The sequence below is a fragment of the Loxodonta africana genome, chromosome 11, assembly GCF_030014295.1.
Source record: "Loxodonta africana isolate mLoxAfr1 chromosome 11, mLoxAfr1.hap2, whole genome shotgun sequence".
Lineage (NCBI taxonomy): Eukaryota > Metazoa > Chordata > Mammalia > Proboscidea > Elephantidae > Loxodonta > Loxodonta africana.
In genome coordinates this window covers 61,722-122,669 of record NC_087352.1, presented here as the reverse complement: position 1 = coordinate 122,669, position 60,948 = coordinate 61,722, and the positions used below count along the sequence as shown (strand labels likewise).

At 43.0% G+C, this 60,948-nt stretch overlaps 1 protein-coding gene and 1 long non-coding RNA gene across 9 annotated transcripts in view; both read left to right on the top strand.

The window, feature by feature from the left end:
- The first annotated feature begins 13,743 nt into the window (after positions 1 to 13,743).
- On the top strand, positions 13,744 to 36,670 carry LOC100659490 (uncharacterized). Its single transcript, XR_010323266.1, has 3 exons — positions 13,744 to 13,857; positions 27,449 to 35,586; positions 36,229 to 36,670. It is a non-coding gene; the product is annotated as an uncharacterized LOC100659490 (long non-coding RNA).
- Positions 36,671 to 53,241: 16,571 nt separating this feature from the next.
- The window catches only part of LOC135232704 (zinc finger protein 571-like), a 19,585-nt gene continuing 11,878 nt past the window's right edge, over positions 53,242 to 60,948 (top strand). For 2 of the 8 annotated variants that reach the window (XM_064293246.1, XM_064293243.1), the window contains exons 1-2: positions 53,523 to 53,958; positions 60,780 to 60,865. Coding sequence is in view for 3 of the 8 variants with exons in the window: in XM_064293243.1 (XP_064149313.1) it covers positions 60,857 to 60,865 (9 nt within the window). In the remaining 5 variants the exon portion in view is untranslated. The other 6 variants (XM_064293242.1, XM_064293244.1, XM_064293247.1 and 3 more) reach the window with 6 other exon arrangements.

Here is a 60,948-nt window from a genome sequence, read left to right as displayed (position 1 = left end):
AACGGCATTTATACAAAGCCAACAGCCAACATCATTCTAAATGAAGAGAGTCTGAAAACATTCCCCTTGAGAACAGGAGCTAGACAAGGATGCCGTTTAATCACCGCTTATTCAAAATTGTGCTGGAGGGCCTAGCCAGAGCACTTAGGCTAGACGAAGAAATAAAGGGCATCCAGATTGGTGAGGAAAAAGTAAAAGTATCTCTATTTGCAGACGACATGATCTTATACACAGAAAACGCTAAAGAATCCACAAGAAAACTACTGAAACTAATAGAAGAGTTCAGCAGAGTATCAGGATACAAGATAAACATGCAAAAATCAGTTGGATTCCTCTACACTGACAAAAAGAACATGGAGAAGGAAATTACCAAGTCAATACCATTTACAGTAGCGCCCAAGAAGATAAAATACTTAGGAATAAATCTTACCAGAGATGTAAAAGACCTTTACAAAGAAAACTACAAGATACTACCGCAAGAAACCAAAAGAGACCTACATAAGTGGAAAAACATACCTTGCTCATGGATACGAAGACTTAACATTCTAAAAATGCCTATTCTACCAAAAACGATCTATAGACACATTGCAACTCCAGTCCAAATTCCAAAGACATTTTTTAATGAGATGGAGAAACAAATCACCAACTTCATATGGAAGGGAAAGAGGCCCCTGGATAAGTGAAACATTACTAAAAAAGAAGAACAAAGTGGGAGGCCTCACTCCACCTGATTTTAGAACCTATTATACCACCACAGTAGTCAAAACAGCCTGGTACTGGTACAACAACAGATACATAGACCAATGGAACAGAATTAAGAATCCAGACATAACTCCATCCACATACGAGCATCTGATACTTGACGAAGGCCCAAAGTGAGTTAATGGGGAAAAGACAGTCTTTTTAACAAATGGTGCTGGCATAACTGGATATCCATCTGCAAAAAAATGAAACGACTCATACCTCACAGCACACACAAAAACTAACTCAAAATGGATCAAAGACCTACACATAAAATCTGAAACAATAAAGATCATGGAAGAAAAAATAGGGACAACGCTAGGAGCCCTAATGCATGGCATAAACAGTATGCAAAACATTACTAACAATGCAGAAGAGAAACCAGATAACTGGGAGCTCCTAAAACTTAAACACCTATGCTCATCCAAAGACTTCAGCAAAAGAGTAAAAGGTTACCTACAGACTGGGAAAAAATTCTTAGCTATGACATATCCGATTGGCGCCTGATCTCTAAAATCTACATGATACTGCAAAAACTCAACTACAAAAAGACAAATAACCCAATTAAAAAATGGGCAAAGGATATGAACAGACACTTCACTGAAGAAGACATTCAGGCAGCTAATAGATAGGTGAGGAAATGCTCACTATCATTAGTCATTAGAGAAATGCAAATCAAAACTACAGTGAGATTCCATTTCACTCCGACAAAAACCCAGAGGGAAAAAAAAAAACCTCCAACAAGGCTTGCATTAATCCAAAAAACATAAACGAATAAATGCTGGAGAGGTTGTGGAGAGACTGGAACACTTCTACACTGCTGGTGGGAATGTCAAATGGTACAACCACTTTGGAAAACGATTTGTTGCTTTCTTAAAAAGGTAGAAATAGAACTACCATACGATCCAGCAATCTCACTCCTTGGAATATATCCTAGAGAAATAAGAGCCTTTACACAAACAGATATATGCACACCCATGTTTAGTGCAGCACTGTTTACAATAGCAAAAAGATGGAAGCAACCTAGATGCCTATCAACGGATGAACGGATAAATATGTTCTGGTATATTCCCACGGTGGAATACTATGCATCGATAAAGAACAGTGAGGAATCTGTGAAACATTTCATAATATGGAGGAATCTAGAAGGCATTATGCTGAGTGAAATTTGTCAGTTGCAGAAGGACAAATATTGTATAAGACCACTATTATAAGAACTGTTTTAACTATTATAGTTTAAACAGAGATGAACATAGTCTTTGATGGTTATAAGAGAGGGGAGGGAGGGAGGGAGGGATGGAGGAAAGGGGTTTTTCACTAAATTAATAAAAAAAAAATTAATAGTGGTTAAGAATTATTTTAGGTGAAGGATAAGACAACACACAATACAGGAGAAGTCAGCACAACTGGACTAAACCAAAAAACGAAGAAGTTTCCTGAATAAACTGAATGCCTCGAAGGCCTGGGTAGCAGGGGCTGGGGTTTGGGAACCATGGTTTCAGGGGACATCTAAGTCAATCGGCATAATATAATCTATTAAGAAAACCTTCTGCATCCCACTTTGGAGAGTGGTTTCTGGGGTCTTAAGCGCTTGGAAACAGCCATCTAAGAAGCATCAATGGGTCTCAAACCACCTGGAGCAAAGAAGAATGAAGAACACCAAAGACACAAGGTAATTATGAGCCCAAGAGACAGAAAGAGCCACATAAATCAGAGACTACATCAGCCTAAGACCAGAAGAACTAGACGCTGCCTGGCTACAACTGATGACTGCCTGACAGGGAACACAACAGAAAACTCCTGAGGGAGCAGCACAGCAGTGGGATGCAGACCCCAAATTCCCATAAAAAGACCAGACTTAATGGCCTGACTGAGACTAGAAGGACCCTGGGGGCCATGGTCCCCAGATCTTCTGTTAGCCCAAGACTGGGACCATTCCCAAAGCCAACTCTTCAGACAGGGATTGGACTGGGCTGTGGGATAGAAAATGATACTGGTGAGGAGTGAGCTTCTAGGATCAAGTAGACACATGAGACTATGTTGGCATCTCCTGTCTGGAAGGGAGATGAGAGAATGGAGGGGGTCAGAAGCTAGCCGAATGGACATGAAAATAGAGAGTGGAGAGAAGGAGTGTGCTGTGTCATTAGGGGGAGAGCAATTAGGAGTATATAGCAAGGTGTATATAAATTTTTGTATGAGAGACTGACTTGATTTGTAAACTTTCACTTAAAGCACAATTAAATAAATAAATGAATGAATAAACTGTGGGAAAAAAGATTCATTCGTGTTGTATCATGTATTGGAAATTCATTTCTCCTTGTAGTTGTTGTTAGGTGCCATCCAGTCGGTTCCGACTCATAGCGACCCTATGCACAACAGAACAAAACGCTGCCCTGTTCTGAGCCATCCTTACGATCGTTGTTATGCTTGAGCTCATTGTTGCAGCCACGGTGTCAATCCACCTCGTTGAGGGTCTTCCTCTTTTCCACTGACCCTGTACTCTGCCAAGCTTGATGTCCTTCTCCAGGGACTGATCGTTCGTGACAACATGTCCAAAGTATATAAGATGCAGTCTCGCCATCCTTGCTTCTAAGGAGCATTCTGGCCGCACTTCTTCCAAGACAGATTTGTTCATTCTTTTGGCAGTCCATGGTATTTTCAATATTCTTTGCCAACACCACAATTCAAAGGCGTCAATTTTTCTTCGGTCTTCCTTATTCATTGTCCAGCTTTCACATGCATACGGTGCGATTGAAAATACCTTGGCTTGGGTCAGGCGCACCTTAGTCTTCAAGGTGACATCTTTGCTCTTCACCACTTTGAAGACGTCTTTTGCACCAGATTTGCCCGATGCAATGCGTCTTTTGATTTCTTGACTGCTGCTTCCATGGCTGTTGATTGTGGAAGCAAGTCAAATGAAATCCTTGACAACTTCAATCTTTTCTCCATTTACCATGATGTTGCTCATTGGTCCAGTTGTGAGGATTTTTGTTTTCTTTATGTCGAGGTGTAATCCATACTGAAGGCTGTGGTCTTTGATCTTCATTAGTAAGTGCTTCAAGTCCTCTTCACTTTCAGCAAGCAAGGTTCTGTCATCTGCATAATGCAGGTTGTGAATGAGTCTTTCTCCAATCCTGATGCCCCGCTCTTCTTCATATAGTCCAGCTTCTCGGATTATTTATTCAGCATCCAGATTATTAGGTATGGTGAAAGAATACAACCCTGATGCACACCTTTCCTGACTTTAAAACAATCAGTATCCCCTTGTTCTGCCCGAACAACTGCCTCTTGATCTATGTAAAGGTTCCTCATGAGCACAATTAAGTGCTCTGGAATTCCCATTCTTTGCAATGTTATCCATAGTTTGTTATGATCCACACAGTCGAATGCCTTCGCATAGTCAATAAAACACAGGTAAACATCCTTCTGGTAGTCTCTGCTTTCAGCCAGGATGCATCTGACATCAGCAATTACATCCCTGGTTCCAAGTCCTCTTCTGAAACCGGCCTGAATTTCTGGCAGTTCCCTGTTGATATACTGCTGCAGCTGTTTTTGAATGATCTTCAGGAAAATTTTCTATTTCTTCATCTTTGGCCTTAGTGGTTGGTGCATAAATTTGGTCTTCCTTGTAGGCGTATGAATATTATCCTATCACTGACAGCGTTGTACTTCAGAATAGATTTTGAAATGTTCTTTTTGACGATGAATGCAACACCTTTCCTCTTCAAGTTGTCATTCCCAGCATAGTAGACTATATGATTGTCCAATTCAAAATGGCCAATGCCAGTCCATTTCAGCTCAGTAATGCCTAGGATATCAATGTTTATGAGTTCCATTTCATTTTTGACGATTTCCAATTTTCCTAGATTCATACTTCGTACACTGCATGTTCCAATTATTAATGGATGTTTGCAGCTGTTTCTTCTCATTTTGAGTCGTGCCACATCAGCAAATGAAGGTCCTGAAAGCTTGACTCCATCCACGTCATTAAGGTCGACTCTACTTTGAGGAGGCAGCTCTTCCCCAGTCATCTTTTGAGTGCCTTCCAACCTGAGGGGCTCATCTTCCAGCACTATGTTGGACAATATTCCGCTGCTATTCATAAGGTTTTCACTGGCTAATGCTTTTCAGAAGTAGACTGCCGGGTCCTTCCTCCTAGTCTGTCTTAGCCTGGAAGCTCAGCTGAAACCTGTCCTCCATGGGTGACCCTGCAGGTATCTGAATACCGGTGGCATAGCTTCCAGCATCACAGCAACACGTAAGCCCCCACAGTAAGACAAACTGACAGGCATGTCCTCAAAGTGGTGCTGCATTCACTGTCAAAAAGAACATTTTAAGATCCATCCTGAGGTACAACGCTGTCAATAATATGATAATATTCACTTGCCTACAAGGAAGATCAGTTAATACGACTATTACTCAAATTTAGGCACCAACCATTAAGGCCGAAGATGAACAATTGAAGTTTTTTCCAGCCTCTGCAGTCTGGGAAACCCTGGTGGTGCAGTGGTTAAGTGTTATGGCTGCTAACCAAAAGGCCGGCAGTTCAGATCAACCAGGTGCTCCTTGGAACCCCTATGGGGCAGTTCTCCTACATCTTTAGGGTCACCATGAGTCGGAATTGACTCAATGGCAGTGGCAGTGGGTTCTGCAGTCTTAAATTGATCGAACATTCAACCAGGATGTATTGATAACTGCTGGTGATTGGAATGCGAATGTTAGAAACAAAGAAGAAGGTTCAGTAGTTGGAAAATATGGCCTTGGTGACAGAAACAATGAGGAAGATCTCACGATAGAATTTTGAAAGGCCAATGACTTCTTCATTGCAAATACATTTTTTCAACAACATAAATGACGACTATACACGTGGACCTCACCAGATATAATATGCAGGAATCAAATTGACGACACCTGTGGAAAGAGACAATGGAAAAGCTCAATATCATCAGTTAGAGTAAGGCTAGTGGCCGACGGTTCAAGCCGAAGTTGAAGAAAAATAGAACAAGTCCACGAGAGCGAAAGTACGACCTTGACTATACCCCACCTGAATGTAGAGACCATCTCAAGAATAGATTTGACACATGGAACACTAATGACCAAAGGCTAGAAGTGTTGTGGAATGACAACAAGGGCATCATACATGAAGAAAGCAAGACGTCATTAAAAAGACAGGAAAGAGGAAAAACCAAAATGGATGTCAGAAGACACTCTGAAACTTGCTCTTGAACATTGAGCAGTAAAAGCAAAAGGAAGAAATGATGAAGTAAAAGAGGTGAAGAGATTTCAAAGGACAGCTCAAGAAGACAAAGTGTTATAAAGACATGTGCAAAGACCTGGAGATAGAAAACCAAAGGGCAAGAACATACTTGGCATTTCTCCAGCTGAAATAACAAGAAAAAATTCAAGACTTGAGTTGCAATATTGAAAGATTCTATTGGGAAAGTATTAAAGGACACAGGAAGAATCCAAAGAAGATGGAAGGAATAGATAGAGTCACTACACCAAAAAGAATTGGTCAGGGGACCTCATAACACCAAGAGCAGGGCATGTCCTGTGTATCTGGGGTTCCTGTGCGGAGAAGCTCCTAATCCAGGGGAAGATTAACAAGGAGATTCCTTCAGATCCGAGAGAGAAAGAGAGAAAACCTTCCCCTGGAGCTGATGTCCTGAATTTGGCCCTTTAGCCTACTAAACTGTGAGAAAATAAATTTCTCTTTGTTAAAGCCATCCATTTGAGGTATTTCTCTTATAGCAGCACTAGATGACCATGACAGAATTTGGTAACAGGAGTGGGGTGCCTCCAGGCACTTATCAGTGTAGCTGCTGAACTTTAGAATACTTGCCCCAGCAAGGCAGATGCTGGCATGAGGCTGGAGGAGTTGAGAGGCCAAGAAACCAGGAAGCAGGAGCTGAAGAGACAAGGAACACAAGAAGCTGAGCTGCTTCAGTCTCAAAAGGTATGGCCTCGACCTCTGGGGGTTTCAGTGGGTGAAGAGATGGCCTCTGGTGTTTCTAAGTGTGGAGTCGCCACTCAGATGGACTAGGAGAATGGTGCTCCTAAAGCAGAGGGAGCAGAGTTGCCGACCCCGGGGGGAGGGGGTCTGGAAGGTGGTGCCGAAGCCCAGGGCTGAGAGGCCTCCACTCAGAATCCAGAGAGCATGGCCAATACCTAGAGTCTAGAGTGCAGGGCCATTGTGTGAATGGTCTCAGAGAACAGAGGATTATTTTCAAGCCTTAAGCACTAACGTAATGTGTTCTGCTGACTTCCTTGATGCCTGTTGTTATCACTACTTTCCATGCAATTTCTCCCATTTGTAATGGAAATATATATCTTGTGCCTGTTTTGCCATTGTACTTTGGAAGCAGATAACTTGTATTCTAGATTTCACAGATGAAGAGGAATTTTTGGATTTTGGACTTGGAGTTGATTTAAGACTTTTGCTATGATATGATGGGGTGAATGCGTCTTACATATAGCAAGGACATGAATTTTGGGGGGCCAAAGGTGGAATGCCATGGATTGAAATGTGTCCCCCCAAAATATGTGTCAAGTTGGTTAGGTCCTGATTCCCAGTATTGTGTGGTTGTCCTCCATTTTGTGATTGTAATTTTATATTAAGGAGGATTAGGGCGGGATTGTAACACCCTTACTAAGGTCACATCCCTGATCCTGTATAAAGGGAGTTTCCCTGAAGTGTGGCCTGAATTACCTTTTATCTCTTGAAAGATAAAAAGAAAGGGAAGCCAGCAGAGAGTGGGGACCTCATACCACAAAGAAAGAAGCACCGGGAGCAGAGCATGTCCTTCGGATCCCAGGTTCCTGTGCTAAGAAGCTCCTAGTCCAGGGGAAGATTGATCAGAAGGACCTTCCTCCAGGGCCGACAGAGACAGAAAGCCTTCCCCTAGAGGTGATGACCTACTAGACTGTTCTGCTGAGAAATCTTGCCCTTCCCTTTGTTGAAGTCTCCCAGAACATAGGGCTCCCTCCTATCCTAGTGCACTTGGACTTGGTGCTGACCAACTCGACTAAATGAAATCCAGCAGGTCCCCTGGAAATCTAGAACCTGGACACCATCGCTTCATTTCCTGGGGGAGAAAGCCACTGTTTTGGTGGAGAGAGCAGCAGTGCCTGGGATTAAGGCACTTGTTCAGGCAGTGAATGCTATCCTACGGCCCAGCCAGGACTCCCTGCTCCTAGCCTGCAGTGGCTGGGACTCTCCATTCAGGACATCACCAGAGTCTTGGGACAAATGCCCTGTACAATGAAATATCCCTGTGCTCGCTGAAGGCTCCCTAATGGCTGATGTCTCTGCTGGGGGGAAAAGGCCTGGAGGTTGGATACATCCTAACTGGGTGATGATGTTGAGTTTCTCCAACAGACAGGGATGATGCATTATCTTTGCTTTAAAATAAAACCATTTGCTATAAAAAAAAAAAAAAAGAATTGGTCAACTTTCAACTATTTCAAGAGGTGGCATAAGATCAGGAACCGATGGTACTAAATGAAGAAGTCCAAGCTGCACTGAAGGCATTGGCAAAAAACAAGGCTCCAGCAATTCATGGAATATCAATTGAGGTGTTTCAACAAATGGATGCAGTGCTGGAAGTGCTCACTCTTCTATGCCAAGAATCTTGGAAGACAGATATTTGGTCAACTGACTGGAAGAGTTCCAGATTTATGCCTATTCCCAAGGAAGGTGATCCAACAAAATGCAGAAATTATCAAACAATATCATGAATATCACACACAAGTAAAATTTTCCTGAAGATCATTCAAAAGCAGCTGAAGCAATATATGGAGAGAGAACTACCAGAAATTCAAGCTAGACTCAGAAGAGGACATGGAACCAGGGTTATCATTGCTGATGTCATATGGATACTGGCTGAAAACAGAGATGTTTACCTCTGTGTTATTGGCTATGCAAAGGCATTCGACTGTGTGGGCCATAACAAATTATGGATAACATTGAGAGGAGTGGAAATTCCAGAACACTTAATTGTTCCCATGAAGAACCTGTGCACAGATCAATAGGCAGTCATTCGAACAGAACAAGGGGATAATGTGTGGTTTTAAGTCAGGAAAGGTATGTATTACGGTTGTATCATTTCACCATACCTATTCAATCCGTATGCTGAGCAAATAATCCAAGAAGCTGGACTATATAAAGAGGAACGTGGCATCAGGATTAGAGGAAGACTCATTAACAACCTACTTTAGGCAGATGACACAACCTTGCTTGCTGAAAGCGAAGGGAACTTGAAGCACTTACTGATGAAGATCAAAGACCACAGCTTTCAGCATAGGCTACACCTCAACATAAATAAAACAAAAATTCTCACTACTGCGCCAATAACCAACATCATGATAAACGGAGAAAAGATTGAATTGTGAAGAATTTCATTTTACTTGGATCTACAACCAACACCCATGGAAGCAGCAGTCAAGAAATCAAAAAACACATTGCACTGGGCAAATCTGATGCAAGAGACGTCTTTAAAGTGTTGAAAAGCAAAGATGTCACCTTGAAGACTATGGTGTGCCTGACCCAAGCCATGGTGTTTTCAACCACGTCATATGCATGTGAAAGTTGGACGGACAATGAATAAGGACAACCATAGAAGAATTGATACTTTTTAATTATTATTTTAGCAAAGAATATTGATTATACCATGGACTGCCAAAAGAAAGAGCAAATCTGTCTTGGAAGAAGTACAACCAGAATATTCCTTGGAAGCTAAGATGGGGAGAAGACATCTCACTTACTTTGGACATGTTATCAGGAGCGATCAGTCCCTGGAAAAGGATATCATGCTTCATAAAGTAGAGGATTAGCAAAAAAAAAAAAAAAAAGAAGACCCTCAATGAAATGGATTGATACTGTGGCTGCAACAATGGGCTCAAGCATAACAATGATTGTGAGGATGGTGCAGGACAGGGCAGTGTGTCATTCTGTTGTACATAGGGTCACTACGAGTTGGAACTGACTCGAGTGCACCTAACAACAACAACAACGACTAACAACAACAACAACGACTAAGGATAGTGAGCATCTTTTCATGTGGTTATTGGACATTTGTGTATCTTTCTTGGGAGAAATGCCTATTCAAGTCCTTTACCCATGTTTTATTTGAGTCACGTCTTAGTTATCTAGTGTTGCTATAATGGGAATACCACACGTGGATGGGTTTTACCAAAAGTAATTTATTATCTTACAGTCTGGGAGGCTAGAAGTCTGAATTCAGGGCATCAGCTCCTAGGAAAGTCTTTCTCTCTCTGTTGGCTCTGGAAGAAGGTCCTTGTCATCAGTCTTCCCCAGATCTAGCAGCTTCTCAGTGCAGGGGCTCCAGGTTCAAAGCAAATGCTCCTGGCTCTTCTGCTTGGTGGTAATGAAGTCCTCCAGTCTCTCTGCTCACTTCTCCCTGTTATATATCAAAACAGATTCACTCAAAATACAATCTAATCTTGTAGGTTGAGTCCTACCTCATTAACATAACTGCCCCTAATCCTGCCACATTAACATCATTTAAAAAAAAAAAAAAAACATTGCCATTGAGTAGATTTCAACTCATACCAACCCTATAGGACAGAGTAGAACTGCCCCATATGGTTTCCAAGGAGCAACTAGGGCATTAGAACTGCTGACCTTTTGATTAGCAGCCGTAGCTCTTAAGCAATTATGCCACCAGGGTTTGCAATTAACATCGTAGAGGTCGGATTTACAACACATATGAAGATCACACAGATGACAAAATGGTGGACAATCACACAATACTGGGAACCACGGCCTAGCCAAGTTGACACACATTTTGGGGGGACACAATTGAATCCATAACAGGTTGCTCTTTTTTTTTTTTTTTTTTTTTTTGTGATAGGAGTTCTTTATATTTTGGATATGAAATCCATATCAGATATAAGGGTTCCCTTTTTTTCTTCCATTCTGTAGGTTTATTTTCACTTTCTTGAAAATCCTTTGATGTACAAAAAAACATAAAAAATTTCACTTGATGAAGTCCAGTCCATTTTTGGTTGTTATTGATGATTTTGGTTTCATATCTAAAAACTCATTGTCAAAAACAAAGTTTTGAAGTTTTAACCCTATTTTTTCTAATAGTTTTATTTCTTTTGGGAGAAATGTCTATTTAAATTCTTTATCCATTTTGAGTTAATTTTCATATATGGTGTGTGGTATGGGTCCAGCTTCATTCTTTGGCATATGGGATCCAGTTGTCCCAGCACCATTTATTGAAGAGGCTATTCATTCCCCTTTGGATGGACTTAGCACCCTTGTCAGAAATCAACTGGCTATAGATGTATGGGTTTACTTCTGAACTCCCAACTCTATTCCGCTGGTCTTTATATCTATCCTATACCAGCAGACTTACTTTTAAGACAGTTCGTATTAAAACGTCCAGGTTTCTTACAAAAATAGCAGACCCCAGGAACACCAGACCCAGGAACCCCGGACCTGTTCCTAAATTGAGGTTTAGATCTCTGATGGCATCCAGGAGATTGTAATTGAAAAGACATACATTTATTTTGTCGAGCCTTTGTTTTCAGCTCAGTTTCTGTTCTAAGGTTTGGATATAGGCTAAGGTGGTTAATTGGGAAGTTTTCGCATTCTCTCAGTTTAACTGATGTCATTTAACTAAGTCAGCTAACTAAACCCTTTTTTGTAAAGGACTACACCTTAAGTTAGCTGTAGTTCTCCTACAAAAATGGTGTTAAAAGCTACCCTGGTTTCCTCTTCTTCTAGGTTCAACCCTGATTTCTCCATAAAAAGTCTAGTCAAGCAATGCTGTGGTGATAAACATTCTCACCCTGTTCTTGCTTGCAAGCTTGAGCACTAGCTCAATCTTTTGGGAAAAATCTTTGTAAAACATTCAGTTAAATTTGTTAGAATAGATTTAGTCTGAGTTACCAAATCTGTACTTGAGACATTTGGTTGGATGGACAATGATTTCTCAGGTTCTTTCCAGTTAGCTTCTTCCTACCACCTTTGAGCACCCCCAGGTCCTAGCAACATGTGTAGCAAGTTATATGGATCACCTGGACCAGACTCATAAGTTTCTGCCAGAATTTAAAATTCTTCCTTAAATTTCTGAGGATCTTCACACAGGCTGGGGAACTCTACCAATTGTGTGAAGTTTGGCCTTAGATCAGGGGGCAACAGTAACCTCAGGCTGTCCACCTCCAGTTTTGGGGTATTTCACCTTAAAAGGCATCTCAGCTATGGGGCTAGTTTCACCTGGAGGTTTGGTCCTTTCCTCTTGAACCCCTTCCTCTTTTCCATGATAAGGAAGTTCTGCTGAGGCAGTATCAGAGGGGGGAGGCAGAGAAGGGTCTGTAGGAGTAGCTGCCAGAGGGTGGGATGCATAGGGCTAGTAGGAGGAGGAGTTTCAACTGACAAAGGAAGAGACACAACACTGTGATTTTGGGATTCCTTGATCAGTTCTGCTTGTTTGGATACAACATTTCATATTGAAGGAAATTTGCTGTCATTTTGCCATTTGGAAGCTTCCAAAAAAAAAAAAAAAATTAAAATAGGCCTCCCGTTAGATCTGATTAATCTGGGAGCCTTTATTCTTTAATTTGCTGCACAGAAAAGTTAACTTAGTGAGTTCAGAACTGCCATAACATAGACATTGATCAGTACTATTTTCCTTGATAAGTGCAGGCCGTCTTTGAGGGTACTGAACTGAATTGGCGCCATAATTACGGACCATATATCAAGCAGGAGTCCCAGAAGGGAATGCCTTAAGGTCCTTAGAAGCGCTGTTCCCTATTTTAGGAAGCACTACCAAGTACCAACCAGGTGACCTAAGACAAAATGGAGCCTTAGAAAAACAAAAGGAAAAAAGGTTCCTGCGAAAAATGATAATTTTCGTCCACTAGATGGCAGACTCGTCACGCTCCAAAATGTTCAAACTGTGACTGGAATCCGGAAACAAAAGACAGAAAGTTCAAAGGACACACTGAAAATGTAACCCTTTCAGGGTTTGGCGAAAACCTATCAGGGGCTTTGCCCTGCGCTCTTCCAGATCCAAGACCCCAAAACACCACAGCAAACCGCTGTTCAAAGTATAATTAAAAAAAAAAATTAGCCAAGAGAAAAGAAAGAAAGATGAGCGGGACCACCCTTCACAAGATGAAGCCACTAGATGGCACTCTGGGAACGCAATTGGAAACCCAACGTTCCAACAGGCTTCCGAGGACAGTAAAGGTGGAACGCGAAGTCCAACAAGCTTACAGGCTGATTCCACCGCGAAGGAGAAAGAGAAAAACCGGGAGCAGAGAAATGACTTCGGTTAATCTCCACAAAAGCTGCACCGAAATAGTTCGGGGCTAGATTCTCAACAGAGCCACGGGGAAATGCACAGTTTGCTTTTCGGGAGCACTTTTTTTTTTTTTACCCCCAGACAGCCAGAAGGGTCCGAAAAAGCTGCAGGGAGGGGCACACAAAGGGGCCCTTGGTGCCAGAGTCCCGTGTTTCAGGTCTTCGGGTCTCCGGGGGAAGGGTAACTCCAAAAACCCTGCCGATTAACTACGCCAAAATGTTGGAGAGAAAAGGCTTTCCAGCTCCCTTAAGATAAAATCGAAAGGGATTTATTGCAGCCAAGACGTGGCAGTGGGAGATCGCAAGGTCTCAGGCTGAGGTTCCGGAATCTCAGGGGAAGAATTAAGACACCTAAATAGTTTTACCTGAAATGGGGCTGATTGGACGCCTTGGTGTTAGGGGTCAAGTGGGTAACTGAATGGACAAAAACAAGGTAGGTGTGGTTAACATAATAGACAGTGGAGCCAAAGCAGTAATGAGAATGAATATTCTCACTGATACGGACTTATGGCACTGGCTAGTCATGGTGTCCTTAAGAGTGAAATGGAAGTCTACCAAGTGTTTACTTGATCTGTACAAGTGGAAGAATTATACGTCAAGTGAACAGCAGTCTAACTCGAAAAACCAGAAGAGTCATTCCCCTTCAATCAATTCCCAGACTTGAGCCAGTTTACAGACACACAACCCCCAGAATGAAGGAGAGCCCGGGACCCCTGGAGGAAGCGTTACCGGAAAAGGTGGATTCAGCTGCCTGCTGCAAGCCAGTAGTGAGGTAGGAGGAGGTAAGCAGCAAGAGGGCTTTATTGAACTCCGTGTTCAAGAGGCAGAGGAAGTAAAATTCTCCCAGATTCTGTCTGCCTCAAGAGGGTACAAGAGGGCTTTACAGGGAGAGGATCCAGGTTTAGAAATTTCCCGGAATGCTAATTCTTCTTTGAGGGGGACGTAATGACGAAGTGACTTATTGTTGACGAAGTGACTTATTGTTGACGTCTTGCAGGCCTCTTCACGCCATCCTGATTTCCTTCACAAGATGAGTCCGGGTTTTGCTCAATTATCTCGGGTCCTGATGGTATCGCTCATTGTTTTTGTCACCTCGGAGAGAAACATGGTTTAATCAACAACAACAAAATCTTGATTACCCTGTTTTTCTGCAATGGAATTTGTTTTTCTACAAAGGAACAATCATGAGACAGATTCCAGAGCAAATAATCAACGTTTTCAAAGACTAAAGATTTTAATCACAGCTTACACAGCTAACCTAGAAAATACATCCTCTCTTATTTTAATACGAAACACTATAGAAAATGTATTTTCTCTACTCCAATCCCCTCTTTTTCTGAAGGTTTCTCAATCTTGGGAAACAGGGCACCACTCAATCTGGCTGCTTCCTGCTGAAGAGGGGCATGAAGTCAGGGAATGTTTATTTAGGGTTGGTGTTGGAAGTAGAGTTAGTACGAAAGGCAATAGTGTTTAATTGAATCAGATGGTGAGCATCTCTTTGGTTGACGGGAGAATTCCCATGGCCAATTAGGGCAAATATATTTCCTGCCTTTAAGGTGGTCTGAGTTCCTTTGGCACAGATTTTTAGAAAACACGGAACAACAAATACATACTGTTAAAATATTCCAGATCTAATCCCACAGTCCACTGGGCCGTGCTATGGGATTTGTCCATTCAGCAACTTTATAGATTGCTTTTAATCTGATGTCCACTTCTTCCGAAGTGTTAATTCAGGTACAAGTCTTATTCATTATGGCACAAACACCGCCTGATTTTCCCAATAGGAAGTCCAATGCAATTCTGTTGTCTAAGACCACTTCTTCCAGGGAATTTAAGGAGGCTTGCTGGGCCTTCAGGGCTCTTTCTGTACCCATGGCTAACAAATGGATTGTATCTGAAAGGTTTTCAACAGCCATTTCCATATGGTACATCCCTAGTCTAGGGTTTATGGTCTTCAGAAACCACCAACCAAAACCAGTTTCTTTTAACACCGGGTTATAACTGTCATTCCGGGTTTCTAACGTAACGGGATCTACAGAGAAAACATCTCGCTTTTTTCTTGATGGATGTGGAATGCTGGTGACGGAATGAACTTGGGTGGGAAAGATTAGGAACCCTAAGGTGCGTTGACCCATGAAGTGGATCCCATTTAAGCATTGGATGGCCCAAGTCCAGGGCAAGTTAGATGAGTTGGGCGACTCGCTATTGGGGTATGGCTTACCTCCACATGGAAAAGTATAACCTGGCAGGGCAGATAAAGACAAATCTTCATTCAGGACATCTAGGCTTGAATTAAAACATAACAAATAAGGATAGACGAGAGAGTCGTTGCATGAAGAGAGGAGCTGAAAATTTGCTGATCTATTTGTATTTGGCGTGCTAGGGACTTAAATTCTCAATTTCTTTTTTCACTGTGGTTTTATAGATTATGGAGGAAAAAAACAAGGGCTGGAAAAAGGATATTGCACTAATCTTGGCCTTATAGGTGCTTGGGGAGCATGGTGTGTTAACACACCCTCAGACATAATTTTATTGTAGTCAAAAACCAGATCAGCCATAGGACCTGGGGGGGGTACCAGATCGTGGGAAATGGTGGGACACCCAGCAGTCACTGAGATTCCCTCCTTTAGCCACAGCTTGGGACATGGTAACTAGACCATTAGATGACCAGTCCCAGCCATCTGGAAGGTGAGATGATTCTTTTCTTCCAATAACCACACAAGTCCCCTGTCCCCGGCTGATTTCAACATCCATGGGGGATCCTTTCCTAAATTTCACACAGAAATATGTCCCTGTATTAGATAGAGTAACATTCTGGATAATAATAGAAAAATCACGATTTTTAGACTGAATAATGTCTGTCATGGGGGAAGCTTGAGGAAAATCCCCAGTCACATTTAAAATGATTACTTATCTACTTGAATTAATATCTACCATCCCACTCCCACTGCCGTCAAGCCGATTGCAACTCAAACCCTGGTGGCGTAGTGGTTAAGTGCTACAGCTGCTAACCAAGAGGTCAGCAGTTCAAATCCACCAGGCACTCCTTGGAAACTCTATGGGGCACTTCTACTCTGTCCTATAGGGTCACTATGAGTTGGATATCTACCATATTCATAACTATTTCTATTTGTTGCCTTTGTTCTTTGTTCCTTTTTAATTTCAATTTTTTTATCTCCTCTTTTTTTTTTTTTTTTTTTTTGCCTTCTTGGCCTTTAATTAGGCAATTTGTATGATTCCTTTTTTTTTTTTTTGTCCTCTCGGAATATAATATATACTTTAACAATATTTTTAGTGGTTGCCCTAGAATTTACAAATTACATTTGCAATTAATCTAAGTCCACATTCAAATAACAGAGCACCATTTCTTGATTGGTACATGAGCCTTTTGACAGACAGTTCCAATTTCTCCCTCTACCAAGTTTTTGAACTACCAGTTCAATCTCTTCACTTGTTATGGGTCTGTTGAGATTTTCTATTTCTTCTTGAGACAATTTACATAGTTTATGTATTTTTAGGAATATGTCCATTTCGTCCATTTCCTCTGAGTTATCTAATTTGTTGTTATACAATCGTTCATAGTATTCTCTTCTAATCCTTTTTATTTGCATAGGGCTGGGAGTAATGTTCTCATTTTCATTTCTGATTTTAACTATTTACATCTTCTCTCTTTTTTGCTTTTTCAATCTAGCTAAATATTTCTCAGTTTTATCAATATTACCAAAACACCAACTTGTGGTTCCATCGATTCTCTCTATTGTTTTCCTATTTATCTTAGCACCGGTGTTTGTTACTTCATTGCTTCTGGTAGCATTGAGCTTCGTTTACTCTTCTTTGTCTAATCCCTCCAGCTGCAAAGTTAGCTTATTGATTTGAGGGATTTCTTTTTTAACGTAGGCATTCATCGTTATAAATTTCCCTCTGACCACTGCCTTCACTGCATCCCATAAGTTTTCGTATATTGTGCTTTCATTTTCATTCATCTCTAAGTATTTTCTGATCTCCCTTTTGATTTGATTAATACGGTGTTATTCAATTTCCACATATTTTTGTAATTTCGAGCTTTCCTTCTGTTACTGATTTCTAGTTTCATTGCACTGTGGTTGGAGAAGATATTTTGTTATTTCGATCATTTTAAATGTATTGACACGTGTAGAGTGACCTAGCGTATGGTATCTCCTTGAGAATGATTCATGTGCACTGGAGAAGAACGTTTATTGTGCTGTTATTGGGTGGAGTAGTCTACAGACGTCTGGTAAGTATGTTTTATGTTGATTTATGTTGTACTTCAAACCCACTGTTTCCTTAATGATGTTCTGTGTAGGTGCTATAGCCATTATTGAAAGTGTTGTATTAAAGTCTCCTGCTACTATTGTAGAAGTATTTTTCCCTGTAATTCTGTCTCTGTTTGCTTCATGTATTTTAGGGCTATGATGTTAGATCCGTATGTATTTACACTTGTTACCTCTTCTTGATGATTTGGCCATTTTATTACTATATAATGCCCTGCTTTGACTCAACATCTGTTGTTGTTAGGTGGTGTCGAGTGTCTTCCAACCCACAGTGACCCTATGTACAACAGAACAAAATGCTTCCCAGTCCTGCACCGTCCTCATAATTCTTGCTATGCTTGAGCCCGTTGTTGCAGCCACTGTTAGTCCCTTTCATTCATGGTATCCTTCTTTTTCATTGGTCCTCTACACTTCCAAGCATGACGTCCTTCTCCATGGATTGGTCCCTCCTTATAACATGTCCAAAGTGTGTGAGACAAAGTCTTGCCATCCTCACTTCTAAAGAGAATTCTGGCTGTACTTCTTTCAAGATAGGTTTGTTCCTTCTTCTGGAAGTCCATGGTATATTGTACATTCTTGACCCAACGCATAATTCGAATGCTTCAAATCTTCTTTTATCTTCCTTATTCTTTGTCCAGCTTTCACATGCATATGAGAGAATTGAAAATACCATGGCTTCTCCAGGCACACCTCAGTCCTCAGACGGACATCTTTGCTTTTCAACACTTTAAGGAGGTCTTTTGCAGCAGATTTGCCTAATGCAATACTTCATTTGATTTGTTGATTGCTGCTTCCTTCTGAGGGCTTGATTGTGGATCCAAGTAAAATGAAATTCTTGACCAGTTCAATATTTTTACCATTCATCATGATGTTACTTATTGATGCAGTTGTGAGGATTTTTGTGTTCTTGATGGTGAGGTGCAATCCATACTGAGGGCTGTAGTCTTTCATTTTTATCAGCCAGTACTTCAAGTCCTTTTCACTTTCAGCAAGCAAGGTTGTGTCATCTGAACATCACAGGTTGTTAGGCTTCCCCTAATCCTGATGCCATATTTTTCTTCATATGGCCAAGATTCTCAGATTATCTTCTCAGCGTATAGAGTGAATAAGTATGAAGAAAGAATACAGTCCTGATGCACACCTTTTCCAATTTTAAACCATGCAGTATCCCCTTGTTCTGTTCAAATGACTGACTTTTGGTCTATGTATAGGTTCTGCATGAGCACAATTAAGTATTCTGGAATTTCCTTTCCTCACAATGTTATCCACAATTTGTTATCATCCACACAGTTGAATGCCTTTGTATGTCAATTAAACGCAGGTAAACATCTGTTATGGATTGAATTGTGGCCCCAAAATGTGTGTCAACTTCCATAGGCCATGATTCCCAGTATCTTATGTTTTGTAAATCCTAACCCCCATGATGTTAATGAGGAAACATTAGAGGCAGTTATGCTAATGAGGCAGGATGCAATTTGCAGGATTAGAGTGTATCCTGAGTCAATTTCTTTTGGGATATAAAAGAGAGAAATGAAGAGAGAGAAAGAGGGACCTCATACCATTATGAAAGAAAAGCTGGGAATAGAGTGTGTCCTTTTGACCTGGGGTCCCTGGTTGAGAAACTCCTAGACCAGGGGAAGATTGATGATGATGATCTCCCTCCAGAACCAAGAGAGAGTGAAAGCCTTCTCCTGGAGCTGGTGCCCTGAGTCGAGACTTCCAGCCTCCTGAACTGTGAGAAAAATGGGAATTCCAGAACACTTAATTGCGTTCATGTAGAACCTGTATAAAGACCAAGAGGCAGTCCTTGGAACAGAACAAGGGCATGCTGTATAGTTTAAAATTAGGAAAGGTATGCATCAGGGTTGTATCTTTTCACCATGCTTATTCATTCTCTATGCTGGGCAAATAACACTATATGAAGAAAAAGGTGGCATCAAGACTGATGGAAGACTCATTAACAACCTTGATGTGCAGATGACACAATGTTGCTTGCTGAAAGTGAAGAGGACTTGAAGCTCTTATTGATGAAGATCAAAGACTACAGCCTTCAGTATGGATTACGACTTAAAGAAAACACAAATCCTCACAACTGGGCCAATAAGCAACATAATGACAAATGGAGTAAAAATTGAAGTTGTCAAGGATTTCGTTTTACTTGGATCCACAATCAACGACGTCAGAAGCAGCAGCCAAGAAACCAAAGGATGCACTGCACTGGGCAAATCCGCTGCAAAAGACCTCTTTAAAGTGTTGAAAAGCAAAGATATCACTTTAAGGACTGAGGTCTGCCTGACCCAAGCCATGGTGTTTCCATGTGCAACCTGGACAATGAATAAAGAAATCCAAAGAAGAATTGATGCATTTGAATTATGGTGTTGGCAAAGAATGTTGACTATACCATGGACTGCCAGAAGAACGAACAAGTCTGTCTTGGAAGAAGTAAAACCAGAATGCTCCTTAGAAGCAAGGGTGGCAAGACTTCGTCTCACATATGTTGGGCATTTTATCAGGAGGGACCAGTCCCTGGAGAAGGACATTATGCTTGGTAAAATGAAAAAAAATAATAATAAATAAAAGGTCAGTGAAAAAGAGCAAGTCCCTCAATGAGATGGATTGACACAGTGGCTGCAACAAAATGTTGAAGCATAACAAAGTTTGTGAGGATGGCGCAGGACCAGGTAGTGTTTTGTTCTGTTGTACATAGGGGCGCTATGAGTTGGAACCGACTGAATGGCACCTAGCAATAACAACCCCTCAAAATGTCAACGGTCCCTGAAGGGAGGCAGTGGGTCAGGGATGAGGCATCCTTCAGCAGGGAAGATGTAGGCCCCCTGGGTGGCCATTGTGTAGAAGGTCTGGGCATTTGCTTATAGCTCCCCCTGGAGCTGGGCAAACCATGGAAGCTCCTCCTACATCAGCAGGACCTATGCCTGCTGGGCCCTCACCTGGGCCACATCCTGGTAGATGGCCTGGGGCAGAGCCCACAGGGAATTCACTTGGCTTCTCTAAAGGGGCAGCAGCTAGTGTCCTGTGGACGAGGCTTGGGTCAGCTTGCTGTGCCTGGGGTAAGTTTCAAGTGTCCCCTGTGGCAGGCACTCCGGGTCTCATCTCTAGAGTTATGACCATTTTCTTCCTTCTTTTCGGAAGTAACCAGAGAGACTCCTGTGGAGAAAGCAGCTACTAAGGAAAAATTTGGCAGTTTGTACCCACCCAGAGGCATTTTGGATAAAAGGACTGGTGTTCTGCTTCCAAAAAAGTCACAGCCTTGAAACCCTATGGAGCTCAGCTCTACTTTTTACACGAGGAAGGTCACTAAGCCCTGGAATCAACTGAATAGCAACGGGCTGTTGTTTTTCTTTTCTTTTTTTTTTTGTTTGTCCCCAAAATAAAAGCCAACCAAAGATGCATGACTCTATATCCCCACCTCCACCTCTCCCTCCAGCCTCCTTACAAACAGCCCAAGTCCCTACCGCACCTCTGGGTGCCGCTGTCACTTGACTGGGAAGAGAGTATCTTGCCTTTTCCTTCAGAAGGTTCCTCCTCCTTATATGAGCTCCTTTCTTTAAAGGAGTTAGGATGGAAGGAGGCCTGGTTAGCAGGGTGCTGGGAGGAGGGACCACGGGGGCCTAGGTCTTTGGTTTCCATCTCCATCTTGAAGCCCAAGTGAAAGCTCCTCCCTCTCAGAAGTTCAGGACAAAATGCTGGCAGGATGGATGGTCCTGGCTTTTTTTGGCCTCTCAGGTGGGTGTGGCTCCCCGCTATGGGCTGAGAAGATTCCTCCCTTGGCCAGTTCATCAGAACCTCAGCTGGGCTGAGTTAGGGAGTCTTCGTTCGTGGTCATCCTGGGGACCTAGAGGTAGATAAGACAGGGTCCTGTTACAGTGTCAAAAAAGAGGAGATAGAATTGCAGTGACAAATAAATGGAAAAAACCGAGAACAGTAGGTGTTGAGGAGGTTGTGGAGAAAAAGAAACTTCATCCAGTGCTTATGGGAATGGAAAATGGGACAGCCGCTGTGGAGGACGGAGGCTACTCAGGGTGAGAAAAACACAGAGTCCAGTGCGTCTGCACAAGTAAATACAGGTAGTCCCTGAGTTACCACGGGCTCAGGTTCACAACTCTGTCCTAAGTCTGCTCTGAGGTGACGGGAATACTTCCTTTTTTTTTTTTTTTTTAGTTTTCATTATTATTGCCTTTTATTACCAATATCTTTATATAGCCAATCTTTGTCTTTGGGGGTTATAAACAGTACATGTAAACTTACAGATATATTTTAATACGTACATAAAAAATACACAAATCGTAAAACTATCCAAACGATGAAGAACAGTAGGGCAGCGCCTACGACATTTTGTCAGTAGCAGAAAACACTCCACTTGTGGAAGGTTCTGGGTCATCTGGTTTATTTCCAATGCTGTTTCTAGTCATAAATTTACTGAGCTGTCTGTATGGTCTTTTTTTCTTCGTATATTTCATGGTAATATCTCACTGCTTCCAGAATCTACCTATCAACTTTAGCTAAGTGATCGTCGTTTGGGTCCAGGGTTTCAAGCAACTGAAGACCCTGATTTAGTTTAGAAACCCTCGATCTATTCATTTGTGTGTAAAAATTTTGATAATTTCTCTCCATCCTAATTCCTCATTATTTATTTCTTCTTCAGCATTTCTTTTGTTTTCAAAATCCAGAAAGTACTTGTTATAGATTGAATTGCGACCCCCTCCCCAAATAAGTGTCAAATTTGCTAGGCCATGATTCCCAGAGTTGTGTGGTTGTCCTCCATTTTGTGATCTGATGTTATTATACGAGGTATTGTAAATCCTGCCCTCTATGATGTTAATGAGGCAGGATTAAAGGCAATTACGTTAATGAGGCACGACTTAACTTATGGGATTAGGTTGTATGTTGAGTCAATCTCATTTGACCTGGGATCCCTGATCTGAGAAACTCTTAGACCTATTAGAAGATTGATGAAAATGACCTTCCCCCAGAGCTGACAGAAACAGAAAATCTTCTCCTGGAGTTGGTTTCCTGTATTTAGATTTCTAGCCTCCTGAACTGTGAGGGAGTAAATTTCTGTTACAGCTACCCACTTGTGGTATTCCCGTCACAGCAGCACTAGATAAGTGAGACAGTCCTGATCTGTCAATTCCCCTTCTTGGTGATCTGTGAGCTGTTCCACATCAGCTGTATCAAGTTCTAAACTCAGCGCTCTCACCAGAGGGATGCTTTTTTTCACAGATCTCTTAAATCATGCTATCCTGATCACATGCTTGGAACCTGTTCTCCTAACTCCACCAAACTCATTATCACAAGCACTCAACTTATTTGGAAATAACTATGCTAATCATGAAAATTTCTCCATGACTCGTGGGCAGCAGATTTAATGACTGATTAATTTCTGAATTACAGTCCTAAAGGTCACAAAAATCAGACTTCATTACTGCCTGGGACAAACAACCACATTGTGTGAGGATTGTCCTAAAACACATTAGAAGCAGCTAGAGATTGGAGGAGGACCTTCATTCCTTCTCCACAAGCTTAATGCCTCAGGAACTATTCCTCTTCCTGTGTGGCTTTCCTCAGAAGAAAGGCTTGGCAATCTAATTCCAAAAAATCAGCCATTTAAAACTCTGCGAAACAGAGATCTACTCTGACACACATGGGGCCACCAGCAACCAGAATCGACTGCACGGTAATTGCTTCTTAAGCTCTCCCCTGTGCTTCCCGTGCGTCTAGCACTGTGCTAAGTGCTGTGCATGAGTTCCTTTCTCTAATTCTCACAGCAACCTTGTTGTTGCTGCTGTTAGGTGCTGTGGAGTGGGTTCCGACTCCTGGCGACTGTATGTACAACAGAAGGAAACACTATCCGGTCCTGTGCCATTCATCCAATCGTTGCTATTTCTGAGTCCATTGTTACAGCCGCTGTATCAATCCGTCTCTTCGAGGGTCTTCCTCTTTTTCGCCGGCCCTCTACCTCACCAAGCATAATGTCTTTCTCCACAAACTGAACCCTTCTGATAACATGTCCAAAGTACTTGAGATGAGGTCTTGCCATCCTGGCATACAAGGGGAATTTGGCTTTACTTCTTCAGACGTGTTCCTTTTTCTGGCAGTCCGTGTTATAGTCAATGCTCTTTGCGAACACCACGATTCAAATGAATCAGTTCTCCTTCAGTCTTCCTTATACATTGTCCAGGTTGCACGTGCATGTGAGGTGACTGAAAATATCATGGCTTGGGACAGGCAGGTGCACGTTAGTCCTCAAAGTGACATCTTTGCTTTTCAATACCTTAAAGACATCTTTTACAGCAGACTTTCCCAGCAGAATACGTCATCTTGTTTCCTGACTGCTGCTTCCATGGGTGTAAATGGTGACTCCAAGTAAGATGAAATCCTTGGCAACTTCGATATTTTCTCCGTTTGTCATGATGTTGCTTATTGGTCCAGTTGTGAGGTTTTTTGCTTTCTTTATATTGAGATGCAATTTATACTGAAGGCTATAGTCTTTGATATTGATCAGTAAGTGCTTCCAGTCCTCTTTGCTTGCAGCAAGCAAGGTTGTGTTATCTGTATATCGCAGGTTTTAAAGGAGTCTTCCTCCAATACTGGTGCTTCATTCTTCATATAGTCCAGCTTCTCAGATTGTTGGCTCAGCATACAGATTGAAGAAGTATAGTGAAAGGATACAACCCTGACGCACACCTTTCCTGACTTTAAACCACGCAGTATCCCCTTGTTCTGTTCCAACGACTACCTCTTGTTCTAAGGACAGGTTCCGCATGAGCACGATTAAGTGTTTTGGAATTCCTATTCTTCGCAATGTTATCCATAATTTCTTATGATCTACACAAGTCGAAAGCCTTTGTATAGTCAATGAAACACAGGTAAATATCTTTTGGTACTCTCTGCTTTCAGTTAAGATCCATCTGACATCAGGAATGATATCCCTAGTTCCATGTCCTCTTCTGAATCTGGCTTGAAATTCTGCCAGTTCCCTGTCAATGTACTGCTTCAATCACTTCTGAATGATCTTCAGCAAAATTTTTCATGTGTGAGATATTAATGATATTGTTTGATAATTTCTGCATTCTGTTGGGTCACCTTCCTTTAGAATGGGCACAAATATGGAAATCTTCTAGTTGATCAGCCAGGAAACTGTCTTCTAAATTTCTTGACATACATGACTGAGCACCTCCAGCTCTGCAATGGTGATCATAGGAATGAGCAAAAACCACTTGATCTCTGTCCTCTTCCTCGAAGGCCACCTGGACCAGATGCCTGAAAATCCCCTTGAGGGCTCTCTTGATAACTAATTTCTTACTTTGGAGTCCAACTTGACATACTTCTTCTTGGCTAAGAGTGGAAAAGTGGTCGATTCAAAGACAGGGAGAAACAGCACTTGGCCTCTGTAGAGCTGCTCACAGGAGACCCTTTTCTCAAGAAAGTCACCTCAGAAGATTCCTTTACTTGCTCTGTAAGAGGATCAAGCAAAGAAAAGTTCTGCTACATCTGTGCTGTAAGAAGCTGGAGTTTGTTGATATGCCACTCCTACATATTAGGAAGATCCTGAAAATGATGTCACTGAACTGTATCCAAGAGGCGGAAGTGAATGGTTCCTAGGACCTGTTCATCCTGGTCATGCCCATTCCTTCCCGGGACAGGGAACATCTGAGGCTGTCATTGGACGAACTAGGCTTGAATAGGGGCTACTGTGATGGTTAAAGTTGTGTGTCAACTTAGCTAGGCAACGTTTCTCAGTGGTTTGGTAGTTAGGATGTAGTTTGGCAGTCATGTGATAATGTAACCACCTCCATAATGAGATTTAATAAAGTTCAGTCACCTCCATGATGAGGTCTGCTATGAGCAGCTAATCAGTAGAAAGGATTAACTTTTCGGTAGTGGCCTGCCTCCATTATATACTTGGATGTTCCAGCAAGGCTTTCTTCACTCTGGATTCTGCATCTAGCTCCTCTCCAACTAGATAGAGGCTTGAACCAGCTGCCTTCAGTCTTACCTGCTGTTCATGGATTTGTTGGCCTTTAGGGCCCTTGATCCATCTGCCCATTGTCTTATCATTGGATCTTGGATTCCTGGCCTCCGTAGCCACTGACCAGTGATCTGACCTGCCAATTTTGGGTTCGTCAGCCCCTGCAGCTACATGAATCAGGAGAAGACTCCAGCCTGATGTCTAACCCATGAACTTGGGAATTGCCAGCCCCTAAATTTTTTTTTTTTTTTTTAAATAGCAAGATGAAAAAGGGAGGAGTATGACCAGAAAGGCCTATAAAGGTTTCTGAAGGACCTAGAACCTGGACCATTGGAGTCATCACCCCGGCTCTCCCTGAGGTCTCAACAGACCCACCCTGCAAATCACAGATCAGAATTCTTTTTGGAGCAGATTTATCAGCAAGAACGGCTGGGCTCATCCAACTTCTTGGACCTTGCAAACCAGAGCCTGTTGCAGGACGAGGCCTTGGCCATCACTGCTCTGGAACCACTGCTCACGGAGCTCTTCCTGCCCTTGTTCATAGCGGCTGTGACTGGGAGACACAGCCAGACACTGACTGCAATGGTGCAGGCCTGGCCCTTCACCCACCTCCCCCTGGGAGCTCTGATGAAGGCTCAGCAGCCTCACCGGGACATCTTAAAAGCTGCATTGGATAGGCTCCATGTCCTGCTTGCCCAGAAGGTTTGCCTCAGGAGGTCGAAACTGAAAGTGCTGGATTTATGAGTGAACGCTAATACCAGGTTCTGAAACATATGGTCTGGAAACGGGGCCAGGGACTGTGTGTGCTCATTTGAGGAAGGAGAGGCCACTGAGCCCAAGACTAACAAGTGAAGGATGCAGGATTCAAGGATGGTGGAGAAGCAACTGTTGCCCCCTGTGGAGGTACTCATAGAAGACCTGTGTTTCAAGAAAGCTTCCCAGAATGAATCCTCACCTTCCTCGTTAAGAGGGTCAAGCAGAGAAAATGTCTGCAACCCCTGTGCTGTAGGAAGCTGGAGTTTGTTGATATGCCACTCATATATATTAGGAAGATCCCGAAAACCGTACAGCTGGACTGTGTCCAGGAGGTGAAAGTGATTGGCACCTGGGACCTATTCACCCTGGCCACGTTTCTCCTCACCTGGACCAGATGGCTAGCCTGAACAGACTCTGTCTCTCTCGCATCATTAATTATTTCATTCCCTGGGTGGCGGAGGAAGTGGAGATGTTAGTTGCCCAATTCACCCCTCATTTGCTCAGTCTGCACCAGCTGGACTCTGTCTTCTTCCTGGTAGGCCACTCAGACCAGGTGCTCAGGTATCTGAAGACCCGTTGAAGACCCTCTCCATAACTAATTGCTTGCTCTTGGAGTTCAACTTGACATACCTGTCCTCGTACCAGAGCACCAACCACATAAAGTACCTAAATTTCAGTGATGTCAGCCTGATCTGCCTAAGTCCAGAGTTCCTGCAAGTTTTGCTGGAGAGATCCTCACTGAACCTCCACTGCCTGGAAATAGATGGGTGTGGGATCACGGACTACCAGCTCACCACCATCTTGCCTGCCCTGGGCCACTGCTCCCAACTCACCACCTTCAGCTTCCGTGTTAACCCAGTCTCCATGGCAGCCCTGGGAAGCCTGCACACACCCCTGCTGAGCAAGTTCAGACTGGGACTATTTCCCATGCTTCTGGAGTGTTATGTATGCATCCAAGGTACTCTTAACCTGGGGAATCTTCAAGGGTATCTGGCAGAGGTGAGGCTGATACTGCAGCAGGTAGGGTGCCCCAATTCAGTCTCATTGTTCAGTGATAGCACCTGTACCTATAATGTAATTATCTTCTCTTATGACCTGATGTAATCAATTTACATTTTCTAATGTGTTGTAAATCCTAACCTCTGCCTGTGGTTATAATCCCATTTGTGAATGGGTTGTGTTTGTTATGTTCAGGAGGCAGGTTTAGGTTATGTTAATGGGATACTGGTTATGTTTGTTATGTTAATGAGGCAGGATTAGGGTGGGATGCATCTTAAGTCACCACCCTTACTGAAGTCATGCTCATTGATTCAGTCACCCCATTTGTCTTTCAAGAGATAACATGAGAAAGAAGCAAGCGGAGAGAGGAAGGACCTAACTACCACCAAGAAAGAAGTACTGGGAGAGGATCACATCCCTTTGAACCCAGGGTTCCTGCGCTGAGAACCTCCCAGACCCAGGGAGTGTTACCTGGGCATCCAAAGTACTCTCCCCCTGGGGAATCTTCAAGGGAACCTGTCGGACCTGAAGCTGATACTGCAGGAGTTAGGGTGGCCCAACTCAACTTTGTTCAGTGGCAGCACCTGGAAGTATGATATAAGTTGTGTAAAATAGCATCCCTTTTGTAGTCTGTTGTAATTGTACTCCATTTTGTGATGTCTTGTAGATTCCTGTAATGGGATCCCTGGTGTCTCAGTGCTTAAAGCACTTGGCTAACCCAAAAAGATCAGCAGGTGTGGCGGTCTGCTTCTATAAAGATTTACAGCCTTGAAATCCCATGTTTTTCAGCTTGATGAGTGAAATCTACATGTCACTGTTATTTGCTTCTCATCCTTTGTGTAAAAACCAAGTCAAGGAATGCTCTATGCTTATTGGTCATATGCATTTATTCTGTAGTTAACTGTTGGCTTGTATTCTTTGCCTAATTTTAAACTTTCTTCAGTTTTATAGATTTCAGTTTATCCTATTTCATTGTAGAGTGTTAAATCTACATAGATATTGTTACTGGTTTTGCCTAATGTTATAGTTTTTCTTTTATGTATTGAATCCCAATTTTCTATTTGCATTTTACACTGGGAGTGTGGGTCTTTCACCATATAGATATATATATGATTTTTATGAAGGAAAAATAAATTAAAACAAGTTAGATATTGTTTTGTATTTTGCCTTTTAATTTCCTTAAAATATAATTGTTCCTGGTGGTTCAAAGGATTTGAGCTCACCCAGAAGCTCCACATAGCCAAGAAGAACCTATACAGCAATTCTGCTCTGAAACACGTGTGGTCACCATGAGACAGAATCGAATGGACAGCAGTAGTTTTTTCTCTCTGTCTGCTTTTCTCTTTATTCCCCCCTCTTTTTTTGCTTAGTTCCTTCCTTCTCTCTGTTCCTCTGCTCACTCTATCTCTCCCTCTCTCTACGTATCCTTTGCTTTGCCTTCTTCACCTCCTTTCTCCTCCTTTCCCTTTGGATTCCTCCCTGACTCAATTTCGAGTCACAGCAACCCCGTGTGACAGAGTAGAACTGCCCCATAGGGTTTTGTTGGCTGTAATCTTTACAGAAGCAGATCACAAGATCTTTCTTCTGTGGAGCCGCTCGCTGGGTGGGTAAGAACTGTCAACCTTTTGGTTAGCCGTCATGTGCTTAACATTTGTGCCACCACGACTTCTTACCATTCGCTAAATAACTTCTCTTTTGCCACAGAATTTTTCTTCCATTCTTATCATAAATTCTCACGTGGAGTTCAGTTTGTCTCTGGACCTCCCAATCTGTTTATTGATTTATTTGCCTTTCTCTGCTACCAAAATCTTTGAATTATTCTCACTACACTTTAATATCTTGGCAGGTCTAGTGATGTTTAGAAGATCTCTGGCTAAATTTATGAGGTAATGTTTCCCAACTGTGGTTTGGTACACCCAGGATATGCTAAAAGCTTGGGAGTGGGCAAAGGATCTGAATAGACATTTCTCCAAAGAAGATACATAAGAGGTCAATGTGCACATGAAAAGATGCTTGACATCATTAGCTGTCAAGGAAATGCAAATCAAAACCACAGGGAGATACCACCTCACTAGGATGCCTAGAATCCAAAAGTCAGATAATAACAAGTGTAGGCAAGGATGTGGAAGCAGTAGTCAGGAAATCAAATGATTTATTGCATTGGGCTAATCTGTTGCAAAAGACCTACTACTCCGTGTCTCACTGGCCCCGGGCCCCAACACCTCAAGTAGAGAAGGCATTTGTCTTCCCTATTGCCATTTGGCAGGTAAGGAAACCAAGTTTCTTAGGCTTCAAAGAGTCAGATCTTCACCAGCTTGATTCCAAAGTGTGGGGCTGCTGTTCAGCAGTGCCAGTGGAATGGGATCAGATCCACTGCCGAAAGCTAAGGGAGTGGGGCTGCCACACCAAAGGGGCTGAAGAAGGGGCTCTGCCAGGGCTGAGGGGGTAGGATTGCCGCTCAGACAGACTAGGAGAATGGGGCTCCACAAATCCAAAGGAACAGAGTTCTGTTCCAGTCCTGAAAGGCAGAGCTGAGGCCCAGAACCAAGGGGCCTCCACTCTGAATCCAGAGAGTGTGGCCAACACCCAGAGCCTAGAGGGCAGGGCCATTAGCTAAATGTTCTCCTCAGAGAACAGAGGATTATTTTCCAGTGTTGAGAGTTAATACAATGTGTTCTGCTGACTTGCTTGGTGCCTGTTGTCCCTTCTTTCCCTCCAATTTCTCACATTTCTAACGGAAATGTCTACCTTCTGTTGGAAGAAGATAACTTGAATTCTAGGTTGCACAGACGAAGAAGAATTTTGCCCCAGGTTGGAATTTGGACTTGGAGTTAATTTAAGACTTTTGGAATGATATGATAGGGTGAATGTGTTTTACATATGGCAAGGACATGAATTTTGGGAGACCAAAGGGTGGAATGCTGTGGATTAGACTGTGTCCCCAAAAATGTGTATTCAGTTGGCTAGGCCATGATTTCCAGTATTGTGTGGCTGCCCACCATTTTGTGATCTGAAGTGATTCACTTGTGTGCTGTAAATCTTAACTTCTATGATGTTGAAGCAGTTTAGAGGCAGTTATGTTAATGAGGCAGGACTCAATCTACAGGATTAGGTTGTGTCTTGAGTTAATCTCTTTTGAGATGTAAAAGACAGAAGTGAGCAGGAAGACAGGTGGATGTCTTAAGACCAAGAAAGGAGCATGTCTTTTGGTCCTGTGTTCCTAGAGCACAGAACACTGAAGAAAAGGACCTTCACCCAGAGCCTACTGAGAAAGAAAGCCTTCCCCTGAAACTGGCACCCTGAATTCAGATTTCTAGCCTCCTACACTGTGAAGGAATAAATTTGTTTGTTAAAGCCATCCAAGTGTGGTATTTCTGTTATACCAGCAGTAGATAATGAAGACACTAAGCTACTGGAAACCAGGACACCTAGCTCTAGGGAATTTCAGAGCTAAAGCCTTGCTAGGGAGCCTCTTTTAAAAGCCCAGCACCTCAGAGTCCTCTGGTCAAAGGCACTGCCTCATTGTTCAAGGACCCCGGCCTTGGGCAGGGCTTTCTGCCTGGGCACAAACTCATAGGGACAACTTAGAATACAGCACCCAGCAGACCATTAATACCATGGACGGTTGGTATTTGCGAAACGTTAAAAAACACACTCACAGTGCCAGACCCAGGGTGAAATTGCTGGGGGTGCAGAAAACAAACCTCTGCAGGCTCCAGAAAAGGACTGATTGGGAAGGGTCCGTGTCATCCTCTACACGTGACATAATGCTCATCTCTTGGCCAATCCAGATGAGGCTCCAGGTGAGCCCTGAGACCATAATGGGCACACACACTCCTACTTTGTGCCTGACCTGAGAATGGAAACCCCAAAACCTCATTCTTTCACTCGTTTAACAGTTATCATTGTAACACTGTGTAAATTATTATTTCTATTTTGACAAGGCTATGAAGGAAGGGTGCATGGTCTGGAGAGAGTTTATAATAGGCTTCCTCCAACCTGGATAATCAGGGATGGCTCTTTGCAGAAGTGACATTTAAGCTGAGACCCAAAGAATGCCTAGGAATTACTTAGGTGAAAGGACAAGGAATGAGGAGGGGAGAGTGGGGAGGGCATCCCAGCAGAAGGGACAGCCTGAACAAAGAGCCAGGGTGGGGAGGAGCATAGAGTTTGGCAGAGCTGATGTCCCTCTTGATTTCAGTGCTATGAGTCTTTTGTCACACCCAGAGAGCAGGGACGAGAGAAGGTGGCCTCAGTGCACTGTTGGTTCCTATGAGCTCAGACCTCTACCCCAGAAGCTGTGGATAACTGCTGCTTCCTTCATCCCGTGTGGACAGTGGTGGCTAGTAGCATAAGCTGTCTGAGCCTGCCCACTAGGCTTCCTGGGGGTCCTGTAGACATTGCCCCATATGTCGCTTGCTCCCTGCATCAATCTAACTGAGGGCTCTCACTGACCACAGCTAATTCTTTTCTGCAGAATATAAAGTCTCTAAACCAATCCTATACTGCAGTGAGAATGAATAACCCATGACTACGTACAATGATACAAATGAATCTTGAAAAGAGTTTTGAGCAAAGAAACCAGGCACAAAAGACATACTGTATGATTCCATTTGTATAAAATGCAAAAACTGACAGGGTACTTGGGACTTTAATTCCCACCTTCCTTTGGCACTACAGTTATACAGACTGGAGAGGAAAAAAGAAGGGATGGAGAAAGGGTACTGCGCTAATCTAAGGGCGAGGTGCCATTATAGGTGCTCGGGGGCATGGTGAGTTAACACACACTCAGATATAATTTTATCATAATCTAAAACCAGGGCAGCCATAGGATTTAGGGGGGCACCAGATAGTGGCAAATGGTGGCACACCCAGCAATTGCTGAGATTTCCTCCTCAGCCACAGCTTGGGACATGGTAACTAGGCTATTAGATGACCAGTCCCATCTATGTGGGAGGTGAGATGGTTCCTTTTTCCCAATTGTAATCACATGGGTCCCTTTTCCCCAGCGATTTCAACATCTGAGTGGTATCCTTTCTTATATTTCACACAGAAATACGTGCCTGTATTGGATAGAGAACCATTCTGGATAATAATAGAAAAATCACGATTTTTAGACTAAGTAGTGTTTGCCATGGGGGAAGCTTGAGGAAAAACACCAGCTGCTTCCCAAACTAGAGACTGCCCTCCTCCTAGGGATTCTTAAGTCCACTTAATAGGACCTACAAGGGTTAAAAAAGAGAACACAAGGAAGAGTCAGGGTATCTCCTACATGTAAACTCAAGGTGCCTCCAGACTGGAGGATTGTCAGACCCTGGCTTAACCCTTTTTGGGTCGAGGCAGGCCTGACCTGGTACAGAAAAAGAATAAGGATTAGAATCATGTTTGAGTCTTTGAGAATCTCTACTTTAAGCCCTGAACCGGGATGCATGTATGCAAGGATTCCTCAGTCTCTTTGCTAGGTTCTTCCTGAGGAGGTGGGGCTGCCTTCACTCTAGTATGATGCACCCAAGCAGTCGCTCCGGCCAGCTTCACAGACGAATGAGTAGTTAGAAGGACCTCATACAATCCCAGCCAGATGGGGGCCAGTTTATCTTCAGGATGCTGATTTTCTGAACCGTTAACAGGACCCAATCTCCTGGCTTGAACCTATGGAGAGGCACATCAGAAGCGAAGGACAAATGAGAAGAAGCATATTTGTTACTGGTATTTATAACTGCTCCTAAGCATCGGACCCAATCTTTCTTTTCACCTTCTATCATGACTGAGGTGGGGAAAGTTGACCGTTTCAGGAATGGTCTCCCATATATAAGTTCATAAGGACTCAACTTAAGTCCGCTTCGAGGGGCCACCTGAATCCTAAGCAGGGCAATTGGTAATACCTGTAGCCAGGTGGAGTGGGTTTCTTGGCAAAGGTTGGCAAGAGTCTCTTTCAAAGTATGGTTCATCTTTTCAGTCTTTCCAGTAGATTTTGCTCTCCATGCCGAGTGTAGTTTCCAGTTAATGTCTAAAGCCTTACTAAGTTCTTGATTCACCTGGACCACAAAGGCTCCCTCACTGTCGCTCTGAATTGAGAGTGGCAAGCCAAATCGGGAAATAATTTCTTTAAGTAATGTCTTAGTCACTTCTTGAGCTTGTTCAGTCCTACAAGGGAGAGCCTCTACCCACCCAGAGTATGTGTCCACAAAGACCAGCAAATACCTGAAGTTTCCAGCTGCTTGAGGCGTCACCGTAAAATCCACTTGCCAATCTTCACCCATGCTCATCCCTTGATGTTGGATCCCTGGCTCCACTGGGTGAGGTACTGTCTTTGGATTGTTTTTAGCACACAGTGGACATCTTTTAGTGACCTCACATACTGTCTTAAGAATCTTTGGTCCTGCAGCTATTCGTTGGATCCATTCGAGACTTGCGTCCCTCCCACAATGAGTGCTTTCATGCAGAGTTGATATTACGTTACACAGTTGGTTTTATGGTAACAATGTTTTCCCTTCAGAATTAGTCAGCCAACTAGAGCCTGGCAAAGATTGAAATCCCCATCCCTTCTCCCTATTTAAATCTTGGGGGGTATATGACGGCTGGAGGAACTCATCAAGGTTCAAATGGGGAGTCAGGGCTAACTCCTGTCCCGTCTCTCCCCATTCTTTTAAGGCTGCCCTTTTTTGCTTCCATATCAGCTTTTCAATTTCCAACGGCCTCAAAGGATTGCCCCTTTCAATGTCCTGGGCAACATACCACTGCTACCTGGAGAGGGTCATGAACGGCTTCTAGGAGCTCAAGGATCTCAGACACATTTTTTATTTCTTTATTAGCGGCTGTCAGGAGTTATCTCTCTTTCCATAAGGCCCTGTAGGAATGTAGAACTAAATGGGCATACCTGCTGTCCGTGTAAATGATCACTCGCCTCCCTTTTCCCATACGGAGAGCCTGACTGAGAGCTAGGAGCTCAGCCTTCTGGGCCGAAGTTCATTTAGGCAAGGGGACAGCCTCCAAGATGTTTGTCAGGGTTACCACTGCATATCCTGTTACTCGACGTCCTTCATGCATAAAGCTGTTTCCATCTGTGAATATTTCAATGTCAGTATCCTGCAGTACATCAGACAAGTCATGTCCGCTTGAATAGACTTCTTCAATGACTTCCACACAGTCATGTATCGGCGTGTCTTCAGATATTGGCAACAACGTAGCGGGGTTTAAAGAGGAGGCAGCCTTTAAAACAACATTAGAGTTATCCAACAGGATGGCCTGGTATCGTCTCATGCGGCCTGCCGTAAACCAGAACCCCCCTTTTTGTTCTAAGAGAGGAAGAACTGCATGCGGGGTATTTACAGTCAGCTTTTGGTCGAGTGTGAATTTTTCAGCGTCTTGGAGCAAGTCACAAGTTGCGGCTACCGCCTGCAAGCACGGTGGCCATCCCCTAGCCACGGTGTCCAATCCTTTGAGAAATATGCCACAGGGCACCGAGCCAAGCCCAAAATCTGAGCCAGGACTCCCACAGCAATCCTCTGCCTCTCATGCACAAACAGTTCAAAGGGCTTTTGCAAATCAGGCAATTCTAATGCTGAGGCCATCATCAATTTGTATTTAATTTTTTCAAAGGCTTGCTGATATTCTTTAGTCCACACTGAAGGTTCCTTCTCTTCCTCTTTCAGGGCTTTATAAAGGGGTTTTGCCAAGACTCCAAACCCGGGAATCCAGATTCAACAGAATCCAGACATTCCCAGGAATCCTCTTAGCTGTCTCTTAGAGACTGGGACTGCCATCCGCATGATAGCCTCTCTTCCATCTGGGAGGAGGTCTCGCTGTCCTTGAGAAATCTGGAATCCCAGGTATTTAACTTGTGGGAGAGAAATCTGGGCCTTCTTCTCGGATACCCGGTATCCACACTCTGCCAAGTGATTCAAAACCAAGACAGTATTTTGAAAGGAGTCTTCTTTAATTTCACTGGCCACCAAAATGTGATCCACATATTGTAAAACTAACCCTCGATTCAATTTTAATAACCTCAAATCCTTTGCCAAAATTTCTGCAAAAATAGTGGGAGAATTTTTAAATCCCTGGACTAGAACTTGCCATGTAAGATGTTGTTTCGGCCCAGTAGCTACATCAGTCCATTCAAAAGCAAATAGTTGCTGGGGTCAGGGTGCAATGGGATGCAAAAGAACGCGTCTTTCAAATTCAACACTGAAAACCATTTACACTGGCTGGGTATGGTAACAAGGAGGGTGTAGGGATTTGGGACCACTGAATCTATATCTTCTACAATTTGGTTAATTTTCCTCAGATCCTGTACCAATCGGTATTCTTTTGTTCCTGGTTTCACTACCGGCAAGATGGCGGTATTATAGGGAGACCTATAATACCTTAAAAAAACAGTGGCTATGTATCGATGTACCAAGGGTGTTCTGCCTTCTAAAGCTCCTTTGTGAAGCGGATACTGTTTCTGATGGACAACTGGGGCTCCGGGCTTTAAGGTAATCTTTACCAGTTTGGCTGACTTCACTCGCCTGGGCAGTTCCAATCCCCAGGCTTCCGGGTTCATTCTCACTCTTATATAGAGAGGGATTTCTCCAGGGGGTGTTGTTCCTTCACTGAGGAGGGCCGCTTGAAAAGCGCATGCAGTCTCTGGGGGAATCTGAATTAAGAGTCGGGAGGGCCCAAAAGATATCTGAGCCCCAAGCTTTGACAAAATATCTCTCCCTATGAGGGAAACTGGACATTCGGGCACGTATAAGAATTCATGGTAAAAGAGTTCATTTCCGACTTCACATCTAACAGATTGTAGGAAGGGGCGAGTACTCAGTTTTCCAGTAATGCCGACTACCGGTGTGGTTCGCGGGCTAAGAGGCGATTCAGCCATATTTCATACCAAGAAAGTTGCTCCTGTGTCCAAGATAAAAACTATGGGGCGTCCTCCCACCTTAAGAGTCTCCTGGGACAGGAACATGGTTTAATCAACAAAAAAAGATCTTGATTAGGTTGTTTTTGTTACAATGGAAGAATCGTGAGACAGATTCTGGAGCAAGTAATCAACCTTTCACAGGCTAGAGATTTAATCACAGTTTATACAGTTATACTAGTACACACACAAAAAAACTATATTTTCTCTGCTTCAGCACCACCAAGGAGGCGACCTAAGCCAAAAGGCACTTTTAGAGAAACAAAAGGAAAAAAGGTTCCTGCGAAGAATGATAATTTTCGTCCACTAGATGGCAGCCTCGTCACGCTCCAAAATGTTCAAACTGTGACTGGAATCCGGAAACAAAAGACAGAAAGTTCAAAGGACACACTGAAAATGTAACCCTTTCAGGGTTTGGCGAAAACCCATCAGGGGCTTTGCCCTGCGCTCTTTCGGATCCGAGACCCCAAAACTCCACGGCAAACAGCTGTTCAAAGTTTAATTAGCCAAGAGAAAAGAAAGAAAGATGAGCAGGACCACCCTTCACAAGATGGAGCCACTAGGTGGCACTCTGGGAACGCAATTGGAAACCCAACGTTCCAACAGGCTTCCGAGGACAGTAAAGGTGGAACGCGAAGTCCAACAAGCTTACAGGCTGATTCCACAGCGAAGGAGAAAGAGAAAAAAAAGCGAGAGCAGAGAAATGACTTCGGTTAATCTCCACAAAAGCTGCACCGAAATAGTTCGGGGCTAGATTCTCAACAGAGCCACGGGGAAATGCACAGTTTGCTTTTCGGGAGCACTTTTTTTTTTTTACCCCCAGACAGCCAGAAGGGTCCGAAGAAGCTGCAGGGAGGGGCACACAAAGGGGCCCTTGGTGCCAGAGTCCCGTGTTTCAGGTCTTCGGGTCTCCGGGGGAAGGGTAACTCCAAAAACCCTGCCGATTAACTACGCCAAAATGTTGGAGAGAAAAGGCTTTCCAGCTCCCTTAAGGTAAAATCGAAAGAGATTTATTGTAGCCGAGACGTGGCATTGGGAGATCGCAAAGTCTCAGGCTGACCTTCCGGAATCTCAGGGGAAGAAGGCAAATCAGGAGTAATTATAGTGCTGAAGGGGGAGAATAAAATTACAGTTTTTCTCACTGGTTCACAGTAACGAAGGTCAATCAAAGGCGTGACAAGTAAAGCACAATCGTTGTCATTATTGCTCACGTGAGTACACTGACTGGCTACAAGACATAATTGAAAGACAGGAGGTCAAGGGGGTTTCACGTTGATTACAAAGCAGCCACAGGACGGATATTCTCAAGACTGGTTGGTTAACAATCACGTTGCTCAGAATGTTAGCTCTCCAGATGAGAATGGAATCGAGGAGTTTCCGTGATCTCTCACTTTGCTGGGCATGTCAGAAACCTGAGGAGGCTGATACCAAAAGTTTGCCTTAAGTGTTCACATTCTCTAGCCTGATCCGCAGAGAAACTCATTTCCTTCATGGTGATGGGTTGGTTCCTAGGGAAGGAAGGTAGAACCTGGGGGAAAGCTTACCTGGAGCTGCCAGACAGCCAACGCCAAACCTAAGGTGAAAGACTACATTGAGCGCTTAGAGTTACTTTAGTCTCTTTAGAGACGGATCAGATGCCTGTTTTTATTTTCTATTCCTAAATAGCCTTTTTTTTTTTTTTCTAATCAGTCATTTGTACTGACTTCCTTTCTCCAACAGTTTCCTCAAGGTGCATGCCTTGGAAGTAGATGTTTAAGTTCTTACTTACTTGTCTGGAAATGCCTTGATTGCCCTCACATTTTGCCTGGGTTAGAATTCTACTTTAAATCAGAATTTGAAAGCATTACATTATAATCTTTTCCTAGCTAATTTGCTGCTGCAAAGGCTCTGGTGATGTTTTCTGTTTGTTTGTATTGTTGAAGAATAAAATCCCACACTCTATTAGGAGTGAAAGAAAATGAGTTTTATTGAGGAATAGCAAGGCCATCACCAAATAGCAGCTCCCACCTGAAGGGATTACTTCATGTTTGACTGCTAAACCACCCTCCCCAGGAAAACTATTAGCCCCTCAGACCCCCATCTGCTGAGATTAACCCAGTTGTGTCTGAAGAGCCTTTGTCTCAGTCGTCCACTAGGGTGATGTCTGAGTCATTGCCTGGGACATCCCTTAAGGCAGATGTCTTACAAGACATTGCTGAATGTTCTCCAGACACATTCCCAACATTAATGGTTGTTTCTAGGCCTGTAACTAGACTGAAGTCCCTGCCATCCTCAAAGGTAAGGCACAAAATGTGATCCAGGGGGAGGTACACTGCACTCCAAAAGAAAAAGAACTGCTTGGCTTTTCTAATACATACAAACAAAAGCCTGGGGACTATGTGTGGGAATTGCTATTACGGGTGTGGGATAATGGTGCAAGGAACCATAAAGTTGCATCAGCCTGAGTTCATTGATATGGGTCCACTAAGCACAGATCCTTCATCCAATGTTTCAGCTAGAGAGCTTAGGAAAGGATTTAATAGTTTATGTGACTGATTCAGTGAGGCACAGCTTAAGTGGTGGCCCACACTAAACCCAGCTGAAGTGCCAGACCCCCCTTGATTTCACAGTAGAAGAAGGTATCCAAAGGCTTAGGGAAACTGGCAGATTAGAGTGGATTTATCGGGTTAGACCCACAGACCCACACATGGAATGCCCAGAGGACACACCTTTTACCACAATGGTGAGGAATAAATTTGTGAAGGGAGCCCCAGCATCCTTGAAGACTGCTGTGATTGTTATTTTATATAAGTCAGATCTCACAGTGGTAGATGCCCTAACTGAATTAAGATACCAAACTACAATGGGGCTGATTGGACCCCATGGTGTTAGGGGCCATGTGGGTAACTCAATTGACAAAAACAAGGTAGATGTGTTTCACATAATGGACAGTGGAGTCAAAGCAGTAATAAGAGTAGCCTGACTCCTATGGACTCATGGCATTGGCTACTTAGTCATGGTGTCCCTAGGAGTGAAATAGATGGGAAGTCTATCAAGCAGTTCCTTGATCTGTACAAGTGGAAGAATTATAGGTCAAGTGAACAGCAGCCTAACTCAAATCACAACAGAATACAGAGCCACGGCCCTTCAATCAGTTCCCAGACTTGAGCCAGTTTACAGACCTACAACCCCCTGAATGAAGGAGAGGCCGGCACCCCTTGAGGAAGGACCTCACTGCACTGCCAAATATTTATGCTGTTAATCTTCCTCCCAGTCTTCCCCAAAGCAATCTTCGACCTTTTATTAGAGTGACTGTTCATTGGGGAAACGAAAATGATCAGATTTTTGGTGAATTACTGGATACTGCCTCTGAACTGACACTGAATCCAGGAGACCCTAGATGTCACTGTGGCCCATCAGCCAGAAAGGGGGTGTATGGAAGTCAGGTTCTTAATGGAGTCTTAGCTCTGGTTCCTTTCACAGTGGATTCAGTGGATCCCTGAATCCATCACGTAGTGATTTCCCCAGTTTCTAAATACATAATAGGAATTGGAAGACACAGCAACTTGCAGAACTACCTTTGTGGATTCCAGACAAGTGGAGTAAGGGCTATTATGGTAGGAAAAGCCAAGGGGAAGCCATTAGAACTGCCTATCTAGGAAAATAGTAAACCAAAAGCAGTACCGCATTCCTGGAGGAATTATAGAGATAACTGCCACCATCAGGGACTTAAAGGATGCAGGGTGATGATTCCCCCAGTTCAACTCATCTACTTTTGTTTTTGTTGTTAGGTGCTCTCCAGTGGATTCTGACTCATAGCACCCCTTTGTGTAGATGGAAACACTGCCGATCCTGCGCCATCCTCAGAAAGGCTGCTATGCTTGAGACTAGTATTGCACTCAGTGTGTCAACCCATCTTCTGGAAGGTCTTCCTCTTTTTCACTGACCCTTTACTTTACCAAGCAAGATGTCCTTCTCGAGGTACCAGTGCCTCCTGATAACATGTCCAAAGTACGTAAGAAAATCTCACCATCTTTGCTTCTAAGGAGCATTCTGGCTGTACTTCTTCCAAGTTATATAGATCACCTGGACCACACTCATGAGTTTCTGCCAGAATCTTAAATTCTCCTTAAATTTTGGGGATCTTCACTTAGGCTGGGGAACTCTAAGAATGGTGTGAAGTTTGGCCTTAGACCAGGGGGCAACAGTAACCTCAGGCTGTCCACCTCCAGTTTTGGGGTATTTCACCTTAAAAGGCATCTCAGCTATGGGGCTAGTTTCACCTGGAGGTTTGGTCCTTTCCTCTTGAACCCCTTCCTCTTTTCCATGATAAGAAAGTTCTGCTGAGGCAGTATCAGAGGGGGAAGGCAGAGAAGAGTATGTAGGAGTAGCTGCCAGAGGATGGGTTGAATAGGGCTAGTAGGAGGAGGAGTTTCAACTGACAAAGGAAGAGACACAACACTGTGATTTTGCGATTCCTTAATCAGTTCTGCTTGTCTAGTTACAACATCTCATATAGAAGGAAATTTGTTGTCATTTTGCCTTTGGAAGCTTCCAAAAAAAAAAAAAAAACAATTAAAATAGGCCTCCCATTAGTTCTGAGTAACCTGGGAGCCTTTATTCTTTAATTTGCTGCACAGAAAAGTTAACTTAGTGATTCAGAACTGCCACAACATAGGCATTGATCAGTACTATTTTCCTTGATCGCTGTGAGTTGGAATCGACTCGAGGGCACTGGGTTTGGTTTTTTGGCTTTTTTAATTTTCCTTGATAAGTGCAGGCCGTCTTTGAGGGTACTGAACTGAATTGGCGCCATAATTACGGACCATATATCACGCAGGAGTCCCAGAAGGGAATGCCTTATGGTCCTTAGAAGCGCTGTTCCCTATCTTAGGAAGCACTACCAAGTAGCAACCAGGTGACCTAAGCCAAAATGGAGCCTTAGAAAAACAAAAGGAAAAAAGCTTCCTGCGAAAAATGGTAATTTTCGTCCAGTAGATGGCAGACTCGTCACGCTCCAAAATGTTTAAACTATGAATGGAATCCGGAAACCAAAGACCAAAAGTTCAAAAGCCACACTGAAAATTTAGCTCTTTCAGGGTTTGGCGAAAGCCCATCAGGGGCTTTGCCCTGCGCTCTTCCAGATCCAAGATCCCAAAACGCCACAGCAAAGAGCTGTTCAAGGTATAAAAAATTAGCCAAGAGAAAATAAAGATGATCAGAACCACACTTCACAAGATGAAGCCACTAGATGGCACTCTGGGAACGCAATTGGAAACCCAACGTTCTAACAGGCTTCCGAGGACAGTAAAGGTGGAACGCGAAGTTCCAACAAGCTTACAGGCTGATTCCACCGCTAGCCGGAAAAAGAAAAACAGGAGCAGAGAAATGACTTCGGTTAATCTCCACAAAAGCTGCACGGAAATAGTTCGGGGCTAGATTCTCAACAGAGCCACGGTGAAATGCACAGTTTGCCCAGGGCCCAGGGACCTCAACTCAGAATCCTGAGAATGTGGCCAATACCTGGAGTCTGGAGGGCAGGGCCATGGTGTGAATCCTCTCAGAGAACAGAGGAGTATTTTCCAGCCTTGAGGGCTAATGGAATGTATTCTATAGACTTTCTTTACTCCTGTTATCACTACTTTCCCTGCAATTTCTCCCATTTGTAATGGAAATATCTAGTTTGTGCCTGGTTTGCCAGTGTACTTTGGAAGCAAACAAACTTGTATTCTAGATTTCACAGGTGAAGAAGAATTTGTGGACTTTGGACTTGGAGTTGATTTAGGGCTTTTGCTGTGATGTGATAGAGTGAATGTGTCTTACATGTAGCAAGGACATGAATTTTTGGGGACCGTTGGGTAGAATGTCATGGATTGAATGTGTCCACCCAAAAGATGCATCAACTTGGTTAGGCCCCCAGTATTTTGTGGTTATCCTCTACTTTGTGATTGTAATTTTATGGTAAAGAGGATTAGGGTGGGATTATAACACCCTTACTAAGGTCATAACCCTGATCCAGTGTAAAGGAAGTTTCTCTGGAGATGGCCTGCACCGCCTTTTATCCTTTTTTATCTTTTATACAAGAGATAAAAAGAAAGGGAAGCCAGCAGAGAATGGGGACCTCATGCCACCAAGAAAGAAGCACCGGAAGCAGAAATAGTCCTTTGAATCCGGGGTTCCTGTGCTAAGAAGCTCCTAGTCCAGGGGAAGATTGAGGAGAAGGACCTTCCTCCAGGGACAAGAGAGAGACAAATCCTTCTCCGGAAGCCGACGCCCTGAATTTGGACCTCTAGCTTACTAGGCTGTGCTGCCAAGAAATCTTGCCCTTTCCTGTGTTCAAGTCTCCTGGAACTTAGGGTTCCCTCCTATCCTGGTGCACTCAGACTTGGCGCTGACCAACGGACGAAAAGAAATCCAGAAGGTCTGCTGGAAATGGGGAACCTGGACCCCATCATTTCGTTTCCTGGGGGAGAAAGCCTGCGTGGTTTTATACTGGTGACTGTTTTGGTGGAGAAAGCAGGCAGTGCCTGGGGTATGGCACTTGTTCAGGCAGTGAATGCGATCCTACAGCCCAGCCAAAACTCCCTGCCCGAAGCCTCGCAGCAGCTGAGACTTTCCATTCAGAGCATCACCAGACTCTTGGAACATATAACTGCGCAGTACAATGACTATTTCTGTGCTCGCTGAAGGCTCCCCAAAGGCTGAGGTCTCTGCTGGGGGGGAAGGCCTGGAGGTCGGGCCCATCCTAACTGGGTGATGATGATGCGTTCTGCAACCGATGGCGATGATACATTATCTTTGTTTTAAAAGAAAATCATTTGCTATCAAAAAACAAACAAACAAGAATTGGTCAACGTTCAACCACTTCAGGAGGTAGCATATGATCAGGAACCGATGGTACTGAAGGAAGAAGTCCAAGGCTCTGGCAAAAAGCAAGGTTCCAGGAATGGACAGAATATCAACTGAGATGCTTCAACAAACAGATTCAGTGCTGGAAGTGCTCGCTTGTCTATGCCAAGAAATTTGGAAGACAGCTACCTGGCCGACCATATTTATGCCTATTCCCAAGAAAGGTGATCCAACAGAATGCAGAAATTATCAAACGGTATCATTAATATCACACATAAGGAAATTTTGCTGAAGATCAGCTGTAGCAGTATATGCACAGAGAACTACCAGAAATTTAAGCTGGATTCAGAAGAGGACGTGAAACCAGGGATATCGTTGTTGATGTCAGATGGTGTCAGATGGATCCTGGCTGAAAGCAGAGAATACCGGAAAGATGCTTACCTCTGTTTTATTGACTATGCAAAGGCATTCGACTGTGTGGGTGATAAAAAATTATGGATAACTTTGCGAAGATGGGAAATTCTGGCACAGTTGATTGTGCTCATGAAGAACTTGTACACACAGCAATTGGCAGTCTTCCGAACAGAACAAAGGGATGCTGTGTGGTTTAAAGTCAGTAAAGGTGTGCGTCAGGGTTGTATCCTTTCGACTGACCTATTCAATATGTATGCTGAGCAAATAATATGAGAATCTGGGGTATATGAACAAGCACGGGGCATCAGTATTAGAGAAAGATTCACTAACCACCTGTGTTATGCCGATGATACAACCTTGCTTGCTGAAAGTGGAGAGTACTTGAAGCACTTACTGATGAAGACCAAAGACCACAGCCTTCGCTATGGACTGATTACACCTCAACATAAAACAAAAATCCTCACAAATGGACCAATAAGCAACATCATGATTAAAAAAAAAAAAGATTGAAGTTGTCAAGGATTTCACTTCACATGGGTTCACAATCAACACCCATGGAAGTAGCAGTCAAGAAATCAAATGACGGATTGCACTGGGCAAATGTGATGCAAAAAAAAACCTCTTTAAGTGTTGAAAAGCAAAGATGTTGCCTTGAAGACTATGGTGTGTGTGACCCAAGCCATTGTGTTTCAATCGTCTCATATGCATGTGAAAGCTGGACAATTAATAAGGAAGATGAAAGAAGAATTGATACTTTTCACTTATGGTTTTGGCAAAGAATATTGAATAAACCATGGACTGCCAAAAGGACAAAGAAATCTGTCTTGGAAGAAGTACAACCAGAATGCGTCTTGGAGGCTAAGATGGCAAGACTAAGTCTCATTTACTTTGGACATGTTATCAGGAGGGATCAGTCCCTGGAAAAGGACATTATGCTTGCTAAAGTAGAGGATTAGCAAGAAAGAAGACCCTCAATGAGATGGATTGGCAGAGTGGCTGCAACAATGGATCCAAGCATAACAATGGTTGTGAGGATGGTATGGGACCAGGCAGTGTTTTCTTTTGTTGTTCGTAGGGTCACTATGAGTTGGAACTAACTGACTCACCGTCGCCTAACAACAATAGCAACAATGACAAAGGATATTGAGCATACTTTCATGTGTTTATTGGACATTTGTATGTTTTTCTTGGGAGAAATGTCTATTCGAGTTCTTTATCCATGTTTTATTTGAGTCATCTAGTGTTGTTATAACAGAAATACCATAAGTGGATGGCTTTTACAAAGAATACTTTATTCTCTCATTCTAGGAGACTAGAAGTCTGAATTCAGGGCGTCAGTTCCTAGGAAAGTCTCTCTCTCTGTTGGCTCTGGGAGAAGGTCCTTGTCATCAGTCTTCCCCAGATCTAGCAGCTTCTCAGTGCAGGGGCCCCTGGTTCAAAGCAAATGCTCCTGGCTCTTCTGCTTCGTGGTAATGAAGTCCTCCAGTCTCTCTGCTCACTTCTCCCTGTTATATATCAAAACAGATTCACTCAAAATACAATCTAATCTTGTAGGTTGAGTCCTACCTCATTAACATAACTGCCTCTAATCCTGCCACATTAACATCATTAAAAAAAAAAAAAAAACCCTTGTCCTTGAGTAGATTTCAACTCATAGCAACCCTATAGGACAGAGTAGAACTGCCCCATATGGTTTCCAAGGATCACCTAGTGGATTAGAACTGCCAACCTTTTGGTTAGCAGCCCCAACTCTTAACCACTACACCACCAGGGTTTCCAATTAACATCGTAGAGGTCAGATTTACAACACACATGAAGATCACACGGATGAAAAAATGGTGGACAATCACACAATACTGGGAACCACGGCCTAGCCAAGTTGATACACATTTTGGGGGGACACGATTGAACCCATAACATGTTGTTCATCTTTTCTTTCTTTCTTTTTTTTTTTTTGGTGATTTGTAGGAGGTCCTTATATATTTTAGATATGAATCCCCTATCAGATATACGGTTTGCAATTTTTTTCTTCCGTTCTGTAGGTTATTTCTTCACTTTCTTGATAAAATCCTTCGATGTACAAAAAAAACAGAAAAATTCACTTGATGAAGTCCAGTTTATTTTTTGTTGTTGTTGATGCTCATGCTTTTGGCTTCGTATCAAAAAATTCATTGGCAAAAAAAGGTTTTGAAGTTTTAACTCTGTTTTCTTCTAAGAGTTTTATTTCTTTTGGGAGAAATGTCTCTTTAAATTCTGCATTCATTTTGATTTAATTTTCATATATGGTGTGAGGTATGGGTACAGCTTCATTCTTTGGCATATGGGATCCTGTTATCCCAGCACCGTTTATTGAAGAGGCTATTCATTCCCCTTTGAATGGACTTAACACCGTTGTCAGAAATCAACTGGCTATAGGTGTATGGGTTTATTTCTGAACTCTCAATTCTATTCCACTGGTCTTTATGCCTAACCTAAAGCAGCAGATTTAGTTTTTAATTTAAGACAGGTGTTCTTAAAATGTCCAGACTTCTTACAAAAATAGTGGCCCCCAGGAACTCCAGACCCAGGAGCCCTGGACCTGTTCCTAAATTGAAGTTTAGATCTCTGATTGCGTCCAGGAGATTGTACTTGTTGTAATGGGAAAGACATACATTTATTTTGTCGAGCCTTTGTTTTCAGCTCAGTTTCTTTTCTAAGGTTTGGGCTAATTATACGCTACGGTGGTTAATAGGGAAGTTTTCGCATTCTCTCAATTTAACTGATAATTTTCGTCCAGTAGATGGCAGACTTGTCACGCTGCGAAGTGTTCAAACTGTGACTGGAATCCGGAAACAAAAGACCGAAAGTTCAAAGGACACACTGAAAATGTAACACTTTCAGGGTTTGACGGAAACCCATCAGGGGCTTTGCCCTGCGCTCTTCCAGCTAACTAAAACTTTTTCTGTAAAAGACTACACCCTGAGTTAGCTGTAATCCTTCTGCAAAAGTGGTGTTAAAAGTTACCCTGTTTTTCTCTTCTTCTAGGTTCAACCCTGAATTCTCCATAAAAAGCCTAGTTAAGCAATGTCTTTGGTGATAAACATTCTCACCCTGTTCCTGCTTGCAAGCTTGAACTTTAGCCCAAACAATCTTATAGGGGAAAATCTTTGTAAAACATTTGGATAATTTTGTTTTAAGAGCTATAGTCTGAGTTACCAAATCAGTGCCTGAGACGTTTGGTTGGATGGAGAATGATTTCTCAGGTTCTTTCCAGTTAGCTTCTTCCTACCACCTTTGAGCACCCCCAGGTCCTAGCAACATGTGTAAGAAGTTATATAGATTACCTGGACCAGACTCATAAGTTTCTGCCAGAATTTTAAATTCTTCCTTAAATTTCTGAGGATCTTCACACAGGCTGGGGAACTCTAAGAATGGTGTGAAGTTTGGCCTTAGACCAGGGGGCAACAGTAACCTCAGGCTGTCCACCGCCAGTTTTGGGGTATTTCACCTTAAAAAGCATCTCAGCTATGGGGTAGCTTCAGCTGGAGGTTTGGTCCTTTCCTCTTGAACCCCTTCTTCTTTTCCATGATTAGGAAGTTCTGCTGAGGCAGTATCTTTGAGATTCCTTAATCAGTTCTGCTTGTCTAGATACGACATCTCATAATGAAGGAAATTTGCTGTCATTTTGCCATTTGGAAGCTTCCAAAAAACAATTAAAATAGGCCTTCCATTGGGTCCGATTAATCTGGGAGCTTTTATTGTTTTTATTCTCTTGGAAAACTTGGTGGCCTAGTGGTTCAGTGCTCCTGCTGCTAACCGAAAGGTCAGCAGTTCGAATCTGCCAGGTGTTCTTTGGAAGCTAAGGGAGAGTTCTACTCTGTCCTAAACGGTCGCTATGAGTCTGATTCGAGGACACTGGGTTTGGGTCTTTTTTTTTAATTTGCTGCACAGAAAAGTTAACTTAGTGAGTTCAGAACTGTCGTAACATAGGCATTGATCAGTACTATTTTCCTTGATAAATGCAGGCCGTCTTTGAGGGTACTGAACTGAATTGGCGCCATAATTACGGACCATATATCACGCAGGAGTCCCAGAAGGGAATGCCTTATGGTCCTTAGAAGCGCTGTTCCCTATCTTAGGAAGCACTACCAAGTGGAGACCAGGTGACCTAAGCCGAAATGGAGCCTTGGAAAAACAAAAGGAAAAAAGGTTCCTGCGAAGAATGATAATTTTCGTCCAGTAGATGGCAGACTCGTCAAGCTCCAAAGTGTTCAAACTGTGACTGGAATCCGGAAAAAAAAGACACAAAGTTTAAAGGACACACTGAAAATGTAACACTTTTAGGGTTTGCCAAAAGCCCATCAGGGGCTTTGCCCTGCGCTCTTCCAGATCCAAGACCCCAAAACGCCACAGCAAACAGCTGTTCAAAGTATAATTAGCCAAGAGAAAAGAAAGATGAGCAGGACCACCCTTCACAAGATGGAGCCACTAGATGGCACTCTGGGAACGCAATTGGAAACCCAACGTTCCAACAGGCTTCCGAGGACAGTAAAGGTGGAACGCGAAGTTCCAACAAGCTTACAGGCTGATTCCACCGCGAAGGAGAAAGAGAAAAACCGGGAGCAGAGAAATGACTTCGGTTAATCTCCACAAAAGCTGCACCGAAATAGTTCGGGGCTAGATTCTCAACAGAGCCACGGGGAAATGCACAGTTTGCTTTTCGGGAGCACTTTTTTTTTTACCCCCAGTCAGCCAGAATGGTCCGAAAAAGCTGCAGGGAGGGGCACACAAAGGGGCCCTTGGTGCCAGAGTCCCGTGTTTCAGGTCTTCGGGTCTCCGGGGGAAGGGTAACTCCAAAAACCCTGCCGATTAACTACGCCAAAATGTTGGAGAGAAAAGGCTTTCCAGCTCCCTTAAGGTAAAATCGAAAGGGATTTATTGAAGCGGAGACGTGGCAGTGGGAGATCGCAAAGTCTCAGGCTGACGTTTCGGAATCTCAGGGGAAGAAGGCAAATCAGGAGTAATTATAGTGCTGAAAGGGGAGAATAAAATTACAGTTTTTCTCACTGGTTCACAGTAACGAAGGTCAATCAAAGGCGTGACAAGTAAAGCACAATCGTTGTCATTATTGCTCACGTGAGTACACTGACTGGCTACAAGACATAATTGAAAGACAGGAGGTCAAGGGGGTTTCACGTTGATTACAAAGCAGCCACAGGACGGATATTCTCAAGACTGGTTGGTTAACAATCACGTTGCTCAGAATGTTAGCTCTCCAGATGAGAATGGAATCGAGGAGTTTCCGTGATCTCTCACTTTGCTGGGCATGTCAGAAACCTGAGGAGGCTGATACCAAAAGTTTGCCTTAAGTGTTCACATTCTTTAGCCTGATCTGCAAAGAAACTCATTTCCTTCATGGTGATGGGTTGGTTCCTAGGGAAGGAAGGTAGAACCTGGGGGAAAGCTTACCTGGAGCTGCCAGACAGCCAACGCCAAACCTAAGGTGAAAGACTACATTGAGCGCTTAGAGTTACTTTAGTCTCTTTAGAGACAGATCAGATGCCTGTTTTTTTTTTTTCTAATCAGTCATTTGTGCTGATTTCCTTTCTCCAACAGTTTCCTCAAGGTTCATGCCTTGGACGTAGATGTTTAAGTTCTTTCTTACTTGTCTGGAAATGCCTTTATTGCCCTCATTTTTTGCCTGGGTTAGAATTCTACTTTAAATCAGAATTTGAAAGCATTACATTATAATCTGTTCTTAGCTAATTTGCTGCTGCAAAGGCTCTGGTGATGTTTTCTGTTTGTTTGTATTGTTGAAGAACAAAATCCCACACTCTATTAGGAGTGAAAGAAAATGAGTTTTATTGAGGAATAGCAAGGCCATCACCAAATAGCAGCTCCCGCCTGAAGGGATTACTCCATGTTTGGCTGCTCAACCACCCTCTGGAGTGAAACTATTAGCCCCTCAGACCCCCATCTGCTGAGATTAACTCAGTTGTGTTTGAAGAGCCTTTGTCTCAGTCGTCCACTAGAGTGATGTCTGGGGCATCGCTTAAGGCAGATGTCTTACAAGACATTGCTGAATGTTCTCCAGAACCTTTCCCACCACCCATTGTTGCTTCTAGGCGTATAACTAGACTTAAGTCCCAGTCTCTCTTTTCATGACCATATTGCCAGCTTCTAACCCTCTCTACCCTCCCATCTCCCCTCCCAGACAGGAGATGTCAACACAGTCTAAAGTGTCCACCGGATGTAAGTAGCTCACTCCTCAGCAGCATCTGTCTCCAACCCATCGTGCAGTCCAATCCATGTGTGATGAATTGGTTTCACATATGGTTCCTGTCCTGGTCCAACAGAAGGTTTGGGGACCATGACTGCCGGGGCCTTTCTAGTCTCAGTCAGACCAGTAAGTCTGGTCTTTTTACGAGGTTTTGGGGTCTGCACCCCACTGTTCCCCTGCTCCCTCAGGGGTTCTCTGTTGTGTTCCCTGTTAGGGTAGTTATCAGTTGTGGCTGGGCACCATCTAGTTCTTCTGGTCTCAGGATGATGTAGTCTCTGGTTCATGTAGCCCTTTCTGTCTCAGGCTCATAATTACCTTGTGTCCTTGGTGTTCTTTATTCTCCTTTCATCCAGGTGCGTTGAAACTCATTGATGCATCTTAGATGGCCACTTGCTAGCCTTTAAGACCCCAGACGCCACTCTTCAAAGTGGGATGCAGGAGGTTTTCTTAATAGATTTTGTTTTTCCAATTGACTTAGATGTCCCCTGAAACCATGGTCCCCAAACCCCTGCCCCTGCTTCGCTGACCTTGGAAGCATTCAGTTTATTCAGAAAACTTCTTTGCTTTTGGTTTAGTCCAGTTGTGCTGACCTCCCCTGTATTGAGTGCTGTCCTTCCCTTCACCTATAGTAGGTATCTGCTATCTAATTGGTAAATACCTCCTCCCACCTTTCCTCCCTGCCCCCTCTTGTAACCACAAAAGAATGTGTTCTTCTCAGTTTAAACTATTTCTCGAGATCTTATAATAGTGGTCTTATATAATATTTGTCCTTTTGCAACTAATTTCACTCAGCATAATGCCTTCCAAGTTCCTCCATGTTATGAAATGTTTCACAGATTCATCACCATACAGTATTTATCCTTTGGAACTGACTTATTTCACTCAACATAATATTGTAGCATGCATCAGGACTTCATTTCTCTTTATGGCTGAGTAGTATACTGTCATGGATTGAATTATGTCCCCTGAAAAATGTGTGTATCAATGCTTCCCAGTATTGAGTGGTTGTCCTCCATTTATGATTGTAATTTTATGTTAAAAGGATTAGGGTTGGATAACACCACCCTCACTCAGGTCACCCCCAGATCCAAGATAAAGGGAGTTTCCCTTTGGTGCAGCCTGTACCACCTTTTCTCTCTCAAGAGATAAAGGGAAACAAGGAGAGAGTTGGGGACCTCATACCACCAAGAAAGCAGCACCAGGAGCACAGCATGTCCACTGGACCCGGGGTCCCTGCCCCTGAGAAGCTCTTCGACCAGGGGAAGATTGAGGGCAAGGACCTTCTTCCAGAGCCGACAGAGACTGAAAGCCTCTCCTGGAGCTGTTGTCTTGAATTTGGACTTTTAGCCAACTTTATTGTGAGGAAATAAATTTCTCTTTGTTAAAGCCACCCACTTATGGTATTTCTGTTATGGTAGCAGTAGATGACCAAGACATGTACCATTATGTTTATATACCACATTTTGTTTATCCATTCACCTGTTGTCGGACATTTCAGTTGTTTCCACCTTCTGGCTACCGTGAAAAGTGCTGCAATGATCATTGGTGTACAGGTTTCCCTTGGCATTCCTGCTTTCAAATATTTTGGGTATATATCTAGGATTGCTGGGTCATATGGTAGTTCTATGTTCTACTTTTTCAGGAACCATCCTACATATTTTTTAAATGACTGCTGTCTATGTGCATGGACCTGAGGACTCTGTTCCCCAGCCTGTTCACATTGGTATTTCAAAAGATATTTCCTTGCACTAAAGAAAAAAAAAAAAAAAGGAAAATGGACATAACAGAAGAGACAACAAAAAGAAGAGAAAAAATAGAAGAAAAGAAAAAAACACAAACATACAAAAAAAAAAAAAACCTGTCTTTGCAACTTTGATCTGTGCTTCAGGGTCAGTCTGAGGCCAAAGTGTAGGTTCTTCTTAGGTGTTTGATGAGCATCCGTTTTTTCCTAAGCATGCATGTAGTGTTCCCAGTCTCCCCATAGACACAGTGTTTTAGCATGCGCTAAATTCTGCCAGTGAAAACCTTATGAATAGCAGCGGAACATTGTCCGATATAGTGCTGGAAGATGAGCCCCCCAGGTTGGAAGGCACTCAAAAGATGACTGAGGAAGAGCTGCCTCCTCTAAGTAGAGTCGACCTTAATGATGTGGATGGAGTAAAGCTTTCAGGACCTTCATTCGCTGATGTGGCGGGACTCAAAATGAGAAACAACAGCTACAAACATCCATTAATAATTGGAACCTGGAATGTACGAAGTATGAATCTAGGAAAATTGGAAATCGTCAAAAATGGAATGGAATGCATAAACATCAATATCCTAGGCATTAGTGAGCTGAAATGTACTGGTATTGGCTGTTTTGAATCGGACAATCACATAGCCTACTATGCTGGGAATGACAACTTGAAGAGGAATGGTGTTGCATTCATCCTCAAAAAGAATGTTTCAAGATCTATCCTGAAGTACAACACTGCCAGTGATAGGATAATATCCATATGCCTACAAGGAAGACCAGTTAATATGACTATTATTCTAATTTACACACCAACCACTAGGGCCAAAGATGAAGAAATAGAAGATTTTTTATCAGCTACTGCAGTCTGAAATTGATCGAACATGCAATCAAGATGAATTGATAATTACTGGCGATTGGAATGCGAAAGTTGTAAACTAAGAAGAAGGATCAGTATTTGGAAAATATGGCCTTGGTGACAGAAACAATACCAGAGACTGAATGATAGAATTTCTCAAGACCAACGACTTCTTCATTGGAAATATCTTCTTTCACCAACATAAACAGTGACTATTTTTTTTTATACACATGGACCTTGCCAGATGGAACACACAGAAATCAAATTGACTACATCTGTGGAAAGAGACAATGGAAAAGCTCAATATCATCAGTCAGAACAAGGCCAGGGGCCAACTGTGGAACAGACCATCAATTGCTCATTTGCAAGTTCAAGCTGAAACTGAAGAAAATCAGAGCAAGTCCCTGAGAACCAAACTATGACCTTGAGTATATTCCACCTGAATTTAAAGCAAGGTGTGCATGGGTTTAATTGTGCTTATTTACAAATCTCTGGTGCACAATTTCACCTCGTTTCCCAGACCACCAAACACAATCTGAAATGGATCACACTTATCCACTTATTCCCTCTCACAGGCTCAAGCACAGCCTGACACACACCACCGTCCTCCCTTCCTCACCTCCACCACAGAGAGCACTGGGAAACACAAACACACACACTCTGACCCCTTCGAGCTGCTTAGCAACCCAGCTCTCGCGGTCACTGCGTACAGGCCAGAGCTCTGAGAGAAATCTGGACCCTGCCTCCCAGTCTGCCGCAGCGTTTCTGGCCTCGGACTACATTTCCCTAAAGGCATCACATTAAGACTCAATCTGACGTTGTGTGTGGGGAGGTTTCTAGAACCTCTGGGGAGTCACTTGAGTACAGAGAGATAGGTCGACTCAGAACACAGCAGGGTGAAATCCACACTCCCAGAAGAGGCGCTGCAGGGGTACGTCTGCTTGAGGACCTCAGGTTCGGTGTCGGTCACTGTCGCTGCTCCCGGATTCTGCTGGAGCTGGCCGGTTTCTTGCTTAAGACTACATGTCCTGGCAGCCACCGCGGCCCCGCCGTCCTGTACACTTACGTCGTTACGTCGTCGTTACGCCTGCGTCCGCCAGGGGAGCGGACGTCCTGACTCGTTCGCGCAGGCGCGCAGCACCTGCCCAGAACACCCGGAAAGAATCTGGTTGCCGGGTGCTGGGAATGCGGGGGTGCCGGCGGGTTTCGGTGCTGCCAGGAGCTGGTCGACTCGGCCTGCAGACGCCATTTCTCCGAGGCCGCAGCACGCGAGGCTCATGTTCTTGAGGAACTAGGCTCTGCCGGTGCGGACTGGCGGCGTTGCTCCCTCGCCGGCGCCGACCCCGGGGTTCCGACCGGCGGAGCGGCGGGGCGCAGGGTGTCGAGGTGCGTGCCGCCCGCCCGGCGCCTCAGTCGTCTCTGTGGCCGCGTCGTGGGCTCCCCTGCGCCGCCGGCGCTCGCGGCTGCCGGGTCCCCCAGCGTCTCCGTGCACTTCCCCTCGGGCCGGGGACAGCGTCCCGCCGGCTGAGAATCGCGCAGTTCTAGCTGCTGCGGTTTCTTCACTTTCCTGCACCGAGAACCAGGCGCAGGCTTGAAGAAGCCCCGACAATGGGGATTTACACCCGGAAGTGTCGGGAAAAAGACCACCGTAACAGGATCCCCAGTCTCCCTTGAGAGCCCTGTGGGAAGAGCTAACCCTCTGTTCGGAGGTTGTAGGAGGTGCTCGTAAATCGTTCTGTAGGCTCTGAGAAAGGCCTCAGGTCCTGTGGTGGTTTTTCTTTCCTCAGTTCTGTTTTTCTGCAAGAGAATCACACAGAGGAAAATAATACTGTACATCGAAAAGACTTTTCCCTAAGTAAGTTGCCGTTTTCTTTCTTCCCTCAAGTTTCTTCACTTTCAAGATGTCTGCTACCTTCTGCAACTTCTTCCTGAGGAGGAACCACCACTCGGTGACAGTACTCCAGGGATGGATGGACTCACAAGTTTAGCTCCACTCCCCAGCCATACCGCCCCACTGCTTCTTACCCAATGACAGATCAGTCCTTTCTGGTCTAAGTTTTTTTTTTTTTAAATTTTTATTATGCTTTAAGTGAAAGTTTGCAAAACAAGTCAGTCTCTCATACAAAAATTTGTATACATCTTGCCATATACTCTCAGTTGCTCTCCTACTAATGAGACAGCACACTCCTCTCCACTCTCTCTTTTCACGTCCAAACAGCCAGCTTCTGACCCCCTCTGCCCTCTCATCTCCCCTCCAGACAGGAGCTGCTGACATAGTCTCATATGTCTACTTGATCCAAGAAGCTCACTCCTCACCAGAATCATTTTCCATCCCATAGTCCAGTTCAATCCCTGTCTGAAGAGTTGGCTTTGGAAATGGTTCCTGTCTTGGGCCAACAGAAGGACTGGGGATCATGACTCCCTCGGTCCTTCTAGTCTCAGTCAGATCATTAAGTCTGGTCTTTTTACAAGAATTTGAGGTCTGCATCCCACTGATCTCCTGTTCCCTCAGGGGTTCTCTGTTGTTCCCTGTCAGGGCAATCATCGGTTGTAGCCAGGCACCATCTAGTTCTTCTGGTCTCAGGCTGATGTAGTCTCTGATTATGTGTGACCCTTTCCGTCTCTTGGGCTCATAATTACCTTGTGTCTTTGGTGTTCATTATTCTTCTTTGCTCCAGGTGGATTGAGATCAATTGATGTATCTTAGATGGCTGCTTGCTAGCACTTAAGACCCCAGACACCATTCTCCAAAGTGGGATGCAGAACGTTTTCCTAATAGATTTTATTATGCCAATTGACCTAGATGTGCTCTGAACCATGGTCCCCAAACCCTCGCTCCTGCTCGCTGGCCATCGAAGCATTCAGTTTATTCAGGAAATTTCTTTGCTTTAGGTTTAGTGCAGTTGTACATACCTCTCCTGTATCGTGTGTTGTCTTTCCCTTCACCTAAAATAGTTCTTGTCTACTATGTAATTAGTGAATAACCCTCTTCCTCCATCCCTCCCCACTCTCGTAACCACGAAAGAATGTTTTCTCCTCTGTTTAAACTATTTCTCGAGTTCTTATAATAGTAGTCTCATCTAATATTTGTCCTTTTGCAACTGACTAATTTCACCCAGCATAACGCCTTCCAGATTCCTCCATGTTATGAAAAACTTCTTTGTTTTTTGGTTTAGTCCAGTTGTGCTGACCTCTCCTGTATTGTGTGTTGTCTTATCCTTCACCTAAAATAATTCTTATCCACCAGCAATTTAGTGAAAACCCCTTTCCTCCCTCCCTCCCTCCCTCCCCTCTCTTATAACCATCAAAGAATATTTTTGTCTCTGTTTAAACTATAATAGTTAAAACAGTTCTTATAATAGTGGTCTCATACAATATTTGTCCTTTTGCAACTAATTTCACCCAGCATAATGCCTTCCAGATTCCTCCATGTTATGAAATGTTTCATGGATTCATCATTGTTCTTTATCGATGTGTAGTTTTCCATTGTGTGAATATACCATAATTTATCCATTCATCCGTTGATGGGCACGTTGGTTTCTTCCACCTTTTTGCTATTGTAAACAGTGCTACAATAAACATGGGGGGGCATATATCTGTTCCTGTAAAGGCTCTTATTTGTCTAGGATATATTTCAAGGAGTGGGATTGCTGGATCGTATGGTAGTTCTATTTCTCGCTTTGTTTAAGGAAGCACCAAATCGATTTCCAAAGTGGTTGTGCCATTTGACATTCCCACCAGCAGTGTAGAAGTGTTCCAATCTCTCCACAGCCTCTCCGACATTTACTATTTTGTGTTTTTTGGATTAATGCCAGCCTTGTTGGAGTGAGATGGAATCTCATTGTAGTTTTGATTTGCATTTCTCTAATGGCTATTTTTTTTTAATGGCTAACGATTGTGAGCATTTCCTCGCCTTAGCTACCTGAATGTTTTCTTTACTGAAGTACCTGTTCGTATCCTTTTCCCATTTTTTAATTGAGTTATTTGTCTTTTTGTAGTTGAGTTTTTGCAGTACCATGTAGATTTTAGAGACTAGACGCTGATCAGAAAGTCATAGCTAAAAACTTTTTCCCAGTCTGTAGGTAGTCTTTTTACTCTTTTGGTGAAGTCTTTGGATGAGCATAGGTGTTTGATTTTTAGGAGCTCCCAGTTATCTAGCTTCTCTTCTGGTGTCTGTACATGGTTGATAATTTTTTAATACTGTTTATGCCATGTATTAGGGCTCCTAGTGTTGTCCCTATTTTTCTTCCATAATCTTTATCGTTTTAGAATTTATAATTAGGTCTTTGATCCATTTTGAGTTAGTTTTTGTGCATGGTATGAGGTATGGGTCTTGTTTCATTTTTTTGCAGATGGATATCCAGTTATGCCAGCACCATTTGTTAAAGATACTGTCTTTCCCCCCATTTAACTGCCTTTGGACCTTTGTCAAATATCAGCTGCTCATATGTCGATGGATTTATGTCTGGATTCTCAATTCTGTTCCACTGGTCTATGCATCTGTTGCTGTACCAGTACCAGGGTGTTTTGATTACTGTGGCGGTATAATCGGTTCTAAAATCAGATACAGTGAGGCCTCCTACTTTGTTGTTCTTTTTCAGTAATGCTTTACTTATCTGAGCGCTCTTTCTCTTCCATGTGAAGTCGGTGATTTGTTTCTCCATCTCATTAAAAAATGTTGGAATTTGGGTCGGAATTGCATTGTATCTATAGATCACTTTTGGTGGAATAGAAATTTGTACAATGTTAAGTCTTCCTATCCATGAGCAAGGTATATTTTTCCATTTATGTAGGTCTCTTTTGGTTTCTTGCAGTAGTGTCTTGTAGTTTTCTTTGCATAGGTCTTTTACATCTCTGGTACGATTTATTCGTAAGTATTTTATCTTCTTGGGGGCTACTGTAAATGGTGTTGATTTGGTGATTTCTTCTTTGACTCTCTCTTTGTTGGTGTAGAGGAATCTAACTGATTTTTGTATGTTTATCTTGTATTCTGATACTCTGCTGAACTCTTCTATTAGTTTCAGTAGTTTTCTTGAGGATTCTTTACGGTTTTCTGTGTATAAGATCATGTCATCTGCAAATAGAGATACTTTTACTTCTTTCTTGCCAATCTGGATGCCCTTTCTTTCTTTATCTAGCATAATTGCTCTGGCTAGGACCTCCAGCACAATGTCGAATGAGAGTGGTGATAAAGGGCATCCTTGTCTGGTTCCCTGGTGGTGTAGTGGTTAAGTGCTACGGCTGCTAACCAAGAGGTCCGCGGGTCGAATCCGCCAGGTGCTCCTTGGAAACTCTACGGGGCAGTTCTACTCTGTCCTATAGGGTCACTTTGAGTCAGAATTGAGTTGATGGCAGTGGGTTTGGATTTTTTGGTGTCTGGATCCTGATCTCAAGGGGAATGCTTTCAGACTGTCCATTTAGGATGATGTTGGCTGTTGGCTTTGTATAAATGCCCTTTATTATGTTGAGGGATTTTCCTTCTATTCCTATTTTGCTGAGAGTTTGTATCATGAATTGGTGTTGAACTTTGTCAAATGCCTGTCCTGCATGAATTGATAAGATTATATGGTTCTTTTATTTATGCGCTGGATTACATTAATTGTTTTCTAATGTCACACCATCCCTGCACACCTGGTATGAATCCCACTTGGTCATGGTGAATTGTTTTTTCAATATGTTGTTGAATTCTATTGGCCAGAATTTTGTTGAGGGTTTTTGCATCTAAGTTCATGAGGGATCTAGGTCTATAATTTTCTTTTTTTGTGGTGTCTTTATCTGGTTTTGGTATGAGGGATATGCTGGCTTCATAGAATGACTTTAGTAGTATTCCATCCTTTTCTATGCTCTGAAATAGCTTTAGTAGTGGTGTTAATGCTTGTCTGAAAGTTCGGTAGAACTCTGCGGTGAAACCATCCGGGCCAGGGCTTTTTTTGTTGGGAGTTTTTTGATTACCTTTTCAATCTCTTTTTTTGTTATGGGTGTGTTTAGTTGTTCTACCTCTGTTTGGGTTTAGTTTAGGTAGGTAGTGTGTTTCTAGAAATTCATCCATTTCTTCCAGGTTTTCACATTTGAAGTACAGTTTTTCATAGTGATCTGATACGATTCTTTTAATTTCAGTTGGGTCTGTTGTAATATTGCCCATCTCATTTCTTATTCGGGTTATTTACTTCCTCTCCTCTTTTTCTTTTGTCAGTTTGGCCAATGGTTTATCAATTTTGTTGATTTTTTCAAAGAACCAGCTTTTGGTCTTGTTAACTCTTTAAATTGTTTTTCTGTTCTGTATTTCATTTAATTCTGCTCTAATTTTTATTATTGCTTTCTCCTGGTGCCTGACGGTTTCTTTTGTTGCTCTCTGTTTCTTCAAGTTGTAGGGATAATTATTTGATTTTGGCCCTTTCTTTTTTTTGGATGTGTGCATTTATTGATACAAATTGACCTCTGAGCACTGCTTTCCCTGTGTCCCAAAGGTTCTGATAGGAAGTGTTTTCATTCTCATTGGATTCTATGCATTTCTTTATTCCATCCTTAATGTTTTCTATGACCCAGTCGTTTTTGAGCAGGGTATTGTTCAGTTTCCAAGGATTTGATTTCTTTTCCCTGCTTTTCCTGTTCCTGATTTCCACTTTTATGGCCTTATGGTCAGAGAAGATGCTTTGTAATATTTCAGTGTTTTGGATTCTGCTAAGGCTTGCTTTATGACCTAATATGTGGTCTATTCTAGAGAATGTTCCATGTGCACTAGAAAAGAAAGTATACTTGTTTGCTGTAGGTCTATGAGGTCATGTTGGTTGATTGTGGCATTTAGATCTTCCGTGTCTTTATTGAGCTTCTTCCTGGATGTTCTGTCCTTCACCGAATGTGGTGTGTCGAAGTCTCCTACTATAATTGTGGAGTAGTCTATCTCACTTTTCCGTGCTGTTAGAGTTTGCTTCATGTATCTTCCAGTCCTGTCATTGGTGCATAAATATTTAATATGGTTATATCCTCCTGGTATATTGTCCCTTTAATCATTGTATAGTGTCCTTGTCCTTTGTGGTGGATTTGACTTTAAAGTTTATTTTGTCAGAAGTTAATATTGCCATTCCTGCTCTGTTTTGGTTGTTGTTTGCTTGATATATTTTTTTTCCATCCTCTGAGTTCTAGTTTGTGTCTCTAAGTCTAAGGTGTGTCTCTTGTAGGCAGCATATAGACGGATCATGTTTTTTAAATCCATTCTGCCACTTTCTGTCTCTTTATTTGTGCATTTAGTCCATTTCCATTCGCCGTAATTATGGATAGGTATGAGTTTAGTGCCCTCATTTTGATGTCTTTTTGTGTGTGTTGTTGACAGTTTCTTTTTCCCACTTAATTTTTTGTGCTGAGTAGCTTATCTTTATATATTCTTTTCCTCTTATTTGTTGTTGCTGATTTTATTTCTGCTGAGTCTCTATTTTTTCTCGTATTTTATTTTGATGAGTAGGATTGTTAGTCTCTTTTGTGGTTACCTTAATAGGTACCCTTATTTTTCTAAGTTTGAACCTAAATTTTATTCCTTTATATCACCTTGTCTTCCTCTCCATATGAAAGATCTATGACTACATTTCTAAGTCCCTCTTTGTTGTTTTTTAATGTTGTCTTCTTTTATTGGGAGGTACCAGTTATCCTTGAACCCCTGTCACAGGTGGCTGGGTGACCTGAGTGGCATCACCAGTCCTTAGGCCCCTTTCATGCGTAGGTGAGGATCTTGTTTAATAGCCAAAGCAGTGTCAAACATCAAACACCCGTACATAGTGTGTGTGGCCTGGGGGAATCTGCCCCTGAGGGCGCCCTGGGTATACCCCTATCCCACTGCAGAGATCAGTAAGTAGTCCCCTCTGGGGCCTTGTTCAGTGTTGTGGGGACTGAGGAAAGGTCTGGCCTGAATCTTCTCTGCTGTTGCTAGCTTCTGGTGGAATTGGGGAAGGACTGAGATTTGTCAAAACTCTCTCAAAAGAGCCAAAAAGTAAATATGAGAAGGCAGGAAGGGACAGGAAAACTGGACGAATGGAAACAGGGAACCTGTGGTGGAGAATGGGAGAATGTTGACACATCGCGGGGTTGGCAGCCAATGTCACAAAATGATTTGTGTATTAATTGTGTAATGAGAAACTAATTTACTCTGTAAATTTTCACCTAAATCACACACAAAAAAGGTCCAGACTTGATGGACCAGTTGAGACCAGAGGACTCCCTGAGACTATTTCCTTGAGATACTCTTGAAACCTTCAACTAAAACTATCCCCTGAGGCCACATTTTAGCAAAAGAACAGAGTGGCACACAATATAAAGGATATTATCCATGAGTATGGTGCTAAATTTAAAATTAAAAAAAAAATGCATAGGAGATCAAAAGGTCAACAATTACTCTAAAGCAAAGATGAGAAGATAAGGGAACAGGGAAACCAGAGTACTGGAAATGAAACAGAACGCAATGAAAGAGAATGTTGACTGATTCTGAAAAATGTAACTAATGTCACTGAACAAATTATATAGGAATCATTAAGTGGAAACCTAATTATGTAAACTTTCACTGAAAACACAATAAAATAAAAAGTGAAAGAAAAAAACTCAAAGAGGGTAAGTAAAGGTAGTTCTGAGTTGCTCATTTTGTGGGCTTTAAGGTAAGCCTCATATCATAGGTTCTTTTTCCTTCCTCAGCTCTGGCTTCCCTGGACTCTGCACGTCTCCAGGAGAGGAACCTGGGAAATTGATCAGTTCTGACAGTTCTAAAAACCATGCCCCACGTGAGTTGCTGTTTCTTCTCTCCTTCTTGAAGTACAGTCATTTTGTGTGACGTGAACACCAGATGAATTTATTCCAGAATTTT